Here is a 72089-nt window from a genome sequence, read left to right on the forward strand (position 1 = left end):
GAAGACTTTCTGCGTTCTAAACGACCTGAGTCTCTACACCATTTTTTCACCTTTTCTACAGGGGCAACTTGCACTGCTACAGCTCGCCTCTCCGACCCAGCCACAGGGTCTGCCACAGGGGTTGGAATACCCTCTGCAGGGTCAACTTGCACTGCTACAGTTCGTTTCTCCGACCCAGCCACAGGGTCTGCCACAGGGGTTGGAGTACCCTCTGCAGGGGCAACTTGCACTGCTACAGTTCGTTTCTCTGACCCAGCCACAGGAGTGGGAACGGCTGCGGGAGCTGGAATGGCTGCGGGAGCTGGAACGGCTGCGGGAGCTGGAGCTGGAACGGCTGAGGGAGCTGGAGCTGGAACGGCTGAGGGAGCTGGAGCTGGAACGGCTGCGGGAGCTGGAACGGCTGCGGGAGCTGGAACGGCTGCGGGAGCTGGAACGGCTGCGGGAGCTGGAGCCGGGACGGCTGCGGGAGCTGGAGCCGGGACGGCTGCGGGAGCTGGAGCTGGGACGGCTGCGGGAGCTGGAGCTGGAATGGCCGCAGGGTCTGTCACTAGGTTGATAGTAGCATCAATTGCAGCTTGATAGGCACAAGCCAGACCCCAGCACGCCACAGCGATTTGTGTCACTTTGGAACTGCCAGAGTCATGACACCTTTTTTTCAAGCATTCTACCAGTTTTTTAGGATTTTGCAGTTGTTCAGGGGTGAATGTCCAAAACACTGGAGGTGCCCACTGCCCTAGAAACGTGCCCATATCCTCCCACACTCCCTGCCACTCGCAAATATCCCGCCTCAAGACAGATCTCCGGATGAGATTCCTAAGTAGTTGTTTAACCTTAAACAAAACCTGAAGCGCATTCAGGAGACATAACAACAAGAACATGCTGGTCTGAGTATCCCAAGGATATTCAACATCTTGGAGAGCTACCGTAACTAGCTCGGGGGATAAGAGGGTGGTGAAGGAGGAAGGGAGAGTGAACAGGTAGGAAAAAATATCTTCCCCTGTCCCCTCCAGAGATTGACTCCCTGATGAAAAAAGGCAATAGGTGTAATTGCTAATAGTTTCTGAGATATGGTTTCCGAAGTATAGAGTCGACGACAGTGCTGAGTACAAATACCAGGTTAGAGTCATGACCAGATATCTCATCATTTCATAAGCCATCGTTACACCACACAGTACCATAACAATCTTAAACCAGGGCCCGGAAAGGATAAACAGCACGACAGGGAGCACATACAGAAAGTAACTTGCTATAAAACTCAATTTGGGAAACAGGCACAGCAGACTTGAGATTAAGGCAATCAACATTGTGACTAGCAACTATTAAGCAGGTCGAATATTTATACCAATTTTAGTTTAACACACTCTGGTCAAATCTGTCGATATCTCAACCCTTTGAGCCCCACGTTGGGCGCCAAATGGACTGTTGTGGTTTAGCCCGGCTGGCAGTCAACCACCACACAGCCGTTCGCTCACCCTCCCCCCTCCCTCTCCGGGATGGGGGAGAGAAACGGGAAAGTGAAGTCTGTGACTTGAGATAAGACAGTTTATTAAGACAGGGAAAAGAATAACAACAATAATAATAATAGTATTAATAGTAATAATGTGTACGAAATAAGTGATGCACAATGCAATTGCTCACCACCAGTTGACCGATGCCCAGCCTATCCCCGAGCAGCCAGCCCCGCCCCTCCACCCCGGCTAGCCACCCCTATATATTGTTCAGCATGACGTCAGATGGTATGGAATACCCCTTTGGCCAGTTTGGGTCAGCTGTCCTGGGTCTGTCCCCTCCCAGCTCCTGCTGCATCCCTAGCCTGCTCGCTAGCAGGACAGAGAGAGAAGCTGAAAAGTCCTTGGCTTGGTGTAAGCACTGCTCTACAACAATTAAAACATCAGCATGTTATCAGCGCTCTTCTCATTCTAATCCAAAACATAGCACCCTGCCAGCTACTAGGAGGAAAATTAACTCTGTCCTAACTGAAACCAGGTCACAGAAGTGGCCAAGGGTTGGGGGATCAGGTCAATACCCCTTCAAGACTTACCAACAAAAACATAATAGTAGCACTTGTCATTGATGTAGAGGAGTCCGTTACACTTCAGAAGTCAGTTACACTTCAGAATACAACAGATGCTCAAGGTTAATCCAAGTGTACTTGCTTGGTTTCTGTTGTTGTTTTTTAAAAAAACAATGCCCATCTTGAAGGGAAAGAGAGTATTCACTGCCAACATAGTAGAAGGAAAGTTTCACACAGCAATTTTAGTTGTTTTACCCTTCCCTTTGGTGCCTGCAATACCACAAGACAAAGAGCTCGGGAGAAACCTATTCATAACATGAGACATGAGGGATTCACATCATGAAGCCATAGTGCCAATTTCTCTCCCTGCGTCTCGTTAGCAAGAGATTAAACCACAAATGATTCACCATGGAACATCTACCACATTACATTTACAGCCAGAACAAAAGCATTTTTAGTTCCCTAGAGGGATCAGCTATAGCTCCTCAATTAAACTACAATCCCAGTCTCACATCCCATCTGCCTAAATGACTTATGGGGACTGGCGTAAGTCTACACCTAACTCTCTGGTGTCATATTGAACTCTCTTCCCTAAACCTGGCATTCAGCCTTAGCCACAGCTTCTGAAGTATGAGTCTTAGGAGTAATGGTTTCTAGAGACCCAAGCAGTCTACTGCAATGGGAAAGAATAGTATAAATTATTTTCCTGAAGTTTTGAAACCCTTGAGTGCCTTTGCACCCAAGCACAAACACTTTGCACCCTTGAGTGTACATGTGGAGAAAGTAGTAGCTGATGCTTTAGTATACCCTTCATGCAGTTTATGGCTAGAACATAAAAGCTGTTATTTTCATACAAAGAAGGAGCAAAAGTTCTCACTGTTGTTTCTAAGGCCAACCTAGTTTATTTTTAAGGAATGAAGTATTTCTTCCCAACACTTGAACGTTTCAGTTTAAAGTTTCAACTCTTCATCTGTCTCCATCGCAGTACTTTCCCCTCTATTACCCACAGATCTTCTGAGGCCACGAGTAACCTGAAATACCAAGGGTATAGACTCCCCTTTCTCCTCCTGCATTTTCCTGAAAACAGGGAACTCAAACATGGAAGTAAAGAACAACTTTATTTGTTGCCAACAAGGTCTCTGATAAACAAATTAGAGAATTCAAATTACCGAAGTGCCAATAAGGATGCATTTCAGATGCAGACAATAAACAGAAAGACTAACCAGAACGTTACCCTAAAACCTAGCAGAACTGTTTGGAAAGGGACTTCCTAGTCAGTCCTGGGTAAGTTACAACATTCCTTAAAAACATGCCTTCCCAGCCAACAGTTCCTCCAGTATTCATGGAAAAAAAACAATGTTCCTCTTTCCCACCCTGGGCTGGCAGAACAGATTATTCAACTTCCAAACACATTGATTATAACAACTGTGTAAATTCCCCAGGGTCAAATTATGGGTTTATGAAGGACAGGTCCTGCTTGACGAACCTGATCTCCTTCTATGACAAAGTGACGCGCTTGGTGGATGAGGGAAAGGCTGTGGATGCGGTCTACCTTGACTTCAGTAAGGCTTTTGACACCGTTTCCCACAACATTCTCCTCAAGAAACTGGCTGCTGGTGGATTGGACTGGCGTATGCTTCGTTGGGTTAAAAACTGGCTGGGTAGCCGGGCCCGAAGAGTTGTGGTGAATGGAGTCAAATCCAGCTGGAGGCCGGACACTAGTGGAGTTCCCCAGGGCTCAATACTGGGGCCAGTTCTCTTTAATACCTTTATCAATGATCTGGATGAGGGGATCGAGTGCACCCTCAGTAAGTTTGCAGATGACACCAAGTTAGGCGCGTGTGTCAATCTGCTAGAGGGAAGGAAGGCTCTGCAGGAGGATCTGGATAGGCTGGACCAATGGGCTGAGGCCAACTGTATGAAGTTCAACAAGGCCAAGTGCCGGGTCCTGCACCTGGGGCGCAACAACCCCGAGCAGCGCTACAGGCTGGGAGATGAGTGGTTGGAAAGCTGCCTGGCAGAGAAGGACCTGGGAGTACTGGTTGACAGTCAGCTGAATATGAGCCAGCAGTGTGCTCAGGTGGCCAAGAAGGCCAACAGCATCGTGGCTTGTATAAGAAGCAGTGTGGCCAGCAGGTCTAGGGAAGTGATTGTCCCCCTGTACTCGGCTCTGGTGAGGCCGCACCTCGAGTACTGTGTTCAGTTTTAGGCCCCTCACTACAAGAAGGACATGGAGGTGCTCGAGAGAGTCCAGAGAAGGGCAACGAAGCTGGTGAGGGGTCTGGAGAACAAGTCTTATGAGGCCGCTCTGAGGAGCGGCTGAGGGAGCTGGGATTGTTCAGCCTGGAGAAGAGGAGGCTCAGGGGCAACCTTATCGCTCTCTATAGGTACCTTAAAGGAGGCTGTAGAGAGGTGGGTGTTGGTCTATTCTCCCATGTGCCTGGTGACAGGATGCGGGGGAATGGGCTAAAGTTGCACCAGGGGAGGTTTAGGTTGGATATTAGGAAGAACTTCTTTACTGAAAGGGTTGTGGTTGTTAGGCATTAGAATGGGCTGCCCAGGGAAGCGGTTGAGTCACCATCCCTGGAGGTCTGTAAGAGACGTTTAGATGTTGAACTTAGTGATATGGTTTAGTGGAGGACTTGTTAGTGTTAGGTCAGAGGTTGGACTAGGTGATCTTGGAGGTCTCTTCCAACCTAGATGATTCTGTGATTTCTGTCGATTTGTATTTGCTTAAATCACCCCAGGATGCTACAGGTATAAAAAAAAACTTGTTCAAACTCACTGTTGCTAGTCAAAATACCCGCCTACTGACTGGAATGGGCTTTGAAAAAGTATGATGTTAAATAAAACGTGTATGTACATTCAGATTTCTTTGAACTACTTTGATCTGAGAAGTAGGTTGTAGGGCTCTTATTGTCAAGCTTTTTACTGAGGTTTCCAATAGTGTGTGAAAAAGACCAAAAGCTACAAATACTGTAAGTACTTGTAATTCTTCAGTACTCATAAATTCCATTTTATAAGATACTGATTTAATGAACTTTAGAACACGATGTTTCATCCGATAGCATGTCCAGGAATTATCTATAATACAAATAACTGAAATGTCAAAGCGGGTGACAAATAATCACTACAGCCAAGTCCATACATAAAGAAAATTAAATGAAAAGATAAGACAAAATACAGTAATATCATGCTCCTGTGTCTTCATGGGCTTACTGATATCAGCATGCTGAAATACCAGTTTGATTGACATGAGAAAATTAGAGTATGACTGCAATCAAAATATGCATCTTGTATCAGGAAATAAGGAAATATTTAGAATATCAGATTTCAGGTAGTCAGTTGCCAAGTAGAAAGCTTATTTAAAAACAGTAGAACAAAGACAGTAATTTAAGCAACATTTGCAAGTATATTTTCTGAACTGTTGTAACAAAAAAAGATGCATAGTTTACTTGCACTGAATTTTTTTTTGCAATGCAGATGTCAGATTCTTGCCACACTGAATTTATTCACTATCCTTTTTTTTAAAGCCTGGACTTATTCATTTTCCATGGAGATAAGTTATTTAAATACCACCCCAAGATACAAAGTTGGCTCTGACTGCAAAGACTTTTTTCAAGTGCAAACTAATTAGCATACTCATGAGGGAGTAAAATAACTGCAGACTTCAGGTGAAACACTAGCATAAGTGTCACCAGAGCTAGGTTGCAACAAAAAAATCCTGCAAATGTGATTGCTATAGCACTGAGACTTCTACCAAAACAGGCAAGTGTTTATATAAGTCCCCCCCAGAAACTTTAGAACCAAGAGAAAAGTCTCTCTGATTTCTTAGCAAGGACCCTGGCCCATAAGAGCTACTGTGAGGGTGAAGAACTGAGGAAAAAAGGAGGAAAAAGGAAGGGGAAAGTTTCCAGACAGAAACTCATATTCTGGCAAATGAGAGAAAAAATTTGTTTGCGAACTGCACAAAAGTTTCTTGATTTGCTGCAATTTCTTCCAACTTTCAATTTCTTCCTACCTTTTAAAACAGACTATGAAACCCCTGCACCACAGACATCTGTGAATTTTGCAATCTGGAAAGACAGTGGTGGCTGTATGGCATTTTCCACAGTATAGGCATGGCATGCAGATTAACAGTGTGGGAAAGAACAGCGGTAGCAATCACTATGTTAGGACCTACATGATCTATCCCTATTCTTTTAGCTACTCACCCCCCACACACACATTTAGAAAAGTTATTGCAGCTGCTGTCTGTCAGTCTTGCTACTGTATAACATCCTGGCTCTTCAACAGGAACATTTCAGTACTGCAATTTTGTTGGTTTAGAGCAGAGAATTCAGTGATTATTCTCTCTGCAAATACTTTCACACCTTTAATTTTGCTGTTACTGTTAAAGTCTTCCTTTACTCATGACTCTGTATGTAATGGAGTCTTACTTGTTTGCCTGCAGTTTTTTTATTTCCATTTAAAAATATGCAAGAAAAATTAGTCTTCATTAACAGAATGACAATAGTACCAACTTTGTATCAACTTATTACAGAACAATTCAGTTAAAATTAAAGAATAAACATTTTTATAATCAAATTGACTGCAATTTTCCAGGAAGCACAGGATATCAGCAACTATTTAAGAGGTGCTTCCATCACTATTCTCAGGACAGTTTTGATCTCAGCCTACTGAACTTTCCTGATTAGTTTTAAACCACCTCAAAATCATGTGTCCCCTGTGACATTCACTGCCTTGTGTTCTGCCCATCTTAACATGGTGCAACTGAAGACAGATCTATCAATGGTAATTTTCTCCACATCACGAGGGTCAGACTCCTTTGCAGCTCTTGGATGTGAATTTGCACATCATCTAACATTTACTGTGTTTGTTCTCATTAGTCCTTGTCTCCCTCCAGTGGAGGAAGAATCAGACCTCCCAGTACTTTAAACAAGATTTATAGCTACCACCCTACTAAGCCATACAGCTGGGACTTCCTCCAGGTTCCTGTTCCCCCAGTAAATGAGCTCCCAGGAATATTCATTTTTTCCTTTAAGCACCTAGCTTCACATAATTTTAACAATAATTCCTTTCCATCTCCAGCTCACTGCTATTCAAGGTCAGTCCTGTAGGATAGTCTTCTCATGTAGTCCCAACTTCAAGCCATCAGCAAATTTCATTAGCATGTTTTTGTCCTACTTTTGGGTAATTAGTTAAAATAATAAATAAGATCTATGTCAAAACCAGTTCCTGAGGGACTCCACTAATAACCTTCCCTCCAGCCTTACAGTTTCTTTCAACACAGTTTATCCTTTCCTTGAGTCACTCCCAATTAAGTGTTTGTACTAACTAACCTCTCCTGTAGCTCAGACAATACTTTCCCACATAGCACCACATGCTGCCAATCCTGGGACAGGTAAAAGCGTTCCTTTGCTCACAAGATAAGTGACTTGGCTATGAAAGAGACAGAGGGTCCCATCACAAGAGGTGTTATCAGGGAGAAAATAAAGCCATCATACCCAGCCCTGGGGGGGACCTTATCTGGAAGGTTACATACGACTTGTCCATTTAACTAAAAGGGAGAAAAACACAAAGGAAGACAGTTAAAAAAAACACTCTTAAGAGCCACCAGAACACCTTGCTTTTATAGCTTGCCAAAATGAACATATCTCAGTAGTAAATGCCATGATTTGAGAAGGAAGAGAACTGTTTAAGCAAAAGAATGATGAGAACGTACATATTCTGGCCAGAACTCAGAAGTCCTTTATATCATGAAATGAACAACACTTGGGAATAGAGGTTGTCATGGTTTCAGTTAGGACAGAGTTAGTTTTCCTCCTAGTAGCTGGTAGGGTGCTATGCTTTGGATTAGGATGAGAATAATGTTGATAACATGGTGATGTTTTAATTGTTGCAGAGCAGTGCTTACACCAAGCCAAGGACTTTTCAGCTTCTCTCTCTGTCCTGCCAGCAGGCAGGCTAGGGATGCAGCAAGAGCTGGGAGGGGACAGACCCAGGACAGCTGACCCAAACTGACCAAAGGGGTATTCCATACCATCTGACATCATGCTAAACAATATATAGGGGTGGGTAGCCGGGGTGTGTGTGGGGGGGGGGGGGGGGCGGCTGCTCGGGGATAGGCTGGGCATCAGTCAGCGGGTGGTGAGCAATTGCATTGTGCATCACTTATTTCATACATATTATTAGTAGTAGTACTATTATTATTATTATTATTATTTTCCTGCCTTAATGAACTGTCTTTATCTCAATTCACAGGCTTCACTTTCCCATTTCTCTCCCCCACCCCAAAGAGGGAGGGGGGAGGGTGAGCAAACAGCTGTGCAGTGTTTAGCTGCGAGCCGGGTTAAACCACAACAGAGGTATAGTTAGGAGGAGAGAATAAAGAAACATTTCATTTAGAACAGATTCATTTGTAAGGTGTACAACATAGTTGCTGGCAGTAGCTGAAAGTAGTAGGCTCACCCCCCTAGTAAGGTTTTTCCATTATTCGCACTGTTTCTTACCAAAGATCCTCAGTGCTAACTTCATCTCCAGTGCATGCCAGAAGAATGAGAGTGTCATTTAGTGTTTTACTGCAGGTAAGGTGATGAAGGAGGAGGAGACTTAAGTGGGGCATGAGGGGACATTTTGGAATGTTGAAGTCTGTTATATTGTCTATATACCTATTTTATTTAAAGCTAAAGGAGCTCAACACTACCATGAAGAACCAGCTTGTTTAAAGTAATTTAAACAGGTGAAGCACTCAGTTTTCCCATTATTTGGGGGGTGGAGCATGAAGGTGGCTCTCCTGTTATTTCTAATCCCTGCCCTTTACCCCAAGACCTTTATTTAATAGACTACAGTCTCAATTAAATCACTCAAAAATATCTTGAAAATAATTTACTTAACTGCACTATAAATATTCTGTTGTTGGTGGTTCCATTGACCTTAATCCCTTTTTTCTCTTTAGTAATGTAGAGAAAAAAAAGAATGCAGTTTAGTCTGTGTTTATATAGCCAGCTATGACCCCCTTCTACACATCAGCATCTGCACTGACACAGAAGTATGGTTACCATAGTCCTAGAATGGAAACATGCAGCACTTCACTAAGGATATTCTTACACAGACTTCAGCAGTCCCCTCTGCTTAAATAGAAATGAAACAAGCAGATGTTGGAACAAACCTTCTGCAGACAAATTCTCATTGCACAGGATTCACTTGAGATCACGTCTACCAAAACAATGGTTTGTGTTAAAAAAGTAATAATAATAATAATAATAAACAGCCCACTCTTTCTTTTGGGAGAGATGACCTGACCCGTTCACTGGTTAGCACAACTTGCTCAGGATGGCAGCCAGCCATGCTGAAATCCCTGCATTACCTGATTTAGCAGAAGCTCAGTGCTCCAGGAAGCATCATTACTATCAAGCAGCAGTCATTCAGTCACAGGAGATATTTAGTTCTTTATAATGAAGCGTAAAGCAGATGCCCGGCTGAACATCCAACAGAGCACTCACCTCAGTTGTTGGTAGTAAGAGCTCAAATGGGTGCCCTAGTTAAGGCTAGAAGAGTGCATTAAGTAAGTGGGATATTGACTACTCTGCCTCTCTCATTGTCACTTTCACCGTGACACTTTTTTCAACTAAAGTTTTGCTTGAATTGGAATACCATTAAAGATACCACTTTCCAATGTAAGTTACCGTTCAATTATCTACAGTACAGATACAACAACTATTGTTGACCAAATCTGGAAAAAAAACCAGCTACAACACTAAAGTAAAACTGCCATTTAAATCTTGGCAACATACTGTTTTAATAGTAGTGAGTACTTAAAACCATTTTGTAGACTGCAGAAATAAGTCAGAGCACGTGGACATTACTCACAATGCTATTTAGTCTGCATGTGACTAGAAGACAAGTGACAGTTCTGCTTTAAACTAGGATTCCAGCCTTGACCACAATAGCATTACTTTGAATAAAACAAAGCTATCACAAACCACAAGAGAAACCCCTATATGTAGCTAAATTCAGACCCGCAAACCTAGAGTAAATTAGCATTTGATAGGTCAGATTTACTTAAGAAAATATTTGAGCTTATCAACACTTTGCAGAAAGTGGTAGACATGAAGAGTTCTGGAGCTAACATCTCACTAACATAGGCTTCCCATCACAGTCTAATTTTCTCCCAAGAAACAAAATGAAAGGATCTAGACTATATTTGCCATGGTGTAAATGAATACTTCCACAGGCAAACACTGGCACCTTGGTTATTGTGCAAGAGGCTTTCAAGTTGCTCCCTGGTTTGGCAGCACCAAAGCAACAACACTGAAAAACACTGGGAGAATTGCTGGTCATGTGCCACAAAATATTTGCCCAAACACAGAAAATATTAAGCTGCTTGACATAAACAAGCAACAATTCCTAGTAAAGAAAGATTTGCTTTCTTCTCACAACTGGAGGATATTTATCCACAAACCCACCAGTTATCTCCTCCAAAGGCAAATCAGGAGATTACCTGGAGAGCTGGAGCTAGACAAATCTGAAAACTTGTGTTTTCTTTAAATACACAAGGTCAGGGGGACTCAGTTCAATACACAGAAGGGACCAGGCCAGTTCAACTACTCCATCTAAATTTGCATCAATGCTGGTAAAACTGCTTCCTGCATTAGAAGTCTGAGGGAATTATCATGGATCACTATACAAAGCCCTGCTGATAATTAATAAGGACACTTACGAGAGAATTAAATACACTACTGCTGTGCAGGAGCCAACTAGTTCAACTACTTTTGCTCTAGATTTATGACACACTTGGACAAGTAACACTATTTTCTCCCCCATCTTTCTAGTGCAATTAATCAACCTTCCAAAAAAATGATAACAAGTTATACTTACACTGCTTTTTCCACTCTGGAAAAAAAAATGATTGGGAAGAGACACAAAACAGAAATGCTACTGAAATGTCAGATTCTCATTCCTTCAAAATACTATTAAAAAATTGTGATCTGTGTATTTGTCACTCACTACAAAACACTCCCAGCTGACGTGCTGAACAATGGTGTCATGGAACACAAGCAAGGGAATTCCCGGTTGGAAAAATATGGTTGGAAAAAGCTTTCTGCCTGGGAGAAGGCTATACACTAGAGCAGGAGATCTTGATTTGGTTTGAGGTTGTGTTTTTTCTTCCTGCTTATATACTTGCTTGGCAGCTAATCCCCACCACAACCACTCTCTAACTCCCCCTCCTCAAAGGAAAAAAAAAAAGGAAGAAAATACAATGGAAAGGGCTCAGAGGTTGAGATAAAGACAGGGAGATTCTGTCCATGGACATCCCCTCCCTCCCTCCTTTAATCTGCTCTCACAGAGGTGCAAACAACATCACTCCCTGGATCAGCTCTGGCCAGCGGTGGGTCCCTTTTGGAGCCGGCTGGAGCTGGCTGTGATTTGACATGGGGCAGCTGCTGGGCTCTGCTCACAGAGGGCATCCCCCTGCAGCCCCCTCAATACCAAAACCTTTCCACATAAACCCAAAATAATGCTTTCTGATAGAGCATACAGGAAATCAGGGTCTTTTTTTTTTTAGTACTGGGGCAGCAATGCAAAAAAAAAAGTAAAAGCTTGTTGTGTTGGGTCCCACGTGCCACTCTTCCATATTCCCAGAGTTTATAAAATGCGGATAATTAAATACAATCTCCCAGGTGAATATTAATTAGCCAACAAATCCAGAGCACTGAGAACAAGAAGTAGTATATTTAGTGGACTGCACATACAAAAAAAATTTAGACCTATAGAAGAAAATGCATTAACATTTAGAATTCTAAATATTAAGCCTTTCTGCCAATGCAGCATTTCAGATCTATTGGAAGAAACAAAAACCGTAGGTTATTAGCGCACTCATTATAGAGGACTGACTCTCAAGGTCAGAAATGAAGTGCAGAAGCTGTTAAAAATAGTGAGAATAGTCAAATTAAGTGTGGAATAGTAATTGGTAAACTTTTCTGGGTTTTTACAGGAGAGCAAGTTTATCAGTTTTCTAACCAGGATAACAAATGATTCAAGAGAAGTATAATTCAGCATATTCAGTTCCAAAGTAAACAAACTAAGCTATAATAAATACTATTCACTGACCATTGTGTGCCTAAATAGCTACAAACAGATTAGTTCCTTCAACCATTTCACTATTTAAAACACAAAATTGCAGAAGGGTTGAAGTTGGAAAGGACCTCTGGAGATCATCTAGTCCAACCCCACTGGCTTGGAAGGGTCAACAAGAGCAGGCTGCTCAGGGCTGTGGAAGGATTTTGAGCAACTCCAAGGATGGAGATTGCCCAGGGAAGCTCTGGTATCTGATTGTGTTTAGTCACATTCACAGTGAATACATTTTCTCTTATATTTAAATGGAATTTCTTGAATTTCAATTTGTGCCCACTGCATCTTGTCCTTTAACTGGGCACCACCAGGAAGAGCCTGTCTCCACCAGCTTTACTTCCTCCCACTGGTTATTTACACATGTTAATAAATTCTAACCCCCACATCCCAATCCCCTTATGTCTTATCTTTGACAGGCTAAACAGTCCCAGCTCTTCCAGTCTCTCATTATATGACAGGTGCTTCAATCCCTTAGTCATCTTACTGGAACAGATCTAGCAAAAAGTCACTATGCCCACACCTCTCATACCGCAGACCCCATGTGGAAATAGCCCTCCAGATGCAGCCTCACCAGAGTTCCGTGGAGAGGAGTAACCAGCCCCCAGGATCTTCTGGCAACAGCCTTCCGAATGCAGCCAAGGATGCCGTTGGCTGCCTTTGCCAGAGACTAGCTGCAGACTTTATTTCAACTCGGTGTCTACCACCAAGGTGTCCCCTTGGCGTTTGCTGATGCACGGGGTTGTTCTTCACCAAGTGCAGGACTTCCTGTTGTTAAATTTCATGAAATTCCTCTCTGCCCAGTCCTCCACCCTGTCAAGGTTCCTCTGAATGGCAGCACAACCATCTGGTCTGTCAGTCCCTCCACCTAGCTTGTATCATCTGCAAGCTTAACGTAGGCACAGCTATCTTATCACCCAGGTCATTAATGCAGATGTTAAACTGTATGGCCCCCAGTATTAATCCCTGAGGCACACCACTACAGCCTGGCCTCCCGCTGGAGTTCATGCTGCTAATCACAGCCTTCCCAAGCCTGCCAGTTCAGCCAGTTTTCAAGGCACCTCACTGTCCACTTATTGGTTATAGGGGAGAGTGCTAAAAGTCCTGTTCAAGTCAAGGTAAATAATATCCACTGCTCTACCCTTGACCATCAAGGTAGCCGTTTCATCATAAAGGCTACCAGGTTGGTCAGGAATTATTTCTGCTTTGTAGATCCATACTGACTACTCCCAATCACCTACTCCTCCTTAATGTGTACAGAAACAGCTGGAGAAAACTAGTTTATAAGTTACAAACCAAAACCCATTGATTTTTTTTTAAACTACTTTTAGAGTACACTTTTTCTGGTAAAAGTACCTCAGAATAGTTATCTTGAGGTAATATATCCAAAGCTATCTCAGAGATCTAGAATTGTATTTTTTATCTTCTAGAAGTAATCTACACAGTCTCCTTTACTTCCAAAAAAAAGCCAACAAAAATCAGTCCCGAAAGCGGGATTAAGATACTTTTCACATTTTATCATTTAATGTTAGAAGAGGCCAACCACTTAGTTCAAGTCAATTAACAGTCATAAGTCTAACACTTAAAAAAAAGCCTACCATTCAAATAATTTCACAACAGGAATGTTTTGGCCAGTTAATTTGAAGGTCCAAAGTGGACTGTGACCAAACAAGCAACCTGTAATTAAAATTTAGCAGTTCTTTACTCCCCACAGACAAACAATTACCTGATTTGTTATTTCAGACTCACATTTGACTCCCTTGTCTTACTTCAAAACCATTCCCCGTTACATTTGTCCCTCAGTGGTATTACATCTGCGCACCAAGATCCATTTTTGCAGATGCCAAGTCAATTCTTTTCCTTTTCCAGGATAGCCTTCCATAAATCAGGTGTCATTAAAATTACACACATTGCAAAAAGAATGTGGGGAGGGAAATCCCTTCACAAGCAGTTTGCCAAAGTTCTGACATCAGTTGAGTTGAACAGCGAATCTCAATTTAGAGACACCAAATCCTTAGGTTAAGTTGCTCAGCACCAAGTAAAACAGTACACAACATGAAGACTTCAAAAGCAATTTCATTCACTAGTAACCAATCCATTGCTACCAGCCATTTCTGTACAGACAGACCTCTACATGCCTCTTCAGAGAAAATCACTTCACAAGAGTTTTATGACTCAACATTCAAGGCCTTACTAAGGTCCATAAGTAGTCCAAATAACGTGCTGTGGCTTTTTTTTATTATTATTTTAAACAACCTCTCTGTCACAGGAAGAAAAGTGTCATTATGAATTTTAGTAATGTCAGCAACAACATTGTGTGATGAATAGGAGCCTGACTGCAGAATGTTCAAAGAAAACCAGGTTGATTTGATCTATGTCAGGTGTTGAATTTTTTTTTCCCTATTGAGCACACACACAGTGGGTAACTGACACAATGAAATCGCCAGCTTCAAGGAGCTCAATACATTTCAAGTTGTTTTTGTGTCAAAGGGCTGCATTTATACAAGCTGTGTTGGCCAGAAAGCGTGAAGCCAGAACTGTATTTTGAGCCCAGTGGAAACTTCTAAATGGATTTCTTTTTAATTGAGTAACCCTTCATTGCAATGGAATATTCACAAAGCTTCGTTAAGTACACTTTTTTCTCCCTGCGACTGCTGTAGTCTGTTCACATAAACAACATTTTAACCTGCATATCATCTGTCTTAAGTACACAAATCAAGTAGGGCTGTTTGTCTGGAGATGTCTGTGCATATCATGGAGCCCTCCAGCTTTGACCAGCAACAATTGCCATTGCACTGAGCACGATGGAAACCACTCAGCATGCAAGCTGTACTGCTTATATTTAGAGCCTACTGTAGTTATCATTGGTGGAAAGAGGGAAAGGGACAGAGGAGCAGAACAATTTGGCCTTGTTTAGATGATCCACCAGGGCCAGAACCAAATGCAAAACTTCACATTTCCTAGCTGATATTTCTTCTAGACCAGGAGAAAGCAAACTCCCAAAGCCTACTTTAGCCTGCATTTCTTAATTTAAGTGATAAAAAGAAAATTGACTAAGCTTGGTTAATGACAGACTTTCCTCTTTTTTCCTCCTCCAAAAAGGTACTTCTCATAGCCGGATTTCTCTTGTGTAAAATTACCAGTGTAGTTCTATCGCGTTACATGGGAGAGGAAAAAGGTTGACAGTTGCAAAAACAAGGCTGTCTAGCCGTGCCCAAGATAAAACCAGGGAGACACTTTTGCATAGGATTTTCTGAAGAAAAGTAAGTACACATACACCGATTAACAGATGCGCAGTTAAGATGAGCATATTTAATGTCACAGAAATCCCACAGCTGCAAATACAGATGATTTGCAAATCTGGAAATCCACCACAGGTGTCCAAAGCCCTCAGATTCTATTATCCACCACTTCCAGTTAGAATACCCAGAAGTACGATAACCCTGAATAAGGATATAGATCAAAAAATTTCTCCCTGACAGCTAGCCTTCAGTTTTATGGAATGAAGTTACTCTGAAAAGTTATACCCATAGCAGAACTCTATAGAGAATCATTGTGGAGTAGAGGGATTCTGCAGATTAATAGCTTATTAATACTAATAATAAGCTTTGGGGGTTCTCTTCTTGTTTATGTCCTTCTAAAAATGTGTTTCTCAAACCACCTTTGTTAAAATACCAAAAATACTGCACAATAACCACATAAATTTTTACTTATAGCCTAGCAGCACAGAAATGCACAATACAACTAGGTAATAATTAGAGGCCATACCTCATCTGAAGCGGCTTCAGGACAGGTTATCCATTCGCTCCACAAAACACTGTCAGAAAGCTGCAAGAACCAGAGGCCCCAAAGCCAAGAGCTGGTTAACCCTCGCACCCAAATAACTTGTAGAAAAACCATGTTCCATGATAATTAGTTCGTTTTCATTTCAGCAAGCTTTGTCTCTGTAACTGTTTCCTCACAGCTGTGAAACTTCTCCTTCCTCCAAATGAAAGCTGAGTCTGTAAGGACAAAACAATAATGAAACCCTGAAGACAGCTGGAGAAACCAAAATTTCAATTTTTGCAGTTGTCACAGGAATGAAAACAGGACACAGGTTTGTGCATCAAAAAACACCACCTGTCTGCACTCCATTGTTTCATCCACTCATTTTACAATTTAACCAGTTGGTGATTCTGAACAGTTACTGAACTTTCTTCAAGAAAAACACATTGTTTCAGGTCACGATGTGATCTCTTACATGTCCCACTTCCCTCTTGCCCAGAAACTGTTCTCTAACACATTTGGAGGATGGCATGTTTTGTGTTGGTGCCAGAAAACCCTCAACTTTCACAGAAAAATAACATTCATCTGTTTCCCCAACAAATACATGCTTTTTTGTTTTTGTCCATACTGCAGAGATGACAAATCTATGCAAGAATGGATTAGCTCATTTTCTGTGTCATAGGATAGAGATACCAATTTGTTCATCGACCGCTGAGGGATCACTTTCAGCCTTCCTCAAGGCATTAAAGAGAGCTCCAATGGATATTCAGATATTGATTTCAAAATATCTGCATTAAAAATATGTATTTTTACCAAATCAGCAAATCTTACATACACTTGCTTTGGGAGAAAAGCAACAAGAACATGATGCTTTGGGTCTTGGGGCATGTGTTTGTATTTATACTGCCCTTGCAGTATAAATCTGCTGCAATTCTTGCAAGCTTTGTAAGAAGACAGAGCAGGAGCCCAGGACCACTTATCTTAAAATGTCCTTTTCTAGCATGAAGACTGGTTAGCCAGGAGATCCTGGGGCTACAAGGACCTTGTAATGTACCTATGCATAGCTGTTCAAGTGCTGCAAAACAAAACAGTGTTTAGCTGAATGGTTTATATTCAACTAAGAAAAGAAAAGTTTTTCCAGGAACCCAGCAATCTCGTCACCCAAAATTAAGCTGCTTATTTTACACAATTCCATACATTCAAGTATTATATTATAGTGCCTTTTATAAACAGTGGTAACAGGAAGGACTTTTGCTGCTATTCTCTTTTTATTTTAGGGTGACTTTGCTATAAAGGAAGCTACAGTGGATTACCTTGTGTTACTAGCCCATTTGCTGCAAACTAGAAGGTTAAATAGGAAAGTGTAACTCACAGAATCTAAAACAGTGTTCAGGTGATACTCAGGTATGGAGATTGAGGTTACCAAGGTTTTAAAGAGACATTTAACTTGAAATCTCCCCTTTTAAAGAACAAAAATTCAAAGAGTACATGATATTACAAAACTAATCACATCTGTAGCCTGTGGGAGAAGCACAGTTATGGTTACACCCATACTCATACCCGCAACAAGTCGTGAACATCCACATTTGTTTGCGTGCACAAACATACTCAACCACACTGCTGCACAGGGTTTTGCAGGGTAAGTCCAAAAGCAATGGCATACCTTCCCTGAATATGCCTGCCAGAGATTCACCTCCTTTCCAAATACAGCTAGGAGCTATGTATCCATGGTCCATACAGCAAAAAACTCACACTAATAAGCCCTAATGAATAAGAGGCACTTTGCTGTGGCATGCTTCTGAGGTAGAGATGACCTTGTAGCTTTTGCTTGTTCATCCAAAGAGCAGAAGCTTGTTCCCGAGTCAGATGAAAGCAAGATCAAAATCCGGATGCGCTGAATTTTGTAACGATCTTTATTCCGTCGCAACACAGTAATTTGACAAATGCTAACATTTCACGGAAACCCCAATCTTTTGACAGAAGACAGGGGCAGGGCTGGAAATCTGCCTACTTCATGGCAGTTTACCTGGCTCTTTGTCAGCAAGGAGCTGGAAGCGAGGACTTGCTGGCTTCCCAGCCGCCTGAGCTCCCAGCCCACGACTCCCAGGACAGACTCCTGCTCACCAGGGAATGCCAGGAGCCTGCAAAGCTGCTGCATGAAGCCAATATAATCCTTTTAGTTTCATTAGCATCTCCCACTGATCTACAGTAGTGAGACTGTCAACCCCCGTAAGCTTCATGCAGCAGTAGTCAGGGATCCTGGGGAGCACGTGGAGTTTCTAAGCAAAATATTGTACAACTTTAACTGCACATTCTGGGGAATCGGGCTGTTTTTTAATCCCAGTTTAGAATTCTCATCATTTGGGGATGAAAATTGTGAATATAATTTGGTTTTGAGACCAGCTCTGCCAGAACCAACTGAATAACTATTTGTATGCCTCATGATTTCTGGCAAGCTACAGTGCTTTCCTGTAGGTTATTAGTCTGAATCAAGAGACTTGCCAGCACAGAGGTACACTATAATCTTTCCTCTCCAAATGTGTCCTTCCTACACGGAAGGACGAACTAGTTACAAGCTGTATACACGCTCAGGTTCTCACCAACAAACATTTCAACCATCGGAGGAACCCTCATATGGTAAACAAACTTCTCCTAGAAACAGTGGTTAGGTATAATCCACTAGTGTTTAAGTACTTACCAAACAGATCTGTACCTACATTGGGAACCCAGCCACGGGAACCCAGCTGTAGCTCATTACAAAACTACCCCCCCCCACATACCACATGAGATGCGGGCTCTGTAGCAATGGGACACCCTCTTACTGCTTCTTTGCACAGCTTCGGACTTCATGCAGCCTTGATCTGGACTGGATTTTCCAGTAATAACAGATGTCAGTCAATGTCCCAGATCATAGTAATTTAATAATCCAGTTATCTTTAGGAATAAAGTTTCCATCATTTTCATAAGTTTCAGGCTTTTGTAGTACTGAAAGTTACATTATGAAACCATTATTAGAGAAAAAAATTAAAATCTCATTTTACCATAGTTGTGCCTGTGTATGAAGAACCTCTCCCACACCTTTCAAGAAACATGGATTCATGTGAAACATGCTCTAAAGCAGTGTACAAACATTTTATTTTATGTTATTAAAAAAAAGGATAAGACTAGTTTATGACCAGCTATCACAATGCTGGCTAAGGAGCTGCTTTTTGCGGTAACAGCCCTCGAAGTCCAGATTTGGCTGTCATAGTCAAACGCCTAGAGCACTCTTGCATTTAACAGGGAACAAGGACAACAAGGTCTCTTCCCTGCAGCTGGAACAGACTGTAACCTCAGCTGAGCTAATCACACATTAAAATCTACTCCATCTCACCTGCTATGGCTCCTCTGCAAGGTAACCTCGAGTATCCCATGACTCCAGCTCTCACCCCACCAACTTTCTCACAAACCCTACAAACCCACAGGGATCATCTCCCAGAGGCCTCCAAGTCACCTGCCACCAAACCTGAAAGCATACGTAAGAAGCCTTACCTGGCAGTCAGCTTTCAGCTAAACAGCCGAGTATATTTCAGCTCTGGCAGTCAGGTTTCAGCTACAGGAGATGTCAGCCTGAGACAACTAAGCATTAAATCTTTGCCAATTCTCTTTTAGTCAACTTAAAACATTATATGCAAGCTATCTGCAGAGAGGTACATGAGTTTTAAGGTATCCCACATACAGAGTTGCATGTTTTGCTCCACAGAAGTTGGCAGTGCTGCCAACAAGCTGCTGCTCACAAGGCTCCAAGCTGCAGCTGAGCCTGGTTCAGAGCCCTGCCCCCCACGGCTTGGCAAAACCCAGCAGCCACCACCAGCCCCAGCACTGTGACCATGTCACTGCCATTTATTTTGGCAACAGAATCTCTGCTGGCATCATCAACACTGAACACAGCATAGTTTTGTCTTTTTTTCCTCTCCTAAATGAACTGCAAGTAGACTTAAATGTTTGGCCTGCGAAGTTAGCTTAGCTACTGCAAAGGTCAAGTCCTACCCTTCTACTTCCCAAATTCTTTCCTCTGCAAAAATACAACTTTTAATGCAGTCTCTCTGCAAATACAATCCCTAGAAAGATTATTTTTCTGTTGTCAAATGATCCACTATAAATGCGCAACAAAAAATTTTAGTATTTTTAGTCATAAGCCTTATATTAAAGGATGCTTGTGTTTCTTCACCCCCCTCCCTTCCCTGTTTTCTCTCACTGTGAGGAATTAAAAATAACACCCAACTACACTTGTGCCATACTGGCAAGTCTCACAATTTAACTGAAAAAAAAAAGTAGTAATGTCTATCTATGGCAGATAGCATCTTATAACACATTGACACTAATGTTTAATAGAGTTCAACAAACACAAGTCAAAGGTCAAGTGGTTAAAGTGAAAAGTATAAATAATTTGTAACCCCATTTCACTGTGCTACTTTTGCCTACCCTTTTCAGTCAGGCATGGCATACTGACAGCTCCCTGAATGAAAAAACAAAAGCATAATGCTACCCTTTTACTTGAGTGTAATGTGTGATAAACAGACCATCACAAACAGTTCTCAAGTTCTCATCACTGAAGTTTCAGGGGGGAAGAAGAAAAACAAACCAAGACCAAAACTCCTAACATAAAAAAAAACAAGCACAACTGAAAACCATGCAACAAGTGCACGGGTTTCCAAGCTTCATCATCAAGCTGGGGCAATTAAGACTTTCTTTTTGCATTTTATCCCCTCAGGTCATTCTTCATCCCCTTTTAATCCCGATTTATCCCCTCAGGTCATTCTTTTTGCGTTTTATCCCCTCAAATTACATGTAGCTCCATCTATCAACTGCCAAAGGAATGAGTCCTTTTACAGAAAAATGTGAGGAGTAAGGTGTTTCATTCCAGATTTTTCTGGAATGTGGCTGTTACCATGGAAGCCTTCTCATAACATGGAATATTATATTGTGATATGTGTTTTATATAACAATACATAAAGGCAGCACATTGTTGACACTGTGTGCCTAGAACCTTACTGTGGAACTGCCTGGGATCTCTGCAGAGCTGTCAGACCCAGAGTCTTCTAGTGCACACAGTTACCAAACACCAGCAAAAACAGATCTCCCTAGCTACATTCAAAGGGAATTAAGGAGTTCTGTCAACTTCTATGGATTAAAAAACAAAAACCAAAAAACACTGGAATAGGAACCCACTCAAGTTTTGCTTAGCTAAAGAAATAACTAAGATACATTCAGAGAGAAATAATTCTAGCCAAGACATTAAAAAATAGGTTCCTACAGATAAGCGTCTGCATCCATATTTAGGAACCTATTCTGTAGGGCCACTGTCAGAAAAATTAAATGCTTTGCAAGACACCTGAGGTAAGCTTCAGCATTGCAGTAGCATCCCCTCAAATGAACTCTGACCAGGGAACTGAAAGATGCAGGTCTGGATTTAATGGTCTAATCTTAGGCTTCCAGAATTAAAAACAGAATAGGTACAATCAAACACTGCCATGTGAAACTGCTGCACTTAGTGATTTTTTCAATTAACAGTGTAATTTTCTACACAGATAAACTTTAAAAAATGCAGTCTAATTCTTGCTCATAGACTGAGCAAGGATCAGCAGTATTTCAAATGAAAAAAAAAAGCAAGTTCTGATTTTCTAACAGCAATGAGCAATCACTGAAAGGTTCAGACTTAGGTTTTCCAAATATCATTTGCTTCTGCTTGGATTGCAATAAACAGCGAGAACAAACAAAACAAGATCAAAGATAGAGTCCACATTGCAGAAAAAAACTGGAAATAGCAACAGAAATCTCAAAAGAAACAGAAGTGAAACAATGGAGAGCAACAAGGAGGTAACTTGGAACACATCTACAATTAAGGGTTTTTTTGCATTTCAGCACAAACATCTTATTTCTGTTTTCCCCACCCTGTACCGTTACCAGCCCATGGTGAATGAAATGAGCCTGGATTCAGAGCAGCTCTCAACAGGTGTCAAAAATCCAGACGAGAAAAGGAACAAAAACTGTTTTGAGGGCATTGTCATCAGGAATCTTACAGCTATAAAGATCATTCTTTGTTCATTTTTATACCAGAAATTAATTCAGCTGTTGCCATTCAGGAGAAAGCACTGCAAAGTTAGCTCCCTTCCCTTCTCCCTCCCCCAGTTTACCAGCGATCACAGCAGGCCCACAGCTCCACCAGGTTGCTTCAGCTGCTTTGACAGTGAACTGGAACAGCCGCGTGGTCACCACTGAGGCAGCAGGTTTCCCAAGGAGAGCCGGCCTTGAGCCTCATGGCACCAAGGCTGAGTGTGGACAACATGCACTGGGAAAGGACATGAGGACACACTGTCCTGGCAGGTCACCAGCTGGTGATCACAAAGTCCCCTGCCTGCTACAGGCACCAACTGAAGCCACCTGTTCGAATTTTAAATTAAGCCAATTAATTCAGGCTGGGGTGAACAGGGGAAGGTGTTCACATCAGCCACAACCTTAGAAATAGAAACTTGTGGGAGATGGAAAAAACTAAAGCAGGTTGGGGTTAATAAAATCCATACAGCCTTGAAGTCACAAAGCAAAACTCCCACCTAGGGAGGAAAAGGTGGGAAGTAGCAGTAGACACAGGACTTAGAGGCCCTGGCATATGTCAGTCAGTCAAATTAAGTTACAGGTGACTGCATCAAAGCAACTCCGGATCTGGGTGGTGCTCAGTGCTGGGGGCAGAGCCGCAGCCTGTTCCAAGGCCCTCAGAAGGAAGGCTTTCTCTGCTGCACCATAACACAAGCATGCTTTGCCATCCAAATGCCCTTCAGATCTCCCAGCCCAGCACCAGAGGAGCCAGACTGAGCAAAAGCAGCGAGGAGCGCACGGATTTCATTTCAGCTATGGAAGAAAGCAGGGGTAGTGACTCACACAGATCCTTCTCCCTTTGAGTGACTACTGTAAGGAACAAGCAGTGGTTCAGCAGCCAGAGGCATGGGGCTGTTGATTAAAGCCGTGAGTTTTTAATCAGTGCCCTGAAGGCCCACCAGCCCCTGTCTCTGCTGCTCCAGTTACAGAAGGACAGAGCTGTGAAACTGTCCTGCAGCCGTGTAGCACGTGCTTGGCAGTGCAGCAGGAGAAGGGTTAAATACACAGGGGAAAATGCACAGAAATCTAAATACCTGGCTCCAGAAGCCTTCAGATTGTTCGCAGCCACACATCAAACGGTCACCCTTTTCTTTTTCCTTTAGAGATGACAGACAATTAACAGAATTAACAGATGCTTAAAGTGATGGCTTCAAAGCTCTACTTCATTTCTTTGTCTGAACTGTTTCATGGCCTGCTTTTTAATTGCCGCATCCAATGGGGACAGGAAGGTGGATCAAAAACCTCTAAACTGTATGAGATGGTAAAGCCTGTGCAGTTCTTATTGTTCTGCTATTTATTTCCACAGTGGAAGACTACTTTGTGGTAACCCACTCCACCACACACACACTGACTCATTTCTTTAATACAGTCCTTTGGAGAGAAATCACTCCCTGCACTTTCAGTACTTCATTCACTGCAGGGTACCCCAGGAAAGCTGGAAGCCTGATAGCCAGCTGAAGCAGGGGCCTAATCCTGCCCCACAGAACCATGTGGCACAGCCTTCAGACTCTGCTGGAAACGGTTCAAGCTAGGGAGAACCTGGCCACACCAAGGAGTTAGGTTCTTGCAGGTTCTATTACAGAATAGAAATAACAATTGATTTGGCAGGGGCCAACACAAATTGGCCTGGATTGACTTTCAAAACATTGTGAAAAAGAACAGAAGTAAAGAGATTTATTTTTTAAACAGACTGGCCAAACATTTTCTTTCACAAAACCAGAACTGAATGTGGGTCCCTGAAAAGGCCTGCACAGGCCAAGGTTACCCAAGGCACCCAAAGGACCTAGAAGACAAGTCCTTCTCCCCAGGCTTTCAGGAGGCCCACAGCTCAGGTTTTAGCCTCGGGTGGCATCAGCTAATCCTATGGCACAGGGACTGCACACCACATAGGTGTGTTGGACTAGCTTTAAACTGAATACCTAGACATGCTTTGGGGCATCATAGCAGCAGTTTCAGCATCGACTTTCTACAGGTGATGACCACAGGTAATTCTTGGTGACTTCTTTTGCTATTTGACAGCAGAATAAACAGGGGTTCTTCTCCCCTCAGGAAATAGATATTGCTTCCAAGCAAGCCGGATTCAGCTACATGCAGAAAATGTTATATAAGCTTCAGTATCCCAAACTGCTTCTCCACAGTCTCTGGGTAGGGAGAATAATTTCCCCTCCCAAATCAAATGACTGAAAATCCAGCTTTTTACATTTTCTATGGGAATCTAAACACACATGCAGTTTTCTTTACAGGTGCTTCTATTCTAGACTAGAAAGAATATCTGTGGCCAGGCTTACAGTGGGATTTATGGTCCTAAAGTAAGACTTAAGCGGAGAACATATACATTCCTTCAAAATTGCACTTCTGGCTAAACAAAAGTCTCTGCTCAGCTCTTCCTAGATTACACTATACTGTGAAATGCGAGTCACATTTTACACAAATCAGTCATGAGATAAAATAGTTGGTCAGTTCAGGGAGCAGAATATCAGAATTCCCAGGCAAATACCCTAGCCACTAGGACATAGGCTACCTCCTCCCTTTGTCCTGTTTGATCTCATGAATCTTTTCTCATTGCAAGCACCTCCCAAAAACACAAAAAAGGGTTGAAAGGAAGAACCAGGGACCGCCACGCTCAGCAATATGCGTAGCTTTCAGCTTTCTCAGACAAGAAAATAAAAAAAATGAAAATATTTCACTCCCTGAAGATACACAAATTCCAAGTACAGGCAACAGTCACCAGCACCTACCCTATTCATCATACCTGAAAAGAAGCAAGCATGTCTTGCTGTCAAAGCAGCTCTTCATCCAACTCACTGGTTTTATCTGAGGGGAGGCTAATTCTAGTCCTATTCTCACACACTTCAAAATGAGTCAATATACATCTCACTCTGAGTTGTTGCATCCTCTGTACCTACTACCTACAAGACAAATTCCTCTATGAGCAATAACCCTTACCATCCTAATTTGCCTCTGCTTTCTCTAACCTTGTATTTCCAGTCTGCTCTCAGAGAGGAAGGACTCACATTCCTGTATTTTTCTCTCAAAGGTTAAATGCAAGGTAAAGCATAGCTGCAGTTCCACAGCACCACAGGGGGGAAAACAACAACAACAAATGAAAATAAGAGCTGGGAATAGGAGGAAATCCCTTAATCTAGTTTAGTTTGTTTAATCTTTTCTCCTGCTGCCCATGAAGAAAGCGATCACCTCGGGGGAAAAAAATAATAGTTCAATAATCCCAGTTTATTCCTGGGACAAAGAATGAGTCCCTAAACTATTTCTTGACAATTGGGTGCCATTAGACTACAGCCAACCAACCTGTGACTAATTTAAGGTAACGTGCGGCAATCATCAGCCAGCAGGCACCAAGGCAAGATGGGCTCATCACTATAGAAAGACCCTGCAGAGAAAACGTGCATCACTTCAGGCACAAAGATGAGCAAAAGATAATGACTTTACAAAGCTAACAGTTGCCTCTCTCATACCTGGTCTCTAGGGAGACTGTGCACTCCCCATCCTGTCACCTCTGTTTTAGGAGCCTGAATCCATACCTGGAGTTACAAGGCAAAGAATGTGCTCTGGCTCTTCAGCTTAAGCCCCAACCCTGGGGTTTGGAGATTTTTTGTGCAAATGCACACCCCGTTGAAGAGCCATGGTGAAAATAATGATCAAAAGAATACAAGAACCTCTCTTTCTACAAAAGAAAATCGTGAAGTAATTTAAGTTTTTCTTGAACTATTTAAGGCAATAGTGAAATTTTATACACATACTAGCTGCTGACATCGTCCTTGAGTACTAGTGAACTATTATGGTAGTGCAGGGAAGACTTCTACTGGTTTTAGGTAGCAGGTTTCACCTACTGACACTTGCGGTATATTTCTCCCAGAACCTTTATTGTTGTTGCTGTTATCTCTTACATGAGAGAGATGTCGCTCACCCTGCCACAACCCCTTGGAAAACATCTACTGCTTATGCTACATCAGCAGTGTGTACCTGCAAAGTGCTGCCAGTGCTGACCCCACCCTTAATATTAAAAACAGTGTTCTTTAACCACACAAAAATATGACTTATCTCATTCAGATCCTGATAATATAGCACATTAGCACTTAGTTGAAGTTTTTTTCTGTAGCTTTAGGTGTAGAATCTCTTCTATCACTGTTCTTAAAGCTGAGATCGTCACAATTACACATCTCTAGGACCCAGGGTTTTAAGGAAAATGCAGCTGTAGTACTAACAGACCCAGGGTAAAAACCACCTCCATCATCTTTGCATTTCTTTCAGTACCACTAATGTAATCCTGACATTTGTAGTTAACTTACGGCCCTGGTCTTGGACTCCCCTTGCCAACTTGAAGCAAAATGACATAAAATCACAAGGAAACAGCTACCAACACAACACAGAAGGTCTTATTATCTTGACAGTAGTAAGTGTATGAAAGAGCTCTTATGATAATCTATACCTATCGTAAGGCATTCAATAATTCAAAATTCACATTATTCCCTGGCTAGTGGCAGGGGCCTCTCAGCATTACTGAAGTCTCATCATTTTAGCATTTCAATCATTCAATTTCTCAGTAATTATCTCCATGTGCAAAAAAACTCTGCATGTAGAAAAAGCCTTGTATGTGTATACACACATCCACACTAGCTTATCAAACATTGATGTTATAAAACTTCTTAAAAGCACAGCAGAAGCTTCTGAGTCAAATAGTTAGAAAAGACAAGTCTTGATACATTTAAGTGGTGGGGAGGGGAAATAAGTATGAATACATTACTTTGAGACAAAAATACTAATGCCTTTCTTGGTTCATGTTTTATGCAAAAAATCACTTATGGTAGATGAGACAATTGTTTAACTAGATCTTGTGAAATAACTAGGTTCTCTTCCAGGCTTTTAGACTTAAATAACCTTGTGCAAGTCACTTAACCTCCCTTAAAATACCAGAAAAGAAAAATCATCATCCAACTTGAGAACATTTTCAGAAAGCCTCAAGTAGAAAGACAACATATATATTTACTTGAGGTTCAGTTTGGTGTCACTGACATTAACAGGGCATAGTTATACATGGACTTTGGAAACAGTTGATGTGCCTATTTACTAGTAGACTACTTTCATTACAGCTGCACCTCCATAATTAGTCATCTGATTGAGCCTCATATACCATCCAGAAATGTTTTAAATCAAGCCATAGGACTTTGCACTGCAGTGAATTTGGAGAGCCCACGTTGCAGCAGCTCTGCTTCAGGGACAGTAGCAAGTAGGCATCAATCACTGCAGCCATTACTGATGTTCTCCTGTGGTTATGCCCTTTGATCAGATACAAAATATGACACACTAGCATGCAAGTGTTTTTCCCTCTTCTCCCACCCCACCCACCAATGTCAGTGTTCAAAAATACACAGTAAGAAAAAGTGCATCTTTTTACACCATTAAGCAAGAATTAATGTTTTTACTCATACTAATTTTCAGTGAGAGCAAAAAAAATTCTCTTCCATTAACACAAGCTTGTTCGATATGTTTTTATGCAATTTGAGGAATTATTTTTTTCAAAAAGCTCTCTGACTTTGTAGCTGACGACTAAAGAAACCCTTGCTGTGAGCTTTTTATATAGGTTGAACAGTTGCAAATTCTTTCTATCCTGTGCCCCTAACACCCACATTTGAAGAAGATGCAATTGCTACAGTACTTCAGAATCCTTTTCCCCCACCCTGCTGTTGACCCCTGCAGATATGACCAAGCTTCTCTGTTCATTATAAAAGAAGCTGAATCTCTGCTGCCATTCCTCTTCCCCAGGTGACTTCTTGTCAGGCTGCCAATGCTGTGTGCTTGGGACTGTCTCTGACTTCTCAGTTCAATGGGAGCTGAATCCCATTCTCCCGTTCAGCGAGTTACCAGGAAAAGGAGAAAATGGTGCATTATGAAAATACTGTGAATATAGAAAGGTATCTGGGGGGAAGGAAACATCTTTTAGTGCACTGATTTGCAGGATCACCATAAAAATGCACACTAGTAACATCTGAAACAAAGAAGCTTTAAAGGTAACAGTAAAACAAAGAACAAGCTTTCAGCATCTTTTGCTTCTTTGACAGAATATACAAGTTAAAATAGATAGTATCAGCCTGACCTTTTAAAAAGGATAACTGGCTTAATTACCCTAATATTTTTCAAATCTTTCCCAGGAACAATATACACAATTACCTTCATGACTACAAGACACAGCATTTATTACTTCTCTCCCTGCAGCAATATATCAAAGCCAAGGACAGCATAAGGAAAAAAAAAGTGCAACTTTCCTTAACCCTCTTGCTTTAGAGCTTCTGAAACTTATTAACAGGTCCTACTGTTGATATTCTCAAATGGGCATACAGAATTGTAAAAGTCTTCACTTCGGTACTTTTCTTTCATCATTTCCTGTAGGAGAGTAGAAAGCAGTTGCTACCTACCTCACAGAATGGGGTAACAACTTTGTGTCAGCTCATGCCTGTGCTCTCAATGTTTTAAACTGCAAGAGTTAAGGAAGTGTTCAACATGCTGGCCAAGTAACAGTCTCCTAAGGCAAGCACTGCATTGGTCCTCTACATGGGCCAAACACATGCTATACAACTTGAAGACCAGCCTTTTCAAGAGGCTGTCAATTCCAGATAATTAGTTCTGGATTGCCCATCCTGTCAGACAAGTGGAAGCCTACCTGAACTAAGTCGCTGGAGGTATTCAGTGTCCCTGAAAGTCAGGTCATCTGCTGTCAAGGTCACACACAACCCTCAACAGACAAAAAAAAATAAAAAAGAAACAAAAAGAACAGCCTCCTTTTTTATTTAGAAAAAACCTCTTCACTTTTCCCACAAGGATTTAGGCTCAGTATTTTATATTTTAATGTAGAGGCTTAAAAATCTATGTTCTCCTCCCCTTTATAATCAAGGGAGGAAAAACAGTACCCTCTCCCTCAAAGATATCTCAGAACTAACCGCTCCATGTTCTTTCACCTTCACCTCTGCATGAGAAGCAGCCAGTAGAAGAGCTTGAGAGATTTAAGGCTAGAGTTTCAAGTTTTCCTGCAGTGCAAGAAGAGTACAGAGTCACTGTGTTCAGTGCTCGTGTCCCACAAGGCAGAAGTGACAGAGGGTGGCCCTGCCTGAGCCAGCAGCAGGCTGCTGCATCTTCCATGGGAGCAACAGCATAGCAAACCTCAGAGCATGGCTGAGAGAGATGATCTCTCAGCTCCGTGGCCAAACAGAAACATACAGGGAAAATAATATTGTTTCCATTTTAATGCATAGGATTTGTAGGAGGATTTTACAGAAAGGCAGGGGAAAGGAGGTTCATTGAAATGGAAAGAATCCACTGGCAAAGTGAAAAGTTACCATAAGTGGTAACTTCCACCATAAGGTGGAAGATTTGGTTCATTTGTGGGTCATATAACCATTTTGCTTACCACTTTTCTCTACATTTTACCTAGGTCAAGTTTTATAAAAAAAGCTAAAAGCTATTTTGAAACAAATTTCAAAAGGACTTTAAAAAACACTGGGCATTAATTAATTCAGCTTTTTTAAATGAATCATTTTAGTATTTCTAGTATTCACATCATAGAATCACAGAACAGCTTGGGTTGGAAGGGGCCATAAAGCACATCTAGTTCCAGCCCCCCACCATGGGCAGGGGCACCTTATATGAGATCATTTTGCTCACCAGAACTTTTCGCTAGCTTTGCCCTGATTTCGCAAGCAATGTGTGTCTCTTCCCACAACTCCAGTACTGCATGCATTTACCATTTGCCACACCACTGGTAAACGTCACCATGAATCTGCTGGGTGTTATCTGGAGGCAGGGATGCCCACACACACTGAGGACATCAGTCTTCGCTTTGGAAGAAGAGCAGTTGGTATGGAAACAGACGCAGGGGCACGCTCCCAGCCCAGCTGGCCTGGGCAGCACCGTAGACACCCAGCCCTGTCCAAACCCCAGCCACTTCCAGGGCTTTTTCTGTTCCTTCTGTTCCCAGGCATCTTTCTTGGGCCAGGAGTATCAGTAGTGATGCAGCACTGGAAAGTTCAGGTGGATTCAGGCTCACATCTAAGAGTCACCCCTACACAGATGCATCACATCTGTATCTCAAACCCAAGAGCAGCAACAGTCCTAAAAGAACAGGCACAAGGAGAGATGACCCAGAGCTCTCCTTTGTCCACCCATACATTCAGCAGGTATCACAAACCTTAAAGAAAACACTCTGGATTTTGTTATTGTTTGGTTTAAGGGTGTCTTTGTTGTTTTTTTTCCCCCCATAAATATCTTTTTCCTCCTCCATAGGAGCTAATGGAGTCCACCTTGGCACATAACTTGCCTTTCTATTTTGAAGCAAAAGCTTTTCTTCTGATCCTGCCATGATTTTCTCCTTGCTGTGCCCAAGCTTTCTCCAGATCCTCTGATGCATCCTTTGCAAAGCTCTCAGCTCTGCAGGAGCCATGCCTGTACATGAGGCCTCTCCTGCACAGCAGCCGGCTGGGCAAACACATCAGATCTGACTCATTTCTGGTTTTGCTGAAGGTTAGCAGAGTCAGAAGCAAGAAAAAGACTGGATCAAAGAGGAAATAATGACAGGTGTATGCCAATCCTAGCTTAAACAAGAAGCAAGTTAGAAAACAGAGCTCCAGCCATTTAGGTCAGAAATGAAATACATCTCGTCCTTATTCTCTCTACAGCTAATAAAAAAAACAGAAGCAAGAGGGAGGAGGGCGTAGAAAATTATCTGTCATCAGACAGAATTACTTTCATGAACCCTAAAAAAATGAGAACACAAATTGGCCACTAAACCCGAGGAACTGTGACAGTCCGCACCCATCAAAAATTTGGTCACAGATTGTTGCTGGTTTGCCATATCTCTGCCTGCAGAGAAGCCTCTGCTGTGGTATGCATGATGAATGCATAAAATTGCAGGATGGGCAGAAATCCAGCCAGTCAGCACTGGACAAGGTGAGGGCTGTGTGGAAGAACATTTTAATTTCTCTTATGTGTGTTGGCTTTGAAAATATTTGTATTGAAATAATTGTTTTATTTAATAGCGCAGCTTCATAATTACAACTTTTTAAAACAATGCTGTTATTCTCCAGTGATTCAGAAAAATGTGCATGTGAATCAAGCTACATTTATAGAATAGCCAGACATGTTTCTGAAAAGGAAAGCAGAGGGAGATTATTTGTGGATTTTTTTTTTTAATGCCTTGCACAGAAACAGTAAAAAATCACTTATGTACTTCGTGTAACGATAATAATTAGCTCTTATGTAATTCAGCACAGAAACCATGCATGGAAACCATAACAACAAATTAATTGGAGATCATTGCGGTCTAGAGAAGCAATAGAAAGGTTCAATACTGCAGAGACTGTGCCATCTCAGAAATCCCTCTATGACTATATCTACTATGTGGTACTCAGCTCCCAGTGTGGGACTGGTGGAAACGTCTACCCTGTTCTGACCCCATACTGAGGGGCAAATCAAGAAGCTCCTATCATTCTCCTTCCTGTCATCTAAGTAAGAAATCCAGGTGCATGAAACTGATGAAATCAAGTGCATCATTCATTGCCCCCCAGAGGGTACCAAGACTGCAGAAGGCTCCACATACCTGCCACACAAGGTAAACATACTTGTGTGCACTGCACCTGCTTTTAGAGGGAAGCTGAGCATAGCACAGTGGGAGCATTTTAGAGCAGGGCTACTTGAAAGTCTAGACACTGATCATAAACAGGTTTTGTATGACGAGGCAGAGATCACAGGCATATGATGTCATCCAAAGCCCTTCCTGAAAAGGTATTTCTAACTTTACAGAGTGCTTTCTTGACAAGGATGGACCTAAGACCACGAGCTCCACCCATGCCTCAGGGCCCATAGTGACTAACCTTGTGGATACAGCTTAGTCCCGCACTGGTAGAGCAACTGCAGGAGGTCCATGAAAGATTGCTTACAGGCAGCTGAGACCCAGCAACACCCACAACCCAAACTGCCACAGAACATCTTTGCACCTCAGTCCAGATCCCTTCAGGACGTGCTTGATGTAATGCTTATTATGGCAAATGATATTTTTTCCTCCAAAAACCTAGTGCACCAGGGAGCACCAGACTGAGATGGATTGAAATTACCAAGCCATCCCTGAATCATGGCTAATAAGCCCTGATGGACCCAGATGGCCTGTCTACACACATACACAGAGAATGCTAACATACTTGCATTATCTCAGCTTTTCCTACCACTTTGTCCATCACAACCCATTGTTAATCTGGCTAATAGAGCACTGTCTGCCTACTTAAAGCCACATACGAATGTGAGACAGAAACTCATTAGCCCCAGAACTGTACCCAGTTTGGAGTGATACTGATGCTGAACTCCTTCATGCACCTTACATTTGAGGCTCCCTGTCACAATTACATCTGTAAACACATTTTTTTTTTTGAACATTTTCTCTTCCCATTCTTACAACCACATTGTGTTTCCCGCTCTTTAGTGGAAACAATTTTGTCCATACAACATCAGTAGCACTCTTTGCTTCCAGAGAAAGTGTTAACTGATGTGATGATTGGTTGGCTTTAACATAATCCCTGTATTAAAATCAGAAATATTTTAAGATTAAAAAAATTCATATGCTGAGGAGAGTATGGGACGTTCCTTCTCTCCCTGATCCAGCTGAGCTCTCCTTTTGTCAGAAGCAAGAACAAATGGCTCCACAGAATGCAGACTTTGTTTTCCCCTTCTTTTATATCTATTATTCATATAGCATATGAATCATATATCATATTCATATATTTTTAAAAAATCATCAAGAATTACACCCACTCTTGGCAATGCTGATCCTGGCAGTAAAAGCACGTATTAGTCCTCCACTGACTGCTCCCATCCTTCTCCTGGTCGAAAGGCAGTGTTCACCAGCTAATTCTTGACCTTTCAACAACCTTCTCTTACTGCTGAAGAACTAGAGACCACTGAAACCATCAGATCACAGGGACTGGACTCACTGATTCAAAATTAATCTTCACACTTCATCACACCCCAGCTAGCTGGGCAGTGTTGGAGGGTTCAAACTGCCTGACAGTCTCCAAGATCATGACAGAACACAAACACCACACTGCTCTACTTCATCTTTAGCACTAGCAGGGATCTTTTTCACTCACCAGTTTGTACTTAATGATTCCTTAGCTCAGCACTTGTGCTTACACATCAGCACCAAACTCAAAAGAAAGGTGTCAGCTTGTCTACATTTATTTGGTCTATGACTGAACAACCAAAAGGCCTAGTTTATTTTTGTGCATCACGATGTGATAAGCTTGCCCATTTGAAAGGAATTTGGGTACTCAGTGAACCACAATACAGTGCCAGCTCGTGCGTAGCAGAGGTAGAGTATCAGATTATACACTACAACTGTCCATGGTACCTCACGTTTATATCATCACATCTCATTATGTCAGGTTACATTGTGTCAAGCCACTTCATTTTCTCTAAAGAAAACTCATGTCAGACAGAACTATAAGGACGACTTCCACTCTTTTTTATTTCATTTAGTACAAATGACCCATCTACAATAATACCGGTGACCTCCCCTTTCCTCTTCCATCTCTGAGGACCTCTCAGAGATATCTGTTTTCTTTATAAAAATGCTAGAAACAAATACATAATTTCTTATATCAAAATGCATGTTGCCAGTTTAATAAGCCTGTCATCCAGCCCCTCAAGACAGTCTCTTGAAAGAGCAGAAAATTATATTTTATTACTTCGAATAAAAAACATTAGTATTCTCTGTTCTACAGTGTATCCACATCTTGTACAAGTGGATTACAGCACTTCGCAAACATCAGCTTTTTTTTTTTTTTTTTTAAGAGACCAGCCTAGAATAAAAGTTGGCTTACAAACGTGTTGAGGCAGTTGCCCTACTTGCTTATTCATTTGGTTTCATCTGAAGCAATGTGGAATGCATAAATGCTGCTTGAAACCACTAGAAGTGTGGATTTAATACAGAACTATGGTAGTATTTAGTAGTAGTTCATGCCCTGCTGCATACTGCAGTTTTCCATTTTTGCTACCCATTTTCTTTCCTTCTACACCCTGGTTAGATCATCAGAACATCAGGTAAGGGACCAGTACTATACTGTGCAATAGCTGGCATGACCAGACATAATCTGGGGACTGAGACACCCCGTAATACCCACAGTCAGCAGTAGCTTTCTATTGCTGGAGGTACCAGAACATGAATACATGCAAATGTGTGTCTTGAAGCAGATATCTGCCCCAAATTAACTGTGCACCTGGGCATGGCACTAGCAAGTGTAGGGGAGAAATCCACAAGAAAATGAGTGGTGGCAATCAACTGTATTTAAGATACCCATCACCTTAATCTTCAGTAAGGTCTTGTACTGAGTTCTGCTACATTAATTTCATACATAATTGCCAAAAGCCTCAGACTTCGTGCTCAGTACGTTTATTGTACTGACAACTCAGTAAGTTTCCTACTTGTTTTTCAGTAATACGTAAATTTTATCCCTTGTGAAAACATACTGTGAAGAAACAGAGGTTACTACTGTTTATATCTAACTGTAATAGGATACAGAATTTGACTGAAAAATACAGGGTTTATTATAACTCAAATATTAAAATGTTTCAGTGTTCAAAAGGAGTAATTCTCGTACAAACTTCATTCTACAAGATTCATTCTTTAATTAAGACCTTGTTTCTTGTTCAACCAACCAACACAATGATTTACCCTAGAATACACCAAAAAAAAATAAATAAAATAACATTTGCACTGAGCAATGGGGGGATGAGGGGGGTGAGTTTTGCTGAAATACTGCATAAAGGATGTATCAATGGGATACTAAGTTTTGCTACCATTACTTGAGTATAATAAATGCATTCTCTGTTCATAATAATCGTGCCATCACTAAGACCCAAGAGTTAGAAGAACAGAAAAACTAAAGTTTTATAAAGCTCTAACAGTGAATATGAGTCCAAAAGCTACATTACACTCAAGTTATGAAATATGCCTTCCACTGTATATATGCACAGAAATCCAACTGCAATCAAGAGCACAGGATAATGCATTCAGAGAACTTCACCATAAAATGCAAGTTTGAAATTACAGCACACCAGAACAAGACCTGTGGTTTTTCTCTTCCTTTCAGAGAGTTTATATACGAAAGACTAAGGTGAGCACACTAGAACAGCAGATTTCTTTCTTCTTTTAGGAGTTGTTTTTACACAACTGCAATAAGAACAGGTTTATAAGCAACATGCTTACCAAGCAACAAGAGATGAAGTGTTCCAGAATTTAAGAAGGCTTTAAGTAAATAAATAAGAGGACAACAGTTTCAGACAAGCATCTCTCAAGTGGAAACATGCACCCAACAGCTAGAGGTACTTGATAGACCAAGTCTCAATAGGTGCCCTGCCAGGAAGCCATAGGCCTGTGAAGACTCAGTTCTCCTATCCAGACACCTGGACAACATTTACACCTACTTCTCACGTGCCAAATAATTTCCACATGATGTTGGGCACATTTCTTGAGAAGACAGAGAATAGTCAGTATTTGTATCACTGACTGTGTCCTGGACAGGACTTTAAGGCGCACAGCACCAGACTTGCAGAACCCCTAATCACTTGGGACTGATATAATAATACCGGATCATAGAATAATGGTTTAAATTATTTAAACAATTATCAGATCCTCTGTTTCCCAGCACTAAGCAGGAGGCAGGCTCACCTCAGGCCTTCCTAAACAGTGACCGGTAAATGGTCACAAGTGCTTTGATACCACCCTGAAAACCCTTGGGAAACCCAGGGGGAAAGATGCAACAAGGTACACTGAATAAAGGCCACTCTGTCCTACCTTGACCTGAAAAAAATGAAAATATTGAGCAAGTATTCCCTCAACAAACAATGCCTGGGGACAAAGATTATTTAACAAATTATCAACACTGACAGAGACTGAGAGCAGCATCAGCATGGAAAGCTTCACAGCATTTCATAACTTTTGAGGGCTAAACTTTGCAGCCTTAACTTTATTTTAACCTGGTCCTGCTTTGATACTTAATCATGTTTCCCTAGCAGCATTTTTCCTCCCTCCTGCATCAGAGGAGCGTAGGAGAACATGGTGCCCACCCTCATGTCCTGCAGCACCCACAAGCGTCACCATACCTGAGCAGTGCTGGGACGGCCAGAGGCTCCCTCAGTGTCCCTTGACATGCCAAGGGGACAAGCCAGGCCCTAGTGAGGCAAAGTCAGCTGCTTGCACCAGGCTAGGACCCTCAAGCAGCAGGACAAGCCTGAAGATAGCCCAGCACAGAAAAAAAAGACTCTGACAGAGTTGAAATGGAGTCCCTAGTTCACAGGTTGGGGTAGGAAGGCCCCAGGTGGAGCTGTTCAGGGCCGTTAAGGCTAATTTGTGGCCCTAGGGATTTTGAATTTTTAAATCAAAGAATTGGGGAGGGGTGAGAGAAACTGTTTCATTTTCTAACACTGACAAAACAATCAATTTCCTCCAAGTCACCTTCTAAGAAATGGCTGACTCACCTTCCCTTGCAGCTTCCCTCACAAGACATTAAGCTCAAGGCACAGATCCGGCATGGACAATTTCAGCCTGAAGGGTTAAAATCATAAGCAGCAGACAGCAGAGTCTTAAAATAGGAGATCTTTCACTAAGTATCACAATAAGCTTCTCCTGTTGCATTGAAAAATGGAATAGATTCATTTCTGTGGGAAGGGTTACACAAAATAACATCTCTCATAACATCTCACAGCTACATGAACCTCATTTCAATGCTGCTTACACCAGCGCTGCTTGGATGCAATTCCACTGTTCCTGATTTATTCCAGTTCAAGGGAAAAATGAATGTACGCATGTGTGTCTGGGCCTCTTTATGATTGAACTCTATCAGAAAATACATCAAAATGTCAGGACCATATCAGTCTGTCATCTTTACTTCTCAAAAGCTGGAGTGCTGCACAAATTTAAAAAAAAAAAAAAAAAAAAAAAAAAAAGCTACAGCTTAACAAAACTCTCCTTTAATTCTCCAGAGCTTAATTCTTTCCTGATCCCCTCAGCGGCATGAATGGTACAACAGCTTTAGGTACGATTGCTTTTCATACCAATAAAACAAGTGCTTGTCAAGCTGCACCTAAAGTACTGTGTTGAGTTCTGGTCCCCTCAATCAAAATAGATGAGGACAGACTGAAGAGGGTCCAAAGGTGAGCTATAAAGATGGCTGAAGTGCTGGAGAACCTGCCCTGTGAAGAAAGACTGAAAGAGTTAGGTCTTCACCCTGGAGAAGAGAAGGCTCAGGGGCATCATCACAGTATTCTGGTACTGAAAGGGTGGCTACAAAAAGGATGGAAGCCCTCTCTTCACAAGGAGCCACAGGGAGAAGACAAGGGACAACAAGTACAGACTGCACCAGGAGAAGTTTTGTCTTGATATAAGAAAGGAATTTTTCACAATAAGCACAAACAATCACTGTAAAAACCTCCCCTGGGATGTGGTGGAATGCCTGTCACTGGAGGTTTTCAAGACACAATTGGACAGTGTGCTAGATAATCTCTTCAAGGCTCCTTTTTTGCACAAAAGGTTGGACCTGATGATCCTTCAAGGTCTTTTCCAATCTGGGCTGTCCTATCATTCTACAGCTGGATTCCCATGCCACTGTGTTGCAAAAGATTGGCAGCAAGAACAGTGAGTGGAATTTTTTGGCTAATGTTGCTTGCATCTCTCTCAGTTACTCTGACTGAAATGGTGGCGGGGCCACGCTCCCACTCCAGCCATCCAGGCAAAAGCCAGCTCGTCTTTCATGCAGCCAGGTCTGAAGTATGTGTTTACCACATAACAGCTATGCCTTTGTTGTTGGGCACCATCAAACCTCCAGTACAGCCCTCTTCTTTACAGAAAGGAAAAGACCTAAAACTACTTTTTATAGCTTCCATTGTTGAATCTTAATTTCAGTTTGAGCAGTTTAGTTTGAGATGCCTGTAGAGAAGAGCTAACAAGGAACAATCTGAACTGTGTTTGAAACCGGGCAAGATCACAGTTATGAATATATGCCTAAGAGCTTGTAGTTGGATTTTGTGTTGTTTATTATTATTATTTATTTTATTTTATTCTCAGACACATTAAGTTTGTATGATGTCTCTTGTAAAAGTGTAGTTAAAAATAAAATTGTAATAAAAAGAAATATAGCTATGTTATCTTCCTAATAATATACTATATTTCTTCTGTAACAACATATAAATTTCTAGCACCCCAAACACCATGCCATCTCTAAAGGTCATTTTGACTTTAATATTTGATATAAAAAAGGGAAAAGGTAGAACTCTCTACTAATGTTTTATTTCTGTGATCTTAAATTTTAACCTTTTCTGACTATTATCTATAAATGGATGCAGGTTTCTCTATAATGAGCTAGAATCTCAGCAGATTTAAAATAGGTATAGTCCGCCAAGTAGAACTGTGCTGTGCCAATTTATGTCCACCGAAGTTCTGGCCCACCATTCATAACTGTTTCAGCAGTTTCTAACTAGCTTGATAAATTCTTTCTCTGTTAATCCCCACTTCTGTAATGAGCAGCATACCAGAAAGAGTTGAAACTCCATTCAATTGTACCATATATTCCCTAAAATTCTTAGCAACATGAAATAATAATAGCAGCTTGGGACATCCTCACTTTACCGTATGGCCTAGTATCTTGAGCTATACAGTGACTTTTAATGTGGAACTTGCTTAAAGGCAATAGCTAACATCTGACATGATCTTTGACTTTCAACCTGGTCACACTATAAGAATTTTCACAACCTGATGGGAATTTTCATATATAATTGTTAGGTTTATGCTTTTCCCTGGGAGAGGTAAGCTGGAAAATTACTCCAAAGACTTTGCTCTAAAGAACTTCTTTTATCTCACTAAAACTTGATGGTTTGATATGCTTATCTTCCTGACTCAGCATTTATATTAACCCTACCACAAGAGTATTTGAGCCTATACTTTGTTTTATTGCTTGTTTACTTTTTGGCATGGACCAAACTCTGTAGTACCCATCCATTTCAGCCTAGCCACATGGTAACTTAAATACCACACAAAACAAAATAAGTTATTTCAGATCTAGATATACTTGCCAGGGTTGATACAATCACTCATACTGTTCGGTCAACATTTATAATAACAATTCTTATTATATTGCATATCTATTATTATAAGATTATTATCTAGCAGTGCCTGGAGGTCTCAGAAGAGGCTGGCTCATCATCAGCGTAGTGAGAGACGGTTTTATACTCCTGGAGAAACCATCCGAAATTAATTTGGGTTACTTAAGTAGCTGCAACGTACCTTCTAATTTCAGCCTCTGTACTTGCATCAGACGTCATTTGGAGACACAGGGTGTGAGATAGCAAAAGATCATTTCCCAACACTGATATTAGCTCATGTTTCTAAAGCAATTTTTAGTGCCTTCCAGACTAAACATCTGTAATGGCTGTCCCAGGAAAATAAATGGACCATAAGAAGAAATAAGACAGGTTTCAACTGAACAAGGAAAATGTATGTGAGTTTGAAGTCATTTGAGACCCAGATGGAATGGACAGTTTAGGAATATGTCTCTGATCCATGTTTGTAGTTGGGTAATTGAAACTGTAATTTTGCTGAGTATCAGCACTCCATCATCATCTACATTTAATTTCACTCTCCAGGGTGCTTACGATAGTGTTAAAGATCCACACCAATAGAAGACTTTACAGACAATACACCATAGCTGAATGACAGACCTCAGAGCTGAAACCACAGAGAACTTTTGGAGAAGTAAAGAGAACAATGGAGAAACTTCTAATACAGCTAAACCTCTCCCTGACTTCTGCAAAAGACCTGGTCTGCCTTAACTCTGCTTTTTTTTTTTTCCAAACTGAGTAGATGCTGCTCTGCTCTGCATACTTATTCCCTAGTTATTGCAGATGTGTCTGGAGGAAGCAGGCACACAATTATAGAAATGCAGTGTTTTAATACACATCTTTAACATCACCAAAACTTTGCAACCACAACAAAACATGAGACTCTTTCTCCTCTGATCCTAGAGCATAAGAATAGGCTAATATTAGCATAGATAGGGATTAGGATTGTATTAGTATTGTAAATATATGTATTGTAATTATATAAGAATGGGCTAATAGTAGACAATAAGAATAGGCTAGCGCATATTTCTGCATGGAACACGCCTTCCAGATACTCCATACCAAACGATTGCTGCTGTTCCACTTCCCTATGTGTGTAGTACCCACTAGTGTAAAGGACTTCTTACCCCATCCTTTCCACAAAAGTTCAGGGCCACAGACATAACCAAAAGCATGCCCCTTCTCTCCGTGATATTCAGCCTGGTTTTCTGCTCACCCTGTGACCTCTCCTGACAGCTTCCTGCCTCATTTACTGGAAAACATCCACTGTATGAGTAGCATACTGGCAAAAAAAAAAAAAGGTCTGTATATGCCCTTCATAGTGCATTTGAAAATATTTTTCCACTACTGAAGGAACAGGCAGGCCAGACAGCAGGCAACAACGTGGAAGAAAGGCAACCATCCACTGAAAACATCCAGTAAGAGTTAATGAATTTCCTCTAAAAAGCAGTTTCATGCAATAAAGAAAGTTTTGTGCTAGTGCAGAAGAGACTCTAAACAACTGTTCTTTTGTGAAAAGGCTTCCTATTAGCAATCTCATGACAGAAATCCCCAGAGATGTTAGGAATCTGTAACATAAACCTGTGTTTAAAATGAAAACTTTCATCGCCTTGTATAAGGCTTTCCTTAATTTCAACCTTGGCAGAGAACAATAGTACTTTCCAGAGCTGCTGTTTCTCTCTAGACCGTCAAAAAGACCTCCGTCAAATCTAATACATGTCTCACTTGCTCCAGGCACTCAAACAGACATTTTTTGGACTCACAAAAATGCTTTGGCAATGATATTGCTGAGTTGAAAGCACAATGTTAGGATCAGTAAGCGTAAGAAACGCTTATGTGTGTCTGAAATGCTTAAAAGAAAGCTAGCAGATGCTAGACCTGGTCAAACAATCCAAGTGTCTCACATACAGAAGGAAAACTAACATAAGAACACAATAAGTAATTTTGCCCTTGAAGTTTTATATCTGCACTGCTACCTCTTCAGTCATTCACATGCCCAGTGTGTGCATGCATTTTGAGTCATTCCTCAGTCTAGTATTAATTACGTCTCATTTTGCATTTAAAAGTTTAGAAACATATTATGGGCCATTCAGTGATCCCAGGAACTGTATACTGAAAAACAGATCAGCGCCTTGCTGAAGCCAAAGGGAGTTTTGCCATAGACTCCTGTATCTCAGCCTGGGCACTTGCTGTGAACTAAACCAAGGCTGCAGTTGTTGCTCTTGGCAATTTGTTACTACAGAAAAGGAAGCTAGTGGCTAAAATGGAGCACTAAGTGCCAAAAGGTATATTTTCAGCTGTTTCTCAACAGCTATACCCTTGTCTAAATACCCTTCTATGAGATACTGCATTATCAAAGTCGTTAACAAGTCATTTTATTTCCATTATATCCACATTCCCATCCAGAAATAGAGGAGAAAGGTAATCAGATCTCTTGCTCACCTACACGCACTGCATGCTAATGTAGTTGCTTTTTTTTTTTTTTCCCCTGTCCTTGGTTACTTTCTTAATACTAGACAAAACTCTCTGGCACTTCTTAATAGGATACCAAACCCACATTGATTGTATGTGCACATAAATACAAACCTAACCCAGTCTTTTATTAAACATCCTCCTCTGCTTTCAATAAGATATGGAGAAATTGCAGTTCAGACCTCCAGACCAAAAAGTGTCTTTACCTGCTTATGCTGTATTAAGAAGAGTCTCTTTGCATCCCAGAAAGATGACCAGAGCTAGACCTGCTGGCCAAGTTCACTCACAGTGATGAAAAATGAAGGCACTACTCAAGACCAGCATCTGAAAGGAGATGGCAGGTAAGCTGCACAAGTTGCAGAAGGAATTTTCTGTCCTGGCCCCATGCAGTCTGGTGTCAGTTTGCAGGGCCTACCCAGCTGCAACTGAGATTTTGAAGCGAGGCTCATTTTGCATGTACCATTAAGCCATTATGCTTCTTTAAACAATATTTTCACATTGTTTCATTTTATTTATTTGTTTTGGCATGCATCTTGATTTCAACCCCATTAACATTCTCTTGGCTACATAATGTGGTTGGCACAGTTTAAACCGACCATTCCTCAGGGCAGAGGTATAAAGTGTCTGTTGCACAGATAATTCCCTGAAAGTGCTCAGTGTCTGCTCTGTGCATTATGAACCACCAAGTTCAAACCACAAACAAATCAGGGTGGAACCACTCCAAGTGCCGGTTAATTCAGGCATATTTTGCTCCTTCTCTTGATCAAACAGATTAAGACTGCCACAGCTCAAACATGGAGGTGGCATACCCTAATTAAAAACCTTCCTGAGCATCACATGAAAGCCAAATAGAGCCTCATGCATAGCAAGGTAAAAGGCATGTTCTTAATTAACTCAGTGCTTGATTGAGTGGCACTGCCACACCAACACAAAGGATCAGCCATATGAATGCAAATTAAAGACAGATGTACAAGAGAACAAAAGTTACATGAATAGCTTCATGCGACAAGAACTAGATACGTGCTTCCCCTTTGGGCCTTTGTGAATCTCCCTTTTAAGTCCCATAGCAAGTTCACAGTATCTATGAGGTATGACCACTCATCTGAAGCAAATTCCACTGATGACTACAGAAAGCACCATTTAATGAACATAGAGCTTGTCACATTTCAAAGCTATTCTAAAATTGGATTTGGGTAGTTACTTTTCAATGAAAAGAGTTGGCTTTCTATGGGAATGTGCTGTTGCTGAAAAATGACATAACTGTAAACATACAAGTTTATAGGAGAAACAGCGTTCTCATCTCTAATTCCAGCATGATCCCTGTGGGACACAGAGTTTGGCACCCTATGCCCACATCCTTCTCTGTGTACTGTACCATAAAAAGATATCTTGCTAATGAAACGTGCCTTACACACTTGTCTTTTGCACGCATTTTATATAGCTTACACTTTGTCTTCAAATTGTTTAAACTATTGCTTAAGGAATCAAGCTGCAGCTGAGCAGCATCAAACAGACGCCAGCGTGTTTCTATTAGAAAGGAATAACAATACAGAAGTATGAAATTTTGATCCTCACAAGCAGACAGATTTAAATCTGACACTCTGTCAGGGCTCCTTTCCTAGTAGGGATTTGAATAGGAATATGTAGCAAATCAAAAAGTCCGATAGGAAGTTGCTATAATCTACTAAATGACTCTAGCAGTGTCAGCACACAAACTAGCTGACATGGAGCAAACCGAGTTATGCATTTTTGGTGTCAGCTAAAATAGTAACTACCCTGTTTATGCACCTTGTTATCCACATAACAAGTAGCTGCAGTAAGTGCTAATCTACACTGGGGAGCCAAGTTTCTGGCCAGATCACAGGTCCAGATGACTACCAGGGCCATGTCCAGACTCCAGACTAAGATGAGCCCCTGTCTCTGTTTTATGTCTGATTTCCATGGGGAGGAAGCTGGGCATATGATCTGGTGCAAGTCCAGTATGCTCCAGCCTGGCCCTTGAACTTCCCGTGTTTCAGAAACTGGGAGATAATCACTTGATGTATCCTGTTGAGCCAGACTCTAATAGTCTTATTCTTTCCCTGCTAATGTGCACACTGAAGCACTGAGTAACTCCACTGCGTTCAGACTTTCCTCCTCTCTACGAATCTTTATCCAGCAAAACCTGCTCAGGAGATTGTGGTAGTATCCCAGGTCCTGAGACAGCTGCAGAGAAGCCGTTTTGCACAGCATGTTTTCATTAGCATTTCCAGGATCGCATCACTAGAAATAAAAGTAGATGTGAATGGTCAAAGAGATTAACTAGATTTTTAATGCCGCCTTTCATAGGAGGGTGGCTACATTGTTTACTTTCCCAGATTTACCAGAACCCAGCAGGAGCCAGAAGTAAGCAAAATGCTGCTCATCAGCTGACTTATGGCTGATTACTTACAATTATTATCTTGTATCAGCATAAGGCTGAGGATCCACAAGTTCACATCAGCCACCAAGCCTTGTCAAAAAAAGCCACTCGGTGTTGCCTCACAGATACCTGTCTGCAGATGCTGTGTGCTTAGTTCCCAGCACTTCGCTCGTCTTGCTGATGGTCATAAAAATTTGCCTGCTTTCTGCCATCTTTCATGGGTTGCTGACCCCACTGCTGTCTACTTGTAGAGTGCTTCTGCTCACTGTATCACTAAACAGAAATATTCCAGGACCCACCTGAAATTTTCTACACTTGATGCCTGCACCGGGATGGGATAGCACACACATTTACCAATGTAACCATGCAACAGTGGGTTTTTTAATAACATTCCCAAGGAGGCAGGAACTACAAGAAAGAAACTCATTGCAAGTTCTGTTTGAACCAGTTGGACACCCTGGATTTGAGTCATACGTAAAGTGGTTGCAAAACTTCTGGGACTGCTTTTGCTCACAATCTATCATTCTTTTAAAATGATTATTTTTTAGAACTGTTCAGCACAGAGTACACAGTGGATGCTGAATTCTAATTCATTACCAAGCCATCTAGAGTTCGACAGACAGTGAAGCAGGCATACCTAAATAAAGAAGATACCTGGAAGTTAGAAAAGCAGGAGTCATTTTCCTTACTGCTTTTTTCACACACCTCATGCAGACCTATTATGCTCGGTGGTAGGGATAAAAGCAGAACAGTCTCTGGTGGGGATTGCTGCAGCAGAAAAATGTTATCAAGAGCCTTTTGGGGTAGCCAGAACACTGCAGTGGCCATTTCTAACATGATATTAATGGTTACAGGGCTGAGCCACTACAGGCAATTGAAAGACTAACTGCCTGATGGGATTTGGAACAGCCCTGAATGCGCTCGTCCACACAAAGATTTCTGTTGGGAAATCAGGGTGGGTGTAAATGGGAGCACACAGACCACTCAGAGCCACTGTGATGAGTGAAGTCCTGCAGCTAAGGAGTTGTTTCCAGTTTTATTGAAGGACAAATCTGGAGGTAAAGATAAAATGCTAGGTTGTTTTCATTCATCTTCTAGATAGGGAATGTTTTTAATCACATTTTTAGGCTTTCATTCCCCAAACAGTTTTCCTTCTTTTCTATGCCATCTCAGATTCTTGCACTATAGCAGCAAGAATGACTGGAAAACAGCAGATATCATAAGATTTATGGTAAAAAAGTAAGAGCTGACAAAATGCAGCCATCACAGAGGAATCCTTGTGGACATCCTTCGCCTTTCCCATTTCCATGCAGCAGTAACCAATGTCATAATATTCTTAACAGGTAAGACTTCACTGTATGTGATTCCTCTTGAATAACTAACATTTGTCTCTTTCAGGCAGCTGGTATAACATAAAACTATGGAATTCAAGATATTGCTCATTTAAATTTCCTTATTTAGCAGCTGAGCCTCATGCCTCTGCCATTTCTCCTGTCACATTTATTTTGAAGAGTCCTAATGACTCTCAGTGGCTTAGCTTAGCAAAAAATAGAGTAGATATCAAAAGTCTGTACTTGAGGTACTTCTAGCTCCTATCAGTGTAATCCCCCGGTTAAGCTATTAATCTGAATTATGTGGATGATTTCTAGAGCCCCAGTTCTGCTGGGCTGGTTTGGCAGAAAAAAATCACTAAACCAGTGAATGTTATATTTCAGTACAATATTCAGCCCATGCTTATAAGCGTAGCTCCTTTAAAAGCACTGGCATTTGCAAATCTTCCATGACTCTTCACAACATTACTTCTCCCCAAATTACTTTAATTCAGAATTTACAGCTGCAGACACAAAGATAGGAATGTTTTGTGATGTCCTCAGTTAATTAGCATGTGGAAAGACTGTCATCCCTGGAGCATGGATGGCTGGTGTCTAGGAGGCAATCAGATTTTCTAAACAAGTCCAGCTGCAGACGGGCCAGATTAATTTTTCTTTGACTTAAAATGGAGAAAAATAAAATAAAAAAATAAAAAAATCATGAGTCATGGAGCTGCTGTATTTACAGATGGCCCAAATGTGAAAGTCCACGGCGTTCCCAATAAAGTTAATATAGAGCATACAGCTCATTCAGGCATGACAGCATCTTAATGCCTTTGAACTGCGTTAATACCAGCAGTATTACTGGCAGGCATTCATCCATTAATTATGTGAAAAGAATACTAGGTGAGGACAGAGTGCAAATGTTATGGACTCATTTTTCGAGACCTGGGCAAGTAATAGCAATATTGCCCAAGGAAGGTACCTAACACTACTGCTGCTCAGCAGTTAAAAATTCCTATACTGCAGCACAAAACAGAAGGAAAGAGATAACATGGCCAATCTTTCTCTTCACCAATATAAATACCTGGAAGGGAATGAAAGTCTCCCTAGGAAACACCTATTTGGTAAGGGATCTTTTACTGGAAAACCTGTCTGCAGACCCAGACTTCTGTAGGCCACAGAGACAGACGTTGACTAGTTGATGACCCAGTTAAGGTTCCTGTAGTGATGGCTCATATCTCTACTGCTGCCACCCCATCATCTCTAGCATTCGAGAGCCTGATCAGCTTACAGATATGAAACTAATGCTGCTCAGAGGAACAACAGCTCATGTCTTACTGCATGTCATGTGCCTCCTCGCCCTTGGAGGTGAACGTTTCCAGTGCACAACCAACAGCACGTCCCTGGGAATATCGTGCACTCCACGCTCTACATGCAGGAGGCCAGGCATGAGTCCAAGTGAACAGGCTTGAAAAAATATGTGCATAATTGCAAGTCAAACAACCAGGCCAGCCTTGGAAACTTCAGGTCCCAAACACAGGTGTTCTCAGGCACTCCAGTATATACATGGGTACGAGCTTTTCCAGGCAAGGGCAAAGCTGCAGGACCCTGGCAGGTTTGTGATGGTGATGAGGCACTTGGCCAGGCTCGGGCTGGAGATTGTGTTTGCCACCAGGTCACACCTTCACTGTGACAGGGACTGAGTATGGGCCAACCCAACCTCCTGGTAGCAAGGCTGGACCTAAAGGGAGTCTCAGGTCCTGAACATCTCCATTAGGACATCTCCGTCTCAGCAGCACACTGAGCTCCCCTCCTGGGCAAGCACTGGAAGTGGTTTGTTGCAGGAGGTGGGCAGAGACTCATAGAGCTGCGGGTGCTCTAGGCAAGGGTTAAATGCTTTGTTACAAATACACGTGCCTGGCATAAAAGAAGCCCATTTGTTTCCACTCCCTCGGCTCTCCCTTCCCACAAAGAGTACAGAGAGCCAAACTCTGATTAATTCAACACAACAGACCACAGCTGGATGTCATAGTCATATGCTGCTTATTGGGATGCCCAGTTGGATCTTAGCCTACAAACTAGATCTGACAAATGCATATTGGTAAAAGCAAAATGTGTAATGGAGCATTGCCTTCTGGTTACCTGCTGCTCTGCCCTTATACTCACAGGCATTGTCCAGCAAAATGGGAGCAGGAGAGACAGGAGACCTGCTCCTGCCCTGCCTCTGGTCTGCCTGTGACTTCAGACAAGCCGCTTTCCTCAAATGCATCTAGTTTCTCTTCTTACCTTTACTCCCCGCCCCCCCCTCGCACCCCCCCATATTCAGACATAAATCCTACTGTGAAGGATATAGCTTCACTATAAATTTTAACAGCACTCAAGTCCTGCACCAAAGACTTTATCGGTGATTAACAAAAATCCTAAAAAACTCTAACAGTCCAACCAGGATTTTGAATTTCACCACCATAGACATGCTGCGGATTATGTGCATGATTCAATCATTTATTTCACTTAGTCAAAAATATAAAAAAAAAAAAAAAGAGAGAGAACCTTTAACATTGTAGCACAGGCTCTCTCATTTACACCAGCTTTACAATTCATTGGGTTTGGCAGAACTATTTCTGATTTACATCGTGAAAGTGAAAAAGAATCAAACCCTATGCCTCTAGAAGCAATCCAGCTAAGCTACTGGATAATCACCTGAAATTTCTATGGCAACAAGAAGGAAATTGTTCGGCCTACTGTCTGGGTATTTTCACTCCATGTAGATGAGAAAGAGTGTTATGTCAGAGAGAGAATATTTAACACATAATCAATTAAATTTCACCTTTGATCCAGTCAGTTGTAAGTTACTTGGCATCAGTGAATGATTTTTCTCATGGACTGACAAGGTGCCTGTTTATTTTCTGTGAGGAATGATTAAGTTAGACGTCGCTATTCTTCCTGTGAATGAATGATGAAAAATGGATTCAGGATTGATTGGCCCATTTAGTAATGCTCTTGGACCTCTGTGCCTCTGTTCTTCACGAAACCTCAGCCCTGGAGAGCATCATTCTCATGCCTGACCAAGCAAAGTCTTTCTGCTGGGCACACCACCACATTTTGCTTGGGCCCCATGTGAGTGCTTAAGCAAGGAGCATTAGGAGGGGGCATGAAGGTCTTCACAATCTTTAGCAGCTCTCATGTGGTCAGAAATTCACTCCCTACGCTCCGTACCACAGGGACTCCAGTGCTTTCTCAAACTGTCTCCTCTCAGCATCTCAGCAGAGCCAGGGACTGACTGCAGATACACATATTCTGTTCTATTCTATTATTCTATTATATTCTATTAGCCCAGATGCCACTTCTTGATATACACCAAAGAAGGTGCAAACAAATTCCTCCAAGTGAAAATTTATTGACTGTCCCTTCTGAAGATGATACAGGCCTATGGCATGGTCAGATTTATGCCTCAGCTGGAAAGCTTAGGTAAGCAGAGTGGGTTCCTACCAAGATGACTGATGGAGATCAAAAATCTCAAGTTGAATTCTGTGGCGTTTGCATCAGGCTCACAGTATTGGTTAGGGCTCTAATGCATCTTGAATTAAGGGCTGAGTGATACCAACTGGGGCTGATCTAAACCTAAGCATATACTGAAATTACCTGTAACATACAGAATTGCATCCTCCTGCTGGACAAGTAACAAGTTTCACACCATAGAGAAATGAAATTAAATCCTGTCTGTGTAGGCAGGAAAAAAAAAATATATATATATATATATAGGTCTTTTCAAAATCGAACAAATGGGACAATTCAAGCTCAAGTCTAGATTCTTGATGGTGTGATGGCATCCTCTTTCTATAAAGCATCCTCTTTCTATAAAGGAAAAATACTGTCTTACGATAAGAAGCAATCACTAAACATGGCTTAATTCAGAACTCCTGCGTTTGGCAATATTCTCTTTCAAAATGATATACTGGTAAAAGCAAAGTTAGGTTTACACACAGGTACTTTACAAAAACATTTGTATGAAAATACAACATAGTATACATAAAACGTGAGAGTCACCATTTTGTGGCATGTCACTTGCATCTTATCTTGCTGGATAGCAGCACCTAGATAGTGCAGTACCAGAGCAATTTTAAAGCACAGTCATCACCAGTCAGACCCAGAAATGTGTGTAACAAACTTCTCATTTTCTTGCCATGCAATTGACATTGACAGAAAATGCTCTAATCCCCCTAGAATAGTACTGCAATGTAATACAATCAAGTACATAGCACTACTAGGATCTATCCTTCCATATATGGTTTTAGGCATCCTAATTATCTGATGTAAATTACTTCTGCGTAAACTTGCAGTGCTTCACAAAATATTTTCAATAAATACTAATAATGCTGCTGAGAATATTGATAGCCTGCTGTTGAATTAGAGCAAACACCTCCTATCCCCAGATTTTATCTTAACAATGATGCAGCAACATAAAGTTTCCCAATTATATATTACTGCATGCTGTACAAGCTCTGTTTGTGTTAGCCCATAATGTCTGCAGGTCTAAATCAGAGGATCTACTGCTATGAAATGACACCTGTGCTACAGCTGTAGCAATTCCCCCACTTCCAGGCTGAGGCTTTCTCCAAATTATAAATCTCATGTCCACCGGCAATGCCCTAGCATTTGGATGGAGCTGCAAGACGATTAAAGTGAATAAATAAAGTGAACAAGCCAACATACATTTCACTCTAAATAATTATCAGGCAGCTGGGTCTGATGAATTGAGCTAAATGCGTGCCTTGGACTCAGAAATTCCCATGATTTAATTTCAGTCTCCTTGGACAATTTCCTTTACCCCCCTTTGCCTTGGTTTTCAGTTTCTCATTTTTATTTACCTACCCTACTAAGTCTTTTTTTGTAAATTATTTTGAAGTTACAACAACAATTCAACATGGTGCCATTTCTCTCCAAGAAATTTTATAAAGCACTTATGTACATTGCTGCTACTGGTGCAACCTCCTTCATCTGTATCTTCCCTCAGTGTACATCTACGCTGCAGTTAAATTCACCTACAGCAGAGATTCCAGCTTACAATTTGCTCACCCACCACCAGTTGCTGGAGTTGGTTAGTTTGTGGGAATGCAATTGTTTTAAGAGAAAGCAATAACTGTGCCACGACCCAGCACGCATTCAAGCATGGAAGCTAGCACTGGCTGGTAAAGGAAGAGGATGCTTGATGTTACTGGGAGCTTTCCAAGCTCATATGATAAAAACAGTAGAAAGCTGAGTTCTGCTCTGAAATCCACAAATACCCTTCTTGGAGGGACCCTGAACAGTACTGGCCAGGAGTGCCAAGGGAAAGGAGGCTGCTTACTGATCACTGCTCATTTCTCTACCTACCACACACAAATTATCAGATCTAAACAGACTCAAATAGCAGGCTCTAATGCAGACACAAGGCTGACAGCCTTCATGAAGAGAACTCACTCACTGTGAAGTTGTAACAAACATAAAATTTGGACAAGCTGAGATCTGGTGCTGAATGGGTAGGATACACGAACATGTTCCACCCAGTAATGACATTTTCTTGATTCACTCCAGGACAGACCTTGGGTCAAGATTTTCAAAATCACCGCCCAAAACAGTTCCCTTGGCCTTACTTCAGCACGTATCTGAGCAATTTCATTTTCAAAGGTGTCAAGTATTCAGTACTTCCAACTGGTCCCAAGAAATAGAAAAGAAATATGAATGCGTAGTAGCTCTGAAAGAATCACAATATTTACTGTGGTTTGGACAGAATGTAAGTTTCAATGACCAATTTGCAAATATTAAACATAACCTTGCAATGTCACAAAAACAAGCATGTTTAAGGCTATTTAGTGCTACTCCATATGAAATCCAACAGCATGATTTTTAAATGCAAAGTGATATACATTTTCTCATCCACAAGACAGGGGAAAGATCTTTGAAAAATATCATTATTGTGCTGCCCGTTGGACGCTTTTCTGAGCATCTGAGCATAATGAGAGCTCACACATAAAGGGGTACTAAGAGATAAACTTTGCCAGGTTTTGAAAAGACATCTCATTTTATTTTAGTTAGCACAATAAATGTACAGGTTTCTTAATATATATGCAAGAATGAAAGAGATCTCATACCATCACTTTTTTTGTTGTTCGGCAGCTGAACAAATCCCATGCAAGTCAACTTAGTGGAGTCCACATTGCTTGCACACGTCTGTCTCTGCTGACAGTGTTCCAAGTGCTTTGCTCATGAGTTGCTTGAAATTTACTTACATTTCAGATTGCTTTGGACAAATAAGACCCTGGAGCAAGAAGAGATTCTCTGGTATATGGCTCCTCACTGACAGTTTGATACAACAAAAGACTGAGCACACTGAGCCTGAGCCTGCAAAGCACTTGACTTAAAATCTGTTTTGCTGAGCATGTCAGAAGAGCAAGCCCCATTCACTGTCGCTTTCTGTAGCAGCAATGAGCAGTAGCTCTTACCTACTCTGCAAGAGAGCATTTTCCACTGAGACCAATGCCAGTTCCACTTTCTGCACAGTTACCAGGAGTGGGAGGTCAAGACCCACGAGTAGCACAGGCAACAGCATCCCCCTGAGGGCTAAGAAGTTCACATCAGTGGTAGCCTTAATATTTGCCTCTTGGTCTACAAGTGAAGAACCGGACCCCAGGAACACAATCACCCAGGCAGTCCTATTTACTGTAAATGAACTTCTCCCCATTTCAGTATCAACAAGCCAGCCCTAAACTACCTACACAAACATAAAGGGGTCATATACATTTTCTTTCCCATTTGTGGAAAAGACAATTATAGCACCTAGTATACACATGAAGGAAAGATTATCCTCTTCAGTACAGTTCTGATTTGAATAAGTGCTGTGACTAATTTTTTTTATCTACCTTTTTAATATAGCCATCATATAACAAGCCTTGTTTCCTTTGTATTTGGATATATTTTCCCTCAGTTGGCAGCATCCTGTGGCCCTATGCTGAGGTCCAGAACATGGAGTGACTCTCCCTAAAAAGAAAGGAGCTCACAATCTGTATTTCAAACAAATTCAGTGCATTAATTCACCACATACCCTGCATGCTACTTTTTTGGAGTCATTTCTCAATCCTATTGTCATAAGAACACATCCAAAAGCTTTAATCCATCTGCCAGAAATGAATGCAAAATGACTGATTTCCAGTCCTGTGTGTTGTTTTTTTTTTAATCTGTGTAAAACAAGGTTCGTATGAGCCAATGCTAATATGCATTCATACATTTGCACAGGTCAAAATTGCATCTTCACTATTGCTATACTTCTTCACATAACAAAAAAATGATGACTATCCAGATTATAAAACATTCATTATAAACTATAAATTATAAAAATTATAAAACATTCATTTATTTTCTATCATTAATTTGCCAATGCTACCGAGCAAAGTAATTATCCAACATCAAAAACTGGTTTGCTTTCTTTGAAAACTGAGCAGGGTGAGAAGTCATTGAAAACAAAATAAACCAGTAATTTAAGGCACACAATACAAGCAAAACAAAATTCTCTAGATTTTTCATAAGCAATTTTTCGTAAGCAATTATTTCAATTATTAGTAATTATTAGCAATTATTAGTTCTGTTAGTATACTTGGAAAAAAATGAAATATCCCTGACCTGACTTTTGCCTCTCACTGTTACAGTAGGTTATTGAAACTTTAGATGCCTTGACAGCTACCTGTAAAGTGAAGCCTTTAACCTTTAAAGTGTTCTTTCTTATGTCTATTCTTGACCTCACACAGTAAACCAGAACTAAGACAATCTCTGTTCCCTCCAAAAAATAGTTCACGGATTTAAATGTATAGATCTGTTTTTATCTATCCACTTCAAGAACCAATGCATAATTCTTCAGGCAGTTATTTATTTGTAGCTTTTGTAATATCTTAAAAGAGCATGCCTAGAAAAGCCACAAATGGGAACAAAGTTAACTGAGTAACAGGTGAGACACAATAAAGTCAGGGAGGATACTTTGTTCATTCAAAATAAAAATGAAGAATTGAAAATGCATATAAACTGGGTTTTCTATGGTCTACAAGTTCTTCATGTATCCTCATTATTTTAAAAATGGAAGACATAAATGGAAGACATCATTTCAGTTCATATTGCTTATCTGAAACTGTGCTTGTAGAAAGTAGGTGTCAATCCCAGAAACTGCAAAAGGTGGTAAAAGGCCAGACAGATTAAAACTACAAAATAAGTTAGCTGAATTTCTCAGAACTCTAGCTTTCATCAATAATAATAATAATAATAATCTCTCTCAGAGTGTTTTTTTTCTTCGATTCATTTTATCCCAATTGCTTATTGCATGTTATAATTGTTCAAAAGTTTTCAATCTCTGTGAAAATAAATCAACATTAAAAAAAAAAATCTTGTTGTTTCAAGTGTCCTTTCTTGTACAAACCTTTTTTCTTTTTTCTTTTTTTTTTTTCCCCAAGCCATTTAGTTAAATTAGCACGAGCTCGTGTTCAAGATAGGGTGGAGAATGTTATCTTCCTAGTGAGCCAAATGGAATGACCATCTGAAACGTAATTCCTCCACAAGCCAGGGACTCAGCTACATCTGCTGCTGACCACTGCTGCAGTACCTGATCCTGATGCCCTGGTCGTGAACGATGCTGCTGCCACGACCACAAAAGCTGAGCCACTGTTCAAAAATGGGCCTTCCTGCAAGACCCACTCTGTAACTGGTGCAGTTTGAGTGCTCTGCTTTGGCTGGTTCATCACCCACCCTCCTTTCAGGGGGGGTTAAAACCTCCTGCAGGCATTGAAAGCTGTGCCCACCTGCCTGAAGCAATCAGACAAAAATCAAGGGAAAACCACAGCAAGGGAAAGCAGGCAGGCCTTTATGGAGAGCAGAAGCAGCAGCCCCAGTGGCCAACTTGTTGTTGGACTTCCATTACTGCATCTTTGCAAAAGAAAAAGACACTGTTCACAGCCATCAGGTGCAGTCTTTTGAGATGCACCCTTTGCCCCACAAAGAGAAATGCAGAGGATGAAACAGACATTTCAGGGAAACTGTTTTGTCTTCTCAGGGAAAGGGAAGAGGGATACTTTTCAAACCAGAACTGTTTTTATAACTAATTTAGGAGATTTTTTTTTCTCCCCCCTTCCTCTTCTTCCCAACAGTAGTTAGTTACTATTTTCACCACCTCCTAATTACTTAGTACTGTTTTGTGGGTGTATTCTGCATCCCACACAGGTTGTCATTTTGTCAAGAATTCCTTCATTAACAAGCTGTCAGTACCCTGCCAACAGCCACCATTTGGTTTGTTAAGGGAATGGGGGCTCTGGAGTGAAGAGTTGGCTCTGTAGCCTTTCCTTTCCTTTCCTTTATTTTTTTTAAATGAATAAATAAATAAGGGAAGAGGCAGATGTCTGCCAGTCTGTTCCTTTGTGACACATTGCAGCCTTTTCCTTTTCCTTCTTCTTTTTTTTTTTTTTTCTCTTTTAACTTGCTGAAAGATCAAGGCAGAAGAGGAGGGAGAGGAGCTCACATTACCCTCTCTCTCCCACACTTCTTCCTCCTTCCCCATGCTACCTGCCAGCCCCCCTTGCCCTCTGACATGCCCCAGCTTTAGCCCATGCAGTGAAGGAAAGCTCTACAGCAACACAGGAACAGTTTTGCCTGCAACCTTTAAAACAATCATCCTAATGAAATATGAAGAGAGTTTGCCCATTGCATAGGTGCTACCAGAGGAGTTTGTCCTTTCCCTCTAATTAACTGGATTAACACACATGCTGACAGGCTTTGCCAGTTCCTCCTATCACTACTCTGTTGAGTTGCTGATGGTTAAGAAAGGCTTTGTGCATCTCCCCTCTCGAAAGCCACGCCGTATTTGCAGAGTCATCTTTTTTTCTCCTGTTAGCTCCCAAGATCAAATCCCAGCTTGATTTCACTGATTAGTTTTTGATTGCACTGAGCCTACCAGTAGGGTTTCAAGGTTAGCACAGATGCTGAGAGAACTGTGGCATTTGTCCATTATCTGGGGCATTTCTGAGGACCCGCTGTTACGGCTGAGTTTCAGCTATGTCAAGCAGGAATTTAGCTGGGTTGGCACTGGTGACTGGAAATGAAAAGGCAGACAGCAGGACAGAAAGCAGAGAGGGACAGAAATCTGTGCTGCATCCAGACACCACAAAAATAAAGGATTGTTCAGATTGACAGGGGATGAAGTAAGCAGTGTCTCTGGCATGCTTCTGGTACTTACATGTAGTGAGGCTACCATTTATGTCTGGGGAGATTCAGAGGAACTCAGGGGAATCAAAGAAATATAGTTTTACTCCTCTTTTTGTTCCTGTCTGATCATTACCACTTAAATGTCAGGCAGACCCTCCTTTCAGCTGGAAAATCATGTGTGTAAGGGTCATATCTGGACACACAACTCTGATAATTGCTTGTCAACATTATTATGTACTTGCAGCTACCCAGAAATATAGGTTTACAGATGAACACAGCTGCACACTTGGATTCATGAAAAAAAAAATTGGTTCTAAACTTTTTTCTGAAGAAGCACAAATGTATTTTTGCTCCTTTAATTCTAAGATATAGACAAAAGGATCTCTGCTACATAGTTATGAGGAGGCAATGCTATCTAATTTTTGTCCTAGCACATAGACACATTTTTGCATAAAAGTGGTTGCCTGAATGATGAAGGAGGCAGCAAAGACCACTTGAGATTCCAGTATGAAAAGCAGGTTCCAGCTATGTCAGATGCAGCTCTGAAGTTGCTTTAAAATATTCAAGTGCAATTTAAACACTTCTATCTGGATGGAAAAACCTCTCCCTTTATCAGCTGTAAATACATCCCAAAGCTAATTGCCATGGAGCCTACATGAGTGGAGTCAAGGGATAAGTAGCAATAAGGAAAAATGAGGCAGATGCAATGTGCCAGTCATCCCCTCTGCTTATACAGTGTCTCTGATCCTTTCCTCCTTCCTGCCGTCTTTCTTTTGTTCTTTTCTTATTTAAAGCTTTTTCTGTTGGTCCCTACAACACTGGGCAGTATGAAAGTAGAATAAGCAGAATCAGCAGATGCTTTGGCAGCCAGAGCATATGTATGCATGTGCCTTGCAAGACACAAGTGTATATATACATGTACCTTCACCTCTGCACACCTTCCATCTTTAGAACCCTTCCAGCTGCCACCACCACCTGCTTGCCCCAAAGCCAGGTGCTTGCGATGCCCCAACCCTCCCTGGTGGCAGCAGCCAGCCAGGCTCAGCCAGGGGCATCCACGTGGGAACTGTCCCAGGGGCCTCCTGGGGAAGGTGTTGCAGGAGCCTCCCTAAAGCTCTGTGAACCCACCAGAAGTATTCACAACGTATTCCAGCTTATTAAAGCTCATTTATTTTCCCTGGGAGCTTCTTTTGTCCCACATCAGAGAAATTAGGCACAGGAACATCTCCCATCACAACCAGGTCTATGGGGTTATGCTTCAGGGGTTATGCAGAACAGTTATGCTTCAAAAATGCCTGTGTGGACACTGAATGATGTGTTAAAAATGTTTAGAACCTCTCTCCAAAACAGTTTATTTTTTTCTGCATTTAATTTCCAGTGGCCACGAAAGCCTCTGGTTTTGTTTTTTTTTTTTTTTTTTTAGCAAAGAAAAACAATCCTCAAGCATTAGGATAGATTTGTGAAAACTTTTTATCATTAGTATGTCCAAAATAGGGAAATCCATATAGTCTGAAAAGCTCTTCTTTCTAACAACCTTCCCATTTCACAGAGACAGAAATACCAAAAAATCATCCTTGCAGGCAGCCAACCTAGGGCCTCCCTCTTACAACTTACTATAAACTTTATTTTAAAATCTTTCTAATTAAACCATCGCAAGTAGACATTATGGGGCTCTCCAAGCTGCAAAACTATTAAAAACCTAATCTGGTCCTTCAGCCACAATGCCCATTAGCGACTGGAGCACACGTGGTTTTGATTCTGGATTTGTCCTTTAGTTCAGCTTCAGATGAGCATAAACACTAGGGGAATTTAGCAATACAGAGTTTACTTATTCCTTATTATCCAGCTAAGAATACTAACTGAATGACTGTTTACTTCTCTTGCAGCCACTCAGGTTTACCCAGAATCAAAAACCCTTGTCTCCTGCTTAGGGTGTTGACCATGTTGAATCTTATTTTCAAAAAAAGAAACGAGAGCAAACTCTTCTACTAAGGCAAATCTGCCCCCATGAGCTTTAATAAAGCAATGCCAATTTACTCCAAATTTAATTGTGGGCTCAAGGGTTTTATTTCAGCCACATTTGTATTTGAAGAACATCTGTCTAAATAGCAATACAACAAAATCCTCATAGCAAACTTAGCCCAGGACAAAGAAATTGAATTTTCTTTGAAGTTTAGACATTTACTGCATTTAAAATGTGGGTTTTGTTTTGTTTTGTTTTGTTTTTAAATTAATGGTAGATATGAAATGTTTCAAGAGAGTTAGCCTAGCTTCTGGGAAAAGCAGTTAAACAATGACTCTGATGAGATCTGAAGCCTATGTAATTAAGTTTTGCATACATGAGCCTGGAGTTAATTTTTTATGCATCATAATGTTTCTGTAGTGTTTCATTTTTATTGGTTAGCTGTGATGTTTTATCTGCACTCTTTTCTTTTATTGTTCATGCAATAAAAAAAATACTGCATCTAAGAAAATCAGTTGACATAAGGCCCTGTCAGGGCATCAGTTCTGAAGTAGTTTCATGATTTGTGTTAATGGAGAAATCTGGCTAAAAAGTACTTGTTTAAATATGACCCATGGAAAATGCAAGGATCTGGTCTCCCTTCTCACTGGTTCTTTTTTAGCCACTGTTTTCATTCCAGTGCCTTCTTACTGAGATCAATAATGTTGCTCCTCACCCAAAGCCCAGCATCAGATTCTGCCCACTTAAGCGACTCCTAATTATATTTGCATTTCCACCATTGAAAGTTACAGGCTTTTCACATGGAGCAGAGAGTCCTTACTACAGCCAGGTTAAATCCAGACAGAACAGGAGATGTGTGTGACCCTGGTATGACTACCAGCACTGCATTTCCCAACACCATGGCTGTTGCATGATACAGCTCCTTTCCCACCTACGTGGCTGGCTTTCCTTCCTTCTTGACAGGGATGCAGTGGGACTTTTTTCCACCTCAAGTCAGAACATTGGTGGCTGACTCGCCTGGCTGTTTTGGTTTGGGTTGCCTAATTTGCATTGCATACTACACTTCTGTATCTCTGGACTCAGGAAACCAAAGGTCTCTCAAGTCAGACACAGCCCGAGTCTCTCCATAAACACTTGCCAAGCCACCCTCTTTCTAGCTTCCTACTACGGATTTAAAGAGCCGATTCAGGTATTCTCGCTTGTTTTATCCCTGGGAAAAGAAAAACTGTAGGAACCAATAATAAAATTACAAACATAAATTGCAATGGTTTTGGTCTGTTTGCAGCTTCCTTCTCAGCAGTCTCAAGGTTTGCTATTCTGCTTGCTGTTGTGTAGAAACACAGAAAAATCCGTGATGTGTATTTGAAGCCAAGATAGTAAACATTAAGTCAATATTCCTAATGATAAAAGCACATTCTAGAGGCTGCTACAACCCAGGCGCATCAAACACCAACAACTGCAAAATGCTACTGTCTCTGCCATGCAGTCACAGCTAACAGTGTACCAGTGTAAGATTTTACTTTGAGTTGGTCTGTATTACATGGCTGGTTATCAAAGCAAACATGGGCTGAGGGAAGTCACGGTGATATCAGTTCTCAGACGTAATTATGCATATAGCAGTTCTTAAACTAAACTAGCACTTTTTCAAAGGAATAACTCAGGACAAAAACACTGATTTTTACCTAAATAATAATGCCAGTACTTTTCATCATGAGCTTTCAGAGACAACAGGGTATTTCTAATGTACTTCAATTGGTACTCTTAAAGATAATCCACAAAGGACAGAGGAAACTATTTGTGTGCCTTCTAGTTTTATAAAGACACCTTGAAAAGGTTTTCATTTACAGTTAACAAATATTTCGCTCCATTAGCAGTTTTAATATTCAGCTGAAAGTCTTGGGTACAAGCCAAACCACCCACTGCACAAATCCTCAAAGGTATGCAGGCACTAACATAGGTTTTGGGATTAAATAATCAAAATACACAGGAACTAAAATGCCTTAAGAATCTCAGAGAGGCATTTGCAAGATCAGCTTCAGCCTGGGGATGTTAGTCTTCCTCAGTTCCTTGTGGAGGACAGAGGTAGTCTTCTTCGGGAGCAGCTCAGAGTCTTGAGTCGCCTTAAGACTTTTCAAGGTTTTGTTATCTACAGCACTATCATGTCTGAGTAGCTTAAGGACAATTTTAAATGTGTGTATCCTCCAAAAAAAATACAGATAGGTGCCTTAGAAGACTGTTAAATGTGTCTGATCTCAATGGTTTCAGTCCTCCCTCCGTCTGTATATGCACCATGACTCCCTTATCAGCCTTTTTCAGAGCAGAACTTTTATAGTATAGCCTGGAAAAATAAATACCTTGGACTGCAGGTTTCTTACACTTGAAGCAATTTAAAGTGAACTAAGAGCCTAACTGAGTTCTGAACTAGAGGTTTAGATAACTAGCTTTGCACTTCTGGAAGAAATCTCACTAATGACAAATCTGTCTTGACTCACATAAATAAATACTGCTCCTCATCCAAAGTCACAGAATCATTTAGGTTGGGAGAGACCTCCAAGATCACCTAGTCCAACCTCTGACCTAACACTGACAAGTCCTTCACTAAACCATACCACTAAGCTCTACATATAAACATCTTTTAAAGACCTCCAGGGATGGTGACTCAACCGCTTCCCTGGGCAGTCCATTCCAATGCCTAACAACCCTTTCAGTAAAGAAGTTCTTCCTAATATCCAAACTAAACCTCCCCTGGTGCAACTTTAGCCCATTCTCCCTCACCTATCACCGGGCACGTGGGAGAATAGACCAACACCCACCTCGCTACAGCCTCCTTTAAGGTACCTATAGAGAGCGATAAGGTCGCCCCTGAGCCTCCTCTTCTCCAGGCTGAACAAGCCCAGCTCCCTCAGCCGCTCCTCATAAGACTTGTTCTCCAGACCCCTCACCAGCTTCGTTGCCCTTCTCTGGACTCTCTCGAGCACCTCCATGTCCTTCTTGTAGTGAGGGGCCTAAAACTGAACACAGTACTCGAGGTGCGGCCTCACCAGAGCCGAGTACAGGGGGACAATCACTTCCCTAGACCTGCTGGCCACACTGCTTCTTATACAAGCCACGATGCTGTTGGCCTTCTTGGCCACCTGAGCACACTGCTGGCTCATATTCAGCTGACTGTCAACCAGTACTCCCAGGTCCTTCTCTGCCAGGCAGCTTTCCAACCACTCATCTCCCAGCCTGTAGCGCTGCATGGGGTTGTCACCCCCCTGGTGCAGGACCCGGCACTTGGCCTTGTTGAACTTCATACAGTTGGCCTCAGCCCATCGGTCCAGCCTATCCAGATCCTCCTGCAGAGCCTTCCTACCCTTGAGCAGATAACCTAACTTGGTTTCTTATGCAACTTGGTTTCTTCTAACTTGGTGTTGTATGCAGACTTACTGAGGGTGCACTCAATCCCCTCATCCAGATCATCAGTAAAGATATTAAAGAGAACTGGCCCTAATACTGAGCCCTGGGGGACTCCACTAGTGACCGGCCTCCAACTGGATTTAACTCCCCTCACCACGACTCTTTGGGACCAGATATCCAGCCAGTTTTTAACCCAATGAAGTGTACGCCAGTCCAAGCCATGAGCAGCCAGTTTCTTGAGGAGAATGTTGTGGGAAACAGTGTCAAAAGCCTTACTGAAGTCAAGGTAGACCACATCCACAGCCTTTCCCTCATCCACTAAGCGTGTCACTTTGTCATAGAAGGAGATCAGGTTCGTCAAGCAGGACCTGCCCTTCATAAACCCATAATTTGACTGGGCCTGATTGCCTGCTTGCCCTGCAAGTGCTGCGTGATGACACTCAAGATAATCTACTCCATGAGCTTCCCTGGCACTGAGGTCAAACTAACAGGCCTATAGTTCCCCGGGTCTACCCTCTGGCCCTTCTTGTAGATGGGCGTCACGTTTGCTAGCTGCCAGTCAGCTGGGACCTCCCCATAGCCAGGACTGCTGATAAATGATGGAAAGCGTCTTGGCCAGCTCTTCCGCCAGTTCTCTCAGTACCCTCGGGTGGATCCCATCCGGCCCCATTGACTTGCGTACATCCAAGTGCTGTAGCAGGTCGCCAACCATTTCCTCGTGGATTATGAGGGCCACGTTCTGTTCCCCATCCCCTTCCACCAGCTCAGGGTACTGGGTATCCAGAGAACAACTGGTCTTGCTGCTAAAGACTGAGGCAAAGAAGGCATTGAGTACCTCAGCCTTTTCCTCATCTCTTGTCACTAAGTTTCCCCAGCATCCAGTAAAGGATGGAGATTCTCCTTAGTCCTCCTTTTCGTGTAAATGTATTTATAAAAACATTTTCTGTTATCTTTAACGGCAGTAGCCAGATTGAGCTCCAGATGAGCTTTGGCCTTTCTAATTTTGTCCCTGCACAGCATTACAACATCCTTATACATCAAAAACAACATTATACAACATCCTTATAGTCCTGTATAGAACTCTACCATTTCGTGGTCACTCTGCCCAAGACAGCTCCCGACCACCACATCTCCCACCAGTCCGTCACTGTTTGTGAACAGAAGGTCTAGCGGGGCACCTCCCCTGGTAGGCTCACTAACCAGCTGCATCAGGAAGCTATCTTCCACGCTCTCCAGAAACCTCCTAGACTGCTTTCTCTGGGCTGTGTTGTGCTTCCAGGATATGTCTGGGAAGTTGAAGTCCCCCATGAGAACAAGTGCTGGTGATTTCGCAACTTCTGCCAGCTGCCTGTAGAACTCCTCATCTGTCTCCTCATCCTGGTTCGGTGGTCTATAACAGACCCCCACCAGGATGCTTGCCTTGTTGGCCTAGCATCCAAACAAGAGCTTACAGCAAAAGAGAGAATGTGTGGTAATTTGACCTCACCATGTAGAAAGCGTAAGCTAAAGAGGGAATCTGCACAGAGGGGAGATACTTTTTAGCCTGCCTGTTTTAAGTACAAATGTTTGCTGACTTTGGTTTTTGATACTTGTATTTCTGCTAGAATCTATTTTAACAACTATGGGAAATCCAAATACTAAAAATTCAGTACTCAAGCAGCGTTTCAACTATTAAACTGAGGGGACAAGACCTGGGGTTTGAGATTCTTTTTCCTTAGAACTAACAGAAAGACAACAAAAAGGGAAGAAAAAAAAAGACTTAAAAAATGAACAGAGTTCCCTCCCCTCCTCAATCTATACGTTGTATAAAAGCGAAAAGATCCTAAAGCCTAGCACTGGGCTCACCTTGTCTCACGGCAAGCCAGCTTGAGCAGCTAGGTCCCCACCTTCTCCATCTCCCTTGGAGCCTGATGCCCACCAAGCTGCCAGCAGTGGAGGCTGCCCAGCAAGCTGCAGCGCTCTTCTCTGGAGCCGACCCCGGCTGGTGTCGTGACCCCGAATGGCAGGTGATTCCACACACTGGGAACAGAGTGGGACCACACCCTGTTTTGACCAAACTTTTTTTAAGAGGAATTTACGATCTAGAGGTACAAACCAGTGAGTGACAGGTTTTCACAAGCTTGTCAACATCAAACACCCATCGATATGTCAGATTTGGGAATGGTTTTAAATCCCAGCAGACTTTCATTTGCCGCCTTAGGCACCTTTTAGGACTTTTAGGTCCTTTTGTGATGTTAGTCTGCTTTTGAAGCAGAAACTTCAGAGAAGAATACAGGTTAATCACCACTTATTTTGGCTGCCTGGGCGTTGGCATAAATACGCATGCTATTTTATGAACACACACACATATATGCTTGTACACACATGAGTGCATGTGCACCCAGGCACTTGCAAGCCACCAGGTAGCATTTTCAGTGGCACCTAAGGCTACAGCCTCATAAAGGGAAGGGGAAGAGCAGATCACAGGGTGGCAGCTACCCACCTACGAACAGACTGTGCTGACAGGCAGTGGCAGCACACAGGAGAGCAGGAATGTGAAATGTGAGAAATTCAGCCCCAGCTCAGTCAAAGGAAAACTCACAGATTTCAGTGCAGTGTGTTGACAGAAGTTGCATCATTGAGCTGCCACTTTCTGAAGCCAGGACAGCTTGGCTTATCACAGAAACCCATGGCATGTGTCATTTAGGTGTCTTTAGACTCCTGAAGATGTAACATAATGGGGCAAGACTCCCCAAATGGACACTTTTACTCCCAGGCATTTGAATTCCCAAGCTTTGTATTGGAAACCTAATCATGACTGTGGGGCTGTAAATTGTGCTGAATTTAGCTGCCACATGCTGAGCCAAAGTCTGTCCTCAGAAGCCGACAGCTTAGATGGCTTTCAGCTCAAGGTTAGTTCTTCTCTCCTGATGAAGACATTTCCCCAGCATTAGCAAATACATTCCATCCCCTTGGTTGCCAAATTGACTCTGCCTTCCTGTTTAGATACCATTATTGCAGATTAATTATTTAATCCAATCTGATTGTCATACCCACTGACTGTTTACCAGCAAAGTTTGCTTTCCTTTCTCTCTTTGGATGGTACAGTACTACCTGAGAAAGTGCATTTTGCAGATACCGATATGTGTATGGGGCAATGCATGATATGGAATCAGGACGGTTTCCCCACAGCCCCCCCTGTTGAACAGCATCAACAATGATATCAGCATTGCCATGTAGTTTGTCCACCTTTCTTGTATGTTGCACTGCTGTGTCACACAAATTGGTAGTTACATAAACTCAGCAAAAACACATGCAAATTGTCAATGAAGCTGAATTTTGCAACCATTGTCACATTTTCTACTTAACCTCCCTACTTGCAAATGGCTATAGGAAAGTTGAGAATCAAGATACTTATCACGATGAATGATGTCAATGAGAAAGAAATGATCTTTCAGTCATCTACTAAAAACCTGTTCACCCTTAGTAAGTGGGTGAATATATTCTTTCAAGACTACCCGGAGGAAAAGAATAGTTTAAAGCTTCGCTGCTCCAATTGTTCTGTCATTCCTACAGCTAGCAACTGTTGCTGCCTGGAAATAATCATCTGGAAAATTTTCCTATAAGAAATGAGATTGTGTCAAGGACAAGATTTGGCTAAGGAATATGATTTAGCTTTTTTTTTCCTTTTTTTTTTATGGGGTGTCTTATATAAAATTAAACAAGCATTGTGGTTTCAGAGGGTTTCCAAATTTTCTAGACTTTTCACTCTACTTTCATCTTTTGCAACTATAAGCATATGAATGAACAGGAGTGTTTTTTTTTCCAGATCTTTTCTCCCGTCTTCCAAATCATCAGAGAGTTCGGTATGACTGAAAAGACAGAGGAGCAAAAGGAGAAAGAGAAATTTTAAAAACTCAGCTAACAATTTCTGTGTTAAAAAAAGGGGGGAATAAATACAAAAATTTCCTAAACAATACACTGTAATCTATATTTTTCAAAAAAAAAATCAATAGTCAATACAGTTCTACTGATAGCTATTTCTTCACAAACAAGGATAGATAAAGACATGTCCAAGAACCTCATTACTTTCTGTGTATTTCCAACTCTCTTTACAAGCTGTGACTCACCATTGTGCCTTCAGTGATATTTTTCTATTCTAGGTGGAGCAAATTCTATTTATTTCCCCTGATTTTAGTCTCCAGTTCTGATATGCATTATCCCATACCAGACATTAACACCTTATTTCTGGTAACATCAATGACACAACAGTGTGATGGAAATAGGTCCTAACTGTAATAATTTGTGAAAACTGTGCAATTCAACTATTGATGGTATGACTATCTAGTGTCATGACTATCATGGCTAAATGTAATGGCAGGCTGCTGGAAAACAAGACTTCCTAAACATACAATGGAAAACTCCCTCTCCTGAGGATCTCTCTGCAATACTGTGGACAATCAACACCTCCCCCCCCCCCCCCCCCCCCCCCCCCCAAAGCAAAAAGTTAAAGGGCTTTGTTTGGATAAAATTTGGTTAGATAAAGTTACCTTTATAAAGAGGAAAGTGTCTGTGCTGGATTCACAGAGAAAATGCCTGATGGGGATGGAGCAGGAAGACCTCTCTGAAGGGTCTGAAGAAGGCAGTCTTTTCCTGTGCCTCTCTATTCCAGAGTCTCAAATAAAAAGGATCTATGCGAAGGCTTTCTTTTACCCTACAGCCTTCTTTTTCTTAAATGAAGCTTTGCTATGATTAAGCAATGCTTCAGTTTAGCTAATAAGTCTGTCTGCCCTCCGGTGACAAACACAATTTGCTTCCAGAGGGAGGGAGACAGGGTCAGGCCCCAAGGGTGATGCTGTGACTGATGCTGGGGTGCAAAAACTGGGCCCCAGTCTGATGCTGGGAGGACACAGGGTAGGAAAAGAAATGGGGTATCTGTGGGAACAGGAAGGAAGGGAAGAAAAGAAAACAAAAATACAGAGTAGGGGTCAGCCTGCCCTACAGCCACACAGCTATGGTAGCTGGCATTGAATGAAACCCAGGGATAAGGTGATTTCTGCTTTCTTTGTTTGCTTGTTTTGTTTGTTTGGTTTTATTTTCCTAGCTTGTTTAACAGATAGCCCCACTTTATTCATTTGGAACTCAGCTAAACCCAAAAGAAATATGCACTAGCCTACATAAGATTTACAAGAGATGTGAATGAGACATTCATTTTAACTGCCCTGAGAGAGACACAAGGTGCAGCCCCTTGTGAACAGCAGCACTGAAGGTCTACTTGCCCCTTGTGTGGTCACTTGTCACCTCCTTTGCAGCAGAAATGACAGTGAATTTAAGGACAGTGAACTGCTTCTCCTTGCCTCGAGGCTTTCTCTGTGTTAATGTTTCATATCCATTTTCTCCCAAGAGAGACAAACTTGTAGCTATAAAATCTTTTCTCTTGGATTAGATGCTGCTGGCAATGCCAAATATAATATTAAGACTTTTAAATTAACAATATTTTCCAAAGAGTGAATCAGATGACCAATATCTTCATTTAATAACCTCTTTTAGTTACTCCTACTTGTAAGAGGACCTAATTTCCCTCTCTCATTTTATTTTGGGAAGTTCAGCAGAGCAAGGTTGATCCCTAACGATCACAAAGCTGGAAGCTGGAGATGCAGAAAGAATATTCGTTAAAAAGTATGTAATTGTAAGTGCCAGTTTTTCTATAAAAAGGAAGCTGAGAAGCATGCTATGAATGTTCATTTGCAAAGTTTCAAGCTGTGACTGTGTAGCTGTGAATTTCATTCCACTATTGTCAAAGCACCACATTGGTAATTGACAGAATGGATGGCTAGCCATACACAAAGTAACAAAAGTTACAAGATTAGCAGCAGCTAAATATACTCGCTGCTTCTCCAAAGTGTAAGATCTACTTTTATTTTTTTTCCTCTGAGAGCTGCGCGATAGGTGATGAAGCATAAAGTTGGGGAATAAACTGAAAGTGCAATCCCCATGACTTAAACTGGAACCCGGGTCAGCCGCTCTGACCTCTTTCTGCTCTTCAGCAGGCCGTAAGCGCTGCGAGAGGGGACAAGTGACAGCGGCATCCATTGAGCGAGCATAGGGGTGTTGCTCAGCGAACCCTTCAGGGACTGCCAGGTGCTCGGCTGTACTAAATCACACAGTTGTATCTGCAACCGATGCTCTCCAGGGAAAAGCATCACCAACTGGGAGAGGGAACATGGGAGGAAGTTGTCAATACCATTGTGTGGCACAGGATGATGCGATGTGACACGGCACACAGCTTGATGGGCTGGAGCTTGGTAAAACAACTGCTATCTTGGGGGTAGGAATTTCACCTCAGCAATAACCCAGACTGCAAAATATCCGCTGTAAATTCCTGCAATGGGGGAAAGATGCTGTGAGTAGAAAAGACGGTACCTTTTTGGAACAGCTGTGAATCATTTGACATTTAGGCAATAGTATAATACAAATAATAAATAATAATTTAGCTAGAGCCTCTTGGATCCTTTAATAGATGCAACATGAACTGCTGGTGCCTCTTGAGAATTTTTGAAATGTTATCAGAAAACACAGGTAAAAGAAGATCCCATCAGTAGCTCTGAATGTCCTCTAATGATTCCCTATCCAGATAATTTGCTTAGACTCATCACCTTCGCTATCATAAATCAAACCCTGATGTGATTTTAAGTCCCTTAGCTACCCACACAGAAAGGATATTGTATTAGAATGTTTTCTGTTGCATTTTATCCCTTCCTTCAAACAAGAAGTTTGGTAGAAATCAAAGCAAGTTTTGAAATTGTAGGGAATTTGAAAGTGTTTTTTTGTTTTGTTTTGTTTTTTCCCAGATGCTGAAATGACTCCATCTAGTTCTTTTTTTTGGTGGAGTGTTTAAAGGAAAATGTTTCCAGTTTAGGGTGAGGAAGTCCTGTTTTTGCAGCATCTGAATGCTGTGAGTGGTGAGTGGAGGCTTAAGAAATACAAAGACACTTTCTTTGTATTGGTTTCTCTGTAGCAAAATAGGAAAACTTTGAATTTTATTTCTGGTTGTTTTATACAAAATTATCTCTCTAAGACATGGGCTGTGCCACTCCAGCTACTGCCCTGGAACTGTAAATTGAGTATAGACTGAAAATGAGGAAACCACTGGTGGTAACACTGTGACACTGTGAGAAGAAAGCACTGGAAAAAAAAAAAAAAAAAAAAAAAAGAAAAAAAAAAGCATGCAGAAGCACATCTAGCAGTACTCCAATTTAAAAAGGGTGCCTCCAGAAGAAGTAGGAAGCTGGAGTACTCAGACCTGATAGAAGTTTCATTATGCAAAAAAATATTGATATATTTCAAATCCTGTTTCATTTTGAACATGCCAAAACCACAACTGGTTTAGGACACCAATGAATGGAAATTACATACGCATCCCCAAAAAGATGACTTTGGCTCAAAATTGAAATTCCACAACTTCATTTCATCCCTTTCCAAACTTTCTATTCTCGCACAGAAAATGTACTGCAAAACCAAACAGCACTGCTTCCATCTGAGCTTTTTGTTTCAAGTAGCCTCCTAGACTAAAATTCCAGTGCAAGTGGCTTGGGTTGCGAAGTGCCCCCATTTTTAAAATCAGGACCGCTTTTTTTTCCCCCAGTGGGTTATACATACCCCATGCCCTCGTGACCTGCAGTATCGGTGTGGTGATACGGAGGGTGGTATGGAAGGAACATGGATTCCTACATGGGAAATAGGCCAAGAGATGTCTTGAGAGGGTTTGCAGGTTGGGAGAAGAGATGTGGGGAGCTGTGCAAAGGACTGAGGAGGCGCTGATAAAAGGAACTGCTATGGGGAAAAGAAGAAAAATTGAAGCAACTGCTGCAGGCAGACAGGGAGGGATGTGAAAGAGAAGCAGCAGCTATTAAAACCTGGAAAAGGTGCTGGATTTAAAGGGCAGTGGTAAAGTATGATCCTGACAGGTGAATGTTTGCCACGTAGAAGTGTCAAGATTGAAACAATTAATTACCAAGGCAGCCTTAAGACTCCATTTTCTTAAGTGTGGTGAATGGAAGAATATTTTTAAATACGTTCACTTTCAGGGTACATGATTCAACAGCCTGCATTTTGTTTGTAAGGGAAATGGGTTAAACTCTTCCCCACAGCTAAAAGAGAAGGAGCTCTACAGAATAAAAGGTGACATTTTCTTTCACTCATCTGATCTGGAGGTGAATGACCCATCTGGAGCCTGGCAGAGCACACTGGGGAATGGCATCTTCTGGGAGAAAGCAATGTTACTTTGAGCATTGCTTTTGAACAGAGACTCTTTCCCTGATTGGAGAGGTCCTGTGAGGAAGGCAGCAGGTGATGCAGAGATGTGACAGCTAAGGGGGTGTCAGAGACACTGATAAATGTTTTCTGGGTCTGAGAAAGAAAGCTCAAACAGATGTGCTGCTCTTTGCCCAACAAGGATGCTGCTGAGACAGAGCCCCAGACCAAGTGGTGTGCTCATCCAGTTGATCGAGAAACGCTGGTTTGTTTTAGAAACGCTGTCTTCCTTTGCAAAAACGTACTGCCAGCTGTCTCAGCTCCCTGCAAAGAGTTAAGTCCTCATTTCAGAGCAGCTGTAGGCAGCTCTGTAAGGGCCACCACGGCAAGCAAGGGGGGCAAGGCTTTCAAGAACAGTCATGGAGGCAAGGGGACCTGAGTCTCCTCATGCACTGAGGCCATGACTGGGGCCAGTGAACAAAGGTAGTGTAAATGCTAGGACCAAAAAAGCCTTTTGGCACAAACCTGCAGCAATCTGTGGTAACTGCCAGGGTAGCTCCGACCCTCTCTGTCTGCTGCTCCCACCTCCATCACACACGTTCCCCCAGGCCGGCTCAGGCCATCGCTGGGCCATGGTCCCCTGCCCTGGGAGCATCAGCTACATCAACAACTCTGTCAGTCTCATCGCTGCCCTCTCTTTCCCCTCCCCACCAAGCACATGCTCTTTCCTAAAGACTTTCTGTTGCTTTCTGGTTTGATTTTCCAATCATCTGCTTCACTGTAGCACCAAGCTTTGCAGAGGAAAAAAGCCCAGAGACTTAAACAGCGATGACCAAACTGGCCAAGGCACATGGACCCACACCTACATAGCACAGTCAAAAAATACTTCTGTCATAGGTCCACAAGCAATGCAGTCCATTTTGAATAGTTTCCTGACCACTTTACATTTTAGAGGGTGAGGTGTTTTGCAGATACAGTGAGTACCAGCAGCTGGGCAGACAGAATAGGCTGTCTGTCTTCAACACTAATGTCTTGACGCTGCCCAACACACCTCTTTTTTGAACATGATGTGTTGATAAGGGAACGTCTGGCAGCATTTGGAGGAAGCAGGAGGGGCACGCATAGGAGGATTTCACTGAAACTCTTCACTTATTATTACCGTGCATTTGTCTGCACTGCCTAAATGCCATTTGGAGATCCGTACTGGCAACTGCGTAAAGGCACTCGACAGCAAGCCAAGGCGGAGAAGCGACAAAAGGGCAAGCAGGCTGGCACAGGGCATAGCAGTAACATGCCCTCTGCACCAAAAGCTGATGCCCCTGGACCAGCCACATTTTCCAGAACAGCCCCCACAGGGATGCTTCACCGCACACATATCATACAGGATGATCTGGTTGGGTTGGCTCCCCTCAGGTACCCAGCTCCACCAAAGCCCAGTGCAGCACTACCACACATCTTCCCCAGGGTGTCAGCCTATGGGCTCTGTTAAAGCTCAGGGGCAATTCATTTTTTAATTCTATTTCGACTTCCTGTCCCTTTTCTAAATAAACATGGATGTTGTTAGCAACATTTCCTCAGTGATCTTTCTGCCCATTCTCTTCATATTTGTCTAGCAGGAGTATTTTTTGTTTAAAGGCAGAATTTCACTTTCAGAAAAGTGGAGCACACTGCACAGAATATTCGCAGTTGGACTTGTGTGTCTGCTACTCCCCCAACACACGCATCACTTCCCCTGGGAACTGAAACACTTCTACCATGTGTTGGATGACACAACACATTAGTGTATTCCTTAAATAGAAACGACATATACTGCTGTGTTTTAAGCATAATTGGGAAGGAACATTGTAACATGAGCTCTAGAAAGTTGAACTCAGAAGAATGTGCATTAATTGTTCCCCAGCAAAGGGCTGACATGAGATTTGTCTTCTATGTTAAGTTCTTCTAGTAGAGATGTAGCAGGCAGCTTGTATTTGCTTTGGGAAGTTTGGCATGCTCCATTCAATTGCAACCAGCTTGATGAAAATACACTTATCTCCTGCATAAACACCAAGAAAATCTGTATTTAATGAAAGCAAGGCTGCATGTGCACACACACAGAAAAGAAAAGGGAAAAAAAAAAAAAAAAAAAGGAAGAAAAAGAGGCAGGACTGCAACCATACTTATCATCAGGCAGCAAGTTAACCTTGAGACAGATCATCTGCTCACCAGAAGCTGTTTGTCCTCTAAATTCACATATCTAGATCCCCTAACCTAATGTCATGAGAGAAATGATTTCTGTTCTATCAGGGAGTGGATGCACATGCCTCTTGACAAGCAGATCCCTCATGGTCCCAACCATACTCCATATAGCAATGACTACAGCTCAGAGGTAGAAGACTCAGAGGTAGTCCTCTCCTCTCCTCTCCTCTCCTCTCCTCTCCTCTCCTCTCCTCTCCTCTCCTCTCCTCTCCTCTCCTCTTTCCCTTTGTTTGTTTCCCTTCCTTTCGTTTTCATTTTCCTTCCCCTTCCTTTCCCTTTCCCTTCCTCTTCCCCTTCCTTTCCTCTCCTCTCCTCTCCTTTCGCTTCTTCTTTTTTTTTTTTTTTTCCTTTTTACCTTTGGATCAGCCTTTGAAAGAATAAAGAGCTTCATTCCAAGTACCTCTAAGTGAAATGAAAAGCTACAAACATTAGGCCCTTAGGCCCAATCTTGCAAATGGCTCTTAGAGAACAGCCCACCTTATCTGCAGAGAGCCCTGTTTAAAATCAAGATAACAGAATTACCAGACAGGGAGCTGGACTCTGGGTGGGTGAGCGGATCCAGGAAATTATTTGTGCCAGGAACCTGCAGTCATAAAGCTTGACCCTGCCCTAGCACATCATCCTGTGTGAGATGATGAGGCTTGT

At 41.8% G+C, this 72089-nt stretch overlaps 1 long non-coding RNA gene across 1 annotated transcript; it reads right to left on the bottom strand.

Moving 5' to 3' along the window:
- Nucleotides 1-11738: 11738 nt before the first annotated feature.
- Nucleotides 11739-36336, bottom strand: LOC121065931. The gene is made up of 3 exons (XR_005817401.1): nucleotides 36203-36336; nucleotides 15914-16146; nucleotides 11739-13034 (listed from the first exon to the last, which is right to left on the bottom strand). It is a non-coding gene; the product is annotated as an uncharacterized LOC121065931 (long non-coding RNA).
- Between the last annotated feature and the right edge of the window lie 35753 nt (nucleotides 36337-72089).

The sequence above is a fragment of the Cygnus olor genome, chromosome 2 (assembly GCF_009769625.2).
Source record: "Cygnus olor isolate bCygOlo1 chromosome 2, bCygOlo1.pri.v2, whole genome shotgun sequence".
NCBI classification, from domain to species: Eukaryota; Metazoa; Chordata; class Aves; order Anseriformes; family Anatidae; genus Cygnus; species Cygnus olor.